The 72,089-nt window shown below is 39.9% G+C and overlaps 1 protein-coding gene and 1 long non-coding RNA gene across 2 annotated transcripts; one reads left to right on the forward strand and one right to left on the reverse strand.

Moving 5' to 3' along the window:
- Positions 1-22,094: 22,094 nt before the first annotated feature.
- Positions 22,095-28,077, reverse strand: LOC101416124 (spermatogenesis-associated protein 31A6-like). Its single transcript, XM_058301399.1, has 4 exons — positions 27,749-28,077; positions 27,039-27,096; positions 26,427-26,487; positions 22,095-26,166 (listed from the first exon to the last, which is right to left on the reverse strand). Exons 1-4 carry the CDS (start codon positions 28,007-28,009, stop codon positions 22,155-22,157), a joined length of 4,392 nt encoding a protein of 1,463 aa, XP_058157382.1. The 5' UTR covers positions 28,010-28,077; the 3' UTR covers positions 22,095-22,154.
- Positions 28,078-29,416: 1,339 nt separating this feature from the next.
- Positions 29,417-48,816, forward strand: LOC131279591 (uncharacterized). Its single transcript, XR_009186989.2, has 4 exons — positions 29,417-29,627; positions 36,944-37,181; positions 47,649-47,757; positions 48,623-48,816. It is a non-coding gene; the product is annotated as an uncharacterized lncRNA (long non-coding RNA).
- Positions 48,817-72,089: the final 23,273 nt, after the last annotated feature.

Raw genomic sequence — 72,089 nt, forward strand, 5'->3', positions numbered from 1 at the left:
ATCACAGTATGCATACCAACTCTAAAAGATCATAATTTAAATAAGATCCACGCATGAAAGTGTCTTTTTGGAGGTAATTCCTTGGGTAACATCTAGAGCAGTGCTGTGCAAATAAAACTGAAAATGAGCCACTTAGGTCATTTAAAATTTTTCAATATCCATATTAAAAGTAAAATAAAATAGATAATACAGTTTTAGTAATATATTTTAACTTGATATATCCACAATATAGTAATTTCAAATTACAGTCAACATAAAATGGTTGAATGAGAAGATCAGAAAATCCTCTTCCCCTGAATCAATGATAACATTGTACAAAATTGTATAAAACAACCAATTAAAGACTGGAAATTGATTGAGTTGGTACAGTACCTTAAGAAGCATTGGCTCAAGAAAATTTACTTAATCTCGATAAGAAAAGTAAACATCTGTGGCACTCTAGCGGGGCACCACTTCCTTTTTTCCTGCCCATTCTTCAGTTTCTTAGTAAATTTTATCCAGTTGGGTGTGGCAGACTTGGGGGACAAGAAGTGGAAGATATTGACTTTATTTGAAGCAGAGTATAAACGTCTCATGCTCAGGGGCATTATCAAAAATAAGAGCAATTTCTCTTGCTCAGGGGCATTATCAAAAATAAGAGCAATTTCACTTGCAGACAGTCAAGGAAAGCCAACATCATTACTAGTCTGAGTTCTTAATACTTGTCAGGGAAAGCAACATGCCGAACACCAGTAAAACAATTACAAGAATCTTAGGAATGAGAGTGCCAAAGAGGACTGTGTTAAAAGCCCACTTGTACCTAGTGGTCTAGAAGGCTTTGTTTAAGTGCAAGGCTGCATGCGTCCTCAGGAGAGAGCAGAGGGGGTCCTGTTGAACTTCTTGTCTCCTGCTGAGCCTGACACCTTGCAAATACAGGAAGCCAGGACAGACTGCTTAGTTTTGAAAGCATTCTTCAAGCTACACATAGATCCATTAGCAATGTGGGGAAGCCTTACCAGCTCAAGAGATTAAACACAAACTCAGACTAACCATGTCTGAACAATCAGCTATGGTTAGCAAGGGATACCCTTAGGAAGCCAGGAATTAATAAAATAAAATATAAGATAAAATAATCCAAACAGCAACAAAACAACCAAAAAAGCAGAAACAAATGAGACCATACATTGTAGAAGAAACAGAATCCACAAAATTAGTCTAAGCAAATTACCAACCAGCCAAAGAAAGGAAACATTACAACCACACCCATGGTAATGAGAATGCAAATTAACTACAATGTATTATTTTAAAGGTCCAGTTTCAAACACAAGCATAAAACATGCAAGCATAATGCTCAAGAACTTCAACACCCCACTCTCAATAGATAGAACGACTAGACAGAAAATAAGCAAGAGCATAGAAAAATTGAGCAGCACAATCAGTCAACTAGGCCTGGCAGATATCATAGATCTCTCCACCCAACAACAGCAGAATACATGTTCTTCTCTAGCACAGTGGGAACATTCTCCAGGATACAGCATACCTATGTTAAGCCATAAAAGAAGTCTAAATAAATTTAAAAGGATTGAAGTCATGCAAATTATGTTCTCCAACCACAATTAAATTAATTAGAGCTCAACAATATAAAGAAATTTGTAAATCCACAAGTATATGAAAATTAAAGAACATCCTTGTAAATAACCCATGGGTCAAAGAAATAATTCACAAGGAAAAGAAATAATTTTAGCTGAATTAACTCAGAAAAATGAAAATCAAATCAGAATTTATAGAATTTAGATACAGCAGTGCTTAGGAGAAATTTGGAGCTGTAAATGTCTATATTAGAAAATGTATAAAGATCTCAAATTAATAATCTGGTTTTCCAACTTAAAGTATATATAGTAACAGAGTAGTTTAAAAAAAAAATGTGTGGAATTGCACTACACTAATAGTGAACCCGAAGTTGAACCATGAACTGTAGTTAATAGTACAATTATTAAAATGTACTTTAATTGTAACAAATATACACTAATGCAAGGTATTAATTATAAGGTGGTATACAGCAATCCTGTATTTTATGCATGATTGTTCTATAAACCCACAACTTCTCTAATAAAGGGGAAAACAGAAGACTTGGTAACTCAGTGTCACAAAGTACAAAATGAAGAGGTCCCGGTTGGAGGGAACTCTTATTGTGTAATGTTTATCTTTTGTCTCTAATAAAATGAGAAACATATCTTCAAAAAAAAAAACAAACTATTGAAAGAAGAGTAACTAAGCCCAAAGCAAGTAGAAGGAAGAAAATAAAACTTTTAATGAAAATCAAGGAAATAGAAAACAGGAAAAAAATACAGAAAATAAATGAAACCAAACTTTTTTTCTTAAAATATCAACATTAACAACTTTTAATTAGAATGGCCGTGATAGTAAAAGAGATAAGACACAAATTATATATCAGGAATGAAGGATATCACTGATATCCTTACATAAAAGAAAAAGAAATATAATGGAAAAATATAAACACTTTCATGCCAATGATTTATATAAAAGTGGGGAAATTCCTAGAAAGACACAAACTACCAAAACAGAACCAGGAAGAAATCAAAATATGAATATACTATAAAACAGAGTTTTCCACATTGATGCTTTTGACACTTTGAATAAGGTGCTTGTTTGTCATGGGGAACTGTCTTTTGCATCACAGGATGTTTAGCAGTATCCCTGCCTCTGCCCACTAGGTGTCAGTACCACTTCCACCTCAGATGTGACAACGAAAAATGGCCTCATGTCTCTAGGGGGACAAAATTGCCCTCAGTTGAGGAGGACTACTATAAAAAAGCAAGGAAATTTGCATTTGTAATTAAAATTCTTCCAACAAAGAAAGCCCAGGCCCACATGGTTTTGTTAATGAATTTTACCAAACGTTTAAAGAAGAACAACTGCCAAGCATTCATAAATTATTTTAGAAAATGGAGGTGAGAACATTGCCCAACTTACTCTAAGAGGCAGTATTACTGTGAGACCACCGTCTAACAAGAAAAGAAGACCACATGCAAATATGCCTCATGAATGTATATACCAAAACCCTCAACAAAATATTAGCAAAAAAAAACCCAGCAACATATATGATCATGACTAATTGGAATTTATTCCAAAATATATGATTGAGTTAACCTCTGAAAAATCAATGAAATAGAAAACAGAAAAAAAAACAAAGAAAATCAATTAAACCAAAAGTTCTGTAATATTAAATGTTTGCTCTAGAATTAATAGATCAAAAAGCCATATTAATAGAAGGGGAAAAAACCTCTATTAATAGAACTTAACCCAGGGAAGCAGACTAGGCCCAGTAGTTAGGGCGTCCATCCTTGACCTGTGTGGAGCTGGCCCATGCACAGTGCTGATACGTGCGAGGAGTGCTGTGCCATGCAGGGGTGCCCCGCGTAGGGGAGCCCCACGTTCAAGGAGTGTGCCCCATAAGGAGAACCACCCAGCGCAAAAGAAAGTTCAGCCTGCGCAAGAATGGTGCTGCACACACGGAGAGCTGACACAACAAGATGACGCAACAAAAAGAAACACTGATTCCCATGCCGCTGACAACAACAGAAGCGGACAAAGAAGAACACGTAGCAAATAGGCACAGAGAACAGAGAACAGACAACTTGGGGGGGGGCGAATAAAATGAAATAAATCTTTAAAAAAAATTTAGAACTAAAACCAAAAACCATCCTATTATCTCAATAGGTGGAGAAACAGCTTTTGACACAGCCCAATACTAAATCACGATTTTAAAAACTGTCAGTAAAACCAGGATGGAAGGGATCTTCCTAAATCTGATAAAGAATGTCAGCTAAAGTCATTCTTAATGGTGAAAGATTGAGTGGCTTCCCCCTGAAGACTGGGAACAAAATGCTTACTGCTATCACTTCTATTAAACATTAGACTGGAGGTTCTAATCAGTGCAGTAAGACAAGAAAAAGGAAAGGAACAGCCAATTTGGAAAGGAAGAAGTAAAACTACTTTTATTTATAGATAACTTCATACTGTATATAGAAAATACTAAGGAAGCAAAATAAAAATGCCCAAAAAATCAAGCAAATAAACCAAAGCTGTTAGAACTAACAAATTATTTCAGTAAGGTTGCAGATTTCAAGGTCAATATACAAAAATTATTGTATTTCTATATATTAGCTTTTTTTTCACTTTGTACAGAAGTGAAATAAAGAAAATTATTCCATTGGCAATAGTATCAGAAAAAAATAAAATACTTAGTCATAAATTCAAAAAAGAAATCAAGGTGTGCACAGTAAACTACAAAATATTGCTAGAGAAATTACCTAAGATCTAAATAAATGGAGAGACATTCCTTGTTCCTGGATTAGAAGACTCAATATTATTAAATGGAAAGTCTTCCCAATTTTATCTATAAATTCAATGTTATCTCCTTCATATTCTGGGCAGGAGTTTTTGCAGAATTAACAAGCTGTTCCTAAAATGTACATGTAAAAGCAAAGATCCAGACTGGCTAAAAACAAGCCTAAAAAACAGCTAAGTTGGAGGTTTTACTCTTACTGATTTCAGAACTTACAATAATCATAAGTGTACTACTGGCATAAAAATAAATACACAGTTCAGTGTTACAGAATTGAGATTCCAGAAGTAAACCCTTATATTTATGACAAAGGTTGATTAATTTTTGACAAAGGTGCCAAGGCAATTTAATGGGAAAAGTATAAACTTTTCAAGAAATTGTTCTGAGACAGTTGGATATACACATGGAAAATGATTAATTCTGACCCTTTACCTTACACAAAAATTAACGCAAAATGTATCATATTCCTAAATATAAGATCTAAAACTATACAACTACGAGAAAAAACATTGAAGATCTTTGTGATCTTGGGTTAGGCAACTATTTAATACATATGGCACCAAAACATAATTCATAAAATAAAACATCAATACATTGGATTTCATCCAAGTTCAAAATTTTGTACTTCAAAATACATCATTAAGAGAAAGAAAATGCAAGCCATGTACTGGGGAAAATATTCACAAATCTTATGTCTGATAAATAACTTGTATCCAGAATATATAAAACATATTAGAACAAAAAGCCCAGTGTATAAATGGGCAAAATATTTGAATAGACATTTCATCAAAGAAGATATGCAATGGCCCGTAAGCATATGAAATATGTTCAGCATCACTAGTCATTAGAGAAATACATATTAAAGTGATGACATACCACTTCTTACCCACAAGGATGGCTATAATAAAAAAAAGTAAAAAGTGCAGGCAGGGATGGGAGAAACTGGAGCCCTCATACATTCTATGAGAATGTGAAATAGTTTGACAGTTCCTTAGAAAGGTACACACCAATTTGCCATATAACCCTGCAGTTCCACTCCTAGGATTTTGTCCAAGAGAAATAAAAACATATTCACAAAAGGACTTGCACACAAATATTTATACCAACGTTATTCATAGAAGCAAAAAATTGGAAATGATTGTATAACAAAATGTGGCATATCAGTAAAATAGAGTAATATTCAGAAGAAAAAAAAACTGAATACTGTTACATACTTCAACAAGGATGAACCACAAAAACATATGAGAAAGCATAACTTTCAGAAGATTTCAGTTATGCAAGATGGAAAAATTCTTTACATTCCTGTCTTCAGTTTTGACTGTGGCATTTTTCCTACTTGCAGCTTTAAAAAGGCCTAAAATGTACAGGATGGTGGTGATGGTAGCACAGCATTGTAAAAGCAAATAACAGCCTTGAAATATATATCTGAATATAATTTAAAAGGGAGATGTTAGATTGTATATATAATAGCAGAGTAAAAATATTTTAAAAATCCATGGAACTACACTACACTACCCAGTGAAACCTAAGTTAAACGGTGGACTTTAATTGTATATAATTATAAAAAATGTGTTATCAACAATTACAACAAATGCTCCACATGAGTGCAAGGTGTTGGTGGTGGGGTGGTATATGGGAATCCTGTATTTTATGCATCAATGTTTTATAAACCAACAACTTCTTTAATAAAGGAAAAAAATGTAGTTTACCTTTCTTCTTAGGCATACATGAATAAATGTGAAATTATTGTAAATATATTGAGATAATTCTTAATTTCCCAAAAGTCGTTGACAAATTATATCACACTTACTTTCACCGTTATAGTTTGTCATATCTAAAGCTGTCTAATATTCCCCAAATGATACAAATAGATTGCTCACTTTGTATTATTTTGACTTTTGATCTACATGCATGTACATGACATAAATCAGATGTCAGCATTATTTGACAAGGATTTTAAAGCACCTATCAAAAAATCTTTTGATAAGGAATTAAGAATTCTATTGAAACAAATGAAAAAATAGAAAATCTCAGCAAAGAAATGCAAGTTATCAAAAGGGTCAAATGGAAATTATAGAAGGGAAAATACAATAATCAAAGTAAATACTCTCTGGATGGATAGAATAGTACAAAGTAAATGACAAAGGATAGAATCTGTAAACTTGAAGTAAAACAGTAGAATTTATCCATTCTTAAAAACAGATTAAAAAATAGAGTGGAAGAAAAGAACAGTCTCAGGACCCTGCTGGACAATAAGAAAGGAGGCAACATATATATTGTTGGAATCTCAGAGAGAGAGAAGAGTAAAAATGAGCCTGAAAAAATAATCAGTAATGTTTGAAAATTCCCCCAAATTTGGCAGAATAACTAAACCCACAGTTTATTAGAATAAGTAGAGTAGAATAAACAAAATAAGAATAACCCCCCCAAAAGATCCACATCAGTACACATCAGAGTCTACAAGCTACAGATAAAGCAACCATCTTGAAGCAGCCAGCGAGAAGCAATGCACTGCTAATCCTAAATGTTTACATGCCAAACAGCTACACTTATAAATCCATGCAGCAAAACCTGATAGAGCTGAAATGAGAAATAGACAAATAATCTACACTTAGAGTTGAATACTTCCATACTTTATTCTCAGCAAATATTAGAATTACTAGACAGAAAAATAACAAGGGCATAGAAGAATTGAGCGACACAATCAACAGATAGGAGCTACTTGACAATTATATACTATTCCACCCAACAGCAGCAGAATGCATTTTTTTCATCCACAGCACATTCACCATACAAGATCAAATTCTGTGTCATAAAACAAACCTCACACATTAAAAATTATTGAAATCAGACAATGTATGTTCACCAACACTAATGGAATCAAACTAGAAATTAATAACAGGAAGTTAACAGGAACATCTACAAACACTTGAAAATTAAATAATACAAGTCTAAATAATCCATGGGTCAAAGAGAAAGGCTTGAAGGAAAAAAAAATATGTGGAACTCAATGAAAATGAAAATTAAACATTTCAAATTACATGGGGTATAACTAAAGGAAAACTAAGCAGAAAATTTAGAGTACTAAATGCTTAAAGTAGAAAAGCATTAAATCAATAAGTTCCTACCATAAGAAATTAGAAAAATAAGAACAAAATAATGGAAAAAGTATAAGAAAGGAAAAATAAAGGTAAGAATAAGAATCAACGAAATTTAAAACAAGATAACAGAAAATGAAACGAAGTTATTTCAGCAGAATAAAAGTTGACAAACCTTTATCAAGATTGACAGAGATAAAAAGGAAGGAGACGTAAATTATAAATATGAAAAATGCAACAGTAGATCTGACTACAGGTCCTGCAACCATTGGAAGGATAAGAAATGAATACTACAAGCAACTTTATGTTCATCAATTTGGCAGTTTAGAGTAAATGAAACATTTTCTTGAAAACCACAAACTACCAAAGCAAAAATAAAGAAAAATTTGACAAGTAATCCTATAACCATTTAGACAACTTAATTAATCCTATAACCATTCAAGAACTTGAGTTTCTAATTTAAAAGCTTCCAAAAGAGAAGTCTCCAGATCTACATGGTTTCACTGGGAGAAATGATCTCTCTGGGGGAGTCAGAGAAGGCTTTCTCCATAGACAGTATTTGGGGAGTTGGGGAGTGGTGGGTATGTATGTTCTGCTCCCAGAGACAGAGTCACCCGATTAAGATAAGATCATTCCAGTATCATGACCTCCAGTCAAAGACCAGTAGCAAAACACCTTTAAACAAGTTGTACCTTGAACAGGTTGGATTTCTTGTTGCGGTGAGGGTGATCACACACCATGGAGAGCCATGGGGTGTCTCAGTAGAGAGTGTTAGGAATAACAATATAGTATGTAGACTTTGGATGATTTGGGGGAGGGTCTAGGGAAGTGGATGCTTTCAAATTTGTGGCCATTGCGTAGTTCATAATACTCCTTTATTATCCTTTTAAAGCCAGGGTGATTCCGTATGATGACCTCCCTTTCATTTCAGATGTTAGTAATTTGTGTCTTCTCTCCTTTTTCCTTGGTTAGCCTGACTACAGGTTTATCAATTTTATTGATCTTTTAAAAAATCACCTTTTAGTTTCCTTGATTTTCACTGTTGTTTTCCTTTTTTAAATTTCATTGATTTCTATTCTAATTTTATTATTTCTTTTCTTCTCCTTATGCCAGATTTAATTTGTCTTTTTAATTTCTAAGGTAGAAGCTTAGATTATTCATTTTAAATCTTTCTTTTTTTCTAATATGTGCATTCAATGCTATAAATTTTTCTCTAAGCACTGCTTTTGCTGCATCTCACAAATTTTGATAAGTTCTATTTTCATTTTCACTTAGTTCAAAATATTTTTGTTTCTCTGAGCTTCTTTGACGTGCTTCTATTTAGAAGTATGCTGTTAAATCCCCAAATATTTTGGGACTTTCAGACTTGCTTTTTAGTTACTGATTCCTAGTTTGTTTCCTTTGTGGTCTGCGAACATATTTTGTATGATTTCTATTCTTTGAAACTTTTTAAGGTGTATTTTATGCCATAGGATGTGATCTACCTTTGTTAAAGTTCCATGTGAGCTTTGGAAGAATGTGAATTCTGCTCTTAGAGCATTCTATAAATGTCAGATCTAGTTGATGGTTAGTTCTATTCAGTCCTCTCCATCCTTACCGATATCTACCTGCTGGATCTGGGGATTACTGATGGGGGGGTGGGATGTTAAAGTCTCCATCTGTATATATCTGCTATTTTTCCTTGCAGTTCTGTCAGATTTTGCTTCATGCATTTCAATGTTTTGTGCATATGCATTCAGGGTTGTTAACGCCTTCTTGGAGAACTGACCTCTTTATCTTTATGTAGTGACCCCTCATTATCACTCATCATTTTCCTTGCTCTGAAATCTGCTTTGTCTGAAATTAATATAGCCACTGCAGCTTTCTTTTGATTGATGTTACAATAGTATACCTTTCTCATCACTTTAATTTGTGTCTTGATATCTAAAGTTAAGTACAAGTTTTTCACCTTTCTTCTTGTGCGTGCATTCGTGACTATTTCCAAACTCTTTACATATTGGACAAGAAAGCAGAAGTCCAAAATTTATATTTGTTCAATTTAAGGTAGTGAAAATTTATAAATGTTATGACCACCAAAACGATTTTGGTTCTTCCATTGTCTTAAATGCTATTTCCAGTCCAACACTGTTGATTCCCTTTACTTAGGATTTCAGTTTCTATCAATACCAGAGTTCATAGTATCAGCTTGTAGGCTGAACATTTCTAATTCACCTTCCCAACCCATCACCTCAGAAAACCATTGAAATGCTATCAAAGAGAAATGATATAAAATGAGGAAGATATTCATAAAAACACTTTGTAAAATGTCTACCTGCAATTTGGATACAGAGTGTTTAAATTTTCAAGAGTTTGACTACTGTTAAATTAATACCCTAATACAAATAATATACACATGATACCCCATGAACTCAGTAGGATGAAGTTAAAAATACAGTTCTTTTTAGAGATCATCAAGATCTCTTCTTTTTTTTTGTAGGTACTGGGGATTGGACCTGGGACCTCATATGGGAGGCAGGTGCTCAACCATCGAGCTATATCTACTCCCCTCATCAGCATCTTTTATCAGTTTTTTTAAGTTTCTATTTTTCTTAAATTTTTAATTTGTAGTATTTTTTCACCAACTGTATGTTTATTGCTACATCAATGAGGACAGTATCATTGTCAAATGAAAGGTTTCATCGGTAGCCAAATCTCCGAGAGCAAGGTGCACATTTTTCACACCTTCACTGGGTCTGTTAACGATGTCCAGTTTCACTTCAAGAGGTTTATCTGAAGGTGACTCTCACAGGTTCCCTGGGTTCTTGTCCAGTGCAGAGAATTAAAGTCCATACCAAGGCTGATCAACAAGGGAAAGAGTTTTAGTATGCCTGTGGAGGTCAGGAGAAAAAGGCTCAAATCTGCCTGACTGAACAGATTTGGACACAGCGTTTTTATTAGATTTAGACAAAGGGAGGTGGGGACAGGGATGTCATTGGCTGGGCCTACCTGCGAACTATGATTTGTAAGTTTGGGCCAGTAATCATTACCTGGGCCCACTTGTACATGAGTGCCTGCAAGTTGGGCTCTTTGTTACTGATGAATTTCATCATCAAAGGAGGGGTAAAAAGGTGGGCTCCTAGTTGTGTGCCAAAACTGCTTGATCCCTCTCCAGTCCAGTGGTCTGGTATTTTCTTCCTGCTCACTTTGATGACACTTTTCAGAGTGTCTGGTTTTAGGCTCTTTTGTCTGATGTATGTTTTGCCATTTTTAGTCTCTTTCATATCTGGCCATCCCACTGTGTTAGAGATCACAGAGTGTCTGATATAATGTCTTTGTATTTTTTGATATAATATCTCATACAGATTGCTGGGTGATGAAGACAGTGGCATTGGGTTGACCAGTATAGACTTTTATATTATTTCTAGTGATAATGTTCAAAAGAGATTTATTTTAGTAACAAAATTGAAATACTTGTATTTCTCAACTTGTTCTTCACACATCAGCTTTCATTTTGTCAAGTACTGACAATGACAGACGCTGCCTTCACTACAACTTGATTATCGATTAAAACACCCTTTATCTTTTTGCACAACTAACTCCTGAAGTTGTACAGTGGCAGGAAAGGTGCTTCAGATCTGCTGGTGATCACACTTCTTGTTGCTCTCCCTGGCAGCAACAGTCCTTTTTTTGTACTCCAGTTTGTGAATACAATCAATGGTTTTACTCACTAGGAATATTGAGCTGATATTTACATTCATACAATGTTTTTAAACTTCCTAATTATAAGGTTAGCCACACCCAAATATTTGTCCTTGTTTAAAAGTGTCTGCTTTTTATCTCTCTGGAATTGCTTTATATGATCCAAAACAAATAAGTTATTCCAGTGGATTTACATATGAAACAGAAGTTTGGTTTTTTAAAATAGTAAATGAAACTACTGTCTTCAGAATTTTGTCTGTAGTTCAAAAGCAATAGGACAATTCCCTCATTCTTTTTTTTATTTCTCTCCTCTTCCTCCCCACCCCTCCCCCACCCTATTGTCTGCTCTCCTGCATTCATTTGCTGTGTGTTCTTCTGTGTCTGCTTGCATTCTCCACAACACCGGGAATATGTGTCTCTTTTTGTTTGTTGCATCAGCTCTCTGTGTATACAGCGCCACTCCTGAGTGGGTTGCACTTTTTTTCATGTGGGGCGACTCTCCTTGCGGGGCATACTTCTTGCATATGGGGCTCCCCTACATGGGGACACCCCTGTGTGGCATGACATGCCTTGCACGTGGCAGCACTGCTCGTGGGCCTGCTCATCACATGGGCCAGGAGGCCCTGGGTTTGAACCCTGGACCTCATATATGGTATGCGGATGCTCTATCAGTTGAGCCACATCTCCTTCCCATTTCCCTCATTCTAATGTAAATTTAAGTCATTGCATTCTTGGCTGTCAGCTAGTCTTCTGGGTTGGTGGTTGCTGCTATTCACCATCCTGTACCAGGTGCTCCCAACAAGTTGAGGCCCCACTACTTGCCCCACCCCTGCAGCTCTGCCAGCCCTCGAAAGTTCTGAGGTCCCTGTGCTATGTTCTAACCCGGTCTGGACGCTCCGTCTCCTCCAGTCAACAACAGCCACTAGAGGGTTCCACAGCTGGGCAGTGTCTGCAGCGGCATTGGCCAGAATGGTCCACTCACTGGTGTGTGACCCACCGTTCTCTGGGAAGAGGATGCTGACCAGGACTGACAGGCCCTGCCGAGCTTCTGATTCTGGGGACGTGGCTCTTTCCAGTGGGATTTGTGCCCCCTGCCCAAAAGAACCCACGTGTGGTTCTCCTGGAGAAGGAGACCAAGGCCCAGTGTTGTGTAGGAATCTTGGTCTGTTCCTTTGGCAAGACCCAGAATCTGGCTCATGTCCACCTTCTCCAACATTTCTATCATTCTGCAGACTACTAACAAGCTTCCTGAGCATGCGTCCCCAAGATGTGCATGTTTATTTATTTGCAATTTATATGTGTGCCCTATGGTTCTATAATTTATATGGACAACAATGCTTACAGGCTTACAGAAATATGCAAATTCAAAGAATGAGATGAAAAAGAATATAAATGGAAGTTACGCTATTTTATTTCTGTGTTTCAGTGTTGAGCTCCCAGCTCAGGGGCCTTCACTCCCAAAAGCTCTTCTGAGTGTCACCTGAGGTTGGGGGTTGGGGGGTGTGAAGCAGGAACAGCATCTCCAAGAACTGGATTTTATATACTTTTCCCTCCATCCCTCAGAAGCTGTGACGATTACCTTGAATTGCGGATGGATTCAGGATTCAAAGGTACATTTTTCTTGAAGTTTTTCCCAGAGAGGAAAAGTATAACATACTGCACTGTACTTTTATTTCACAGGAGTTACATATCCACGTGTCATTCTCTTCCATTTTACACCACCCTATGATTAATAATAACAGACTGCTCTCAAGAAGTAATTCCATATTCAGAAATATATCTGAGGGAAAAGCAACTTTTTCTGAAATAACATGTATCATAACCTGGTGATGTTAGAAATAATTTTCTATAGGGATATCAACTGACTGATCTCTGAAAAGGGCCCATTCAAATATGTTGTCCTTTGAGGTGCAAAAGTGTTTAATTCTGAGGAGGTCCCATTTACTATTTTTTCTTTAATTGCTTGTGCTTTGGGTGTAAGGTTTAAGAAACTATAGCCTACCACAAGATATTTAAGATGTTTGCCTACATTTTCTTCTAGACGTTTTATGGTTATCACTTTTATATTTAGGTCCTGGATCCATTTCATGTTAATTTTTCTATAAGGTGTGAGATTGGGGTCCTCCTCCTTTCTTTTGGATATGACTATCCAGTTCCCCCAGCACCATTTGTTAAATAAACTCTTCTGGCTCAGCTGGGAGGGCCGAGTTCTTGATTCTGTTCCAGTGGTCATTGTGTCTGTCTTTTTGCCAGTTCCATACTGATATTATCACTATAGCTAGGTAATATGTTTTAAAGTCCAGAGGTGAGATTCCTCCACCTTCGTTCCTTTTCAAGGAACCTTTTTGGCTACTCAAGAATGCTTACCCTTCCAAATAAATTTGATAATTAGTTTTCCACTTCTGCAAAAAAAGGCTCTTGGGATTTTTATTGGGATTGCTCTGAATCTGTAAATAAGTTTGGGTAGAATTGACATCTTAACAATATTTAATCTCCTAGTCCATGAATACAGAATGTCCTTTTTAAGTCTTCTTCAGTTTCTTTTAGCAATGTTTTGTGGGTTTCTGAATATAGGTCCTTTATGTCCTTGTTTATTTCAAAATATTTGTTTCTTTAGTTATTATAAATGGAATTTTTAAAATTTCCTCCTCAGATTCTTCATCAGTAGTGTATAGAAATGCTATTGATTTTTATATATCAACCTTGTGTCCTGCCACTTTGCTAAACTCATCTATTAGTTCTAGTATCTTTGTTGTGGATTTTCCAGGATTTTCTAGAGATAGGATCATATCATCAGCAAATAGTGAAATTGTACTTCTTCCTTTCCTATTTGGTTGCCTTTTATTTCTTTGTCTAGCCTAATTGCTCTAGGTAGAACTTCTAGATATTGAACTTCTAGCTAATGAATAACAGTGGTGACAATGGTCATCCTTATCTTGTCCCTGAATTCAGTGGAAAAGCTTTTGGTCTGTTACCATTGAGTACAATGCTAGCTGTAGGTTTTCATAAATGCACTTTAGCATATTGAGAAAAGCTTAATTCTTTCTTATCTTTTGGAGTGTTTTTATCAAGAAATGATGAGAATTTTGTCAAACACCTTTTGCATCATTTGAGATGATCATGCAGTTTTTCCCCTTCAATTTATTAATGTGTTTTATTGTGCTAATTTATTTTCTTATATTGAACCACCCTTGGATACCTGGGATAAAATCCACTTGATCATGATGTATAATTCTTAATTTTAATGTGCTTTTGGATTCTGTTTGCAAGTATTTTGGTGAGGATTTTTGCATCTATGTTCATTAGATATATTGGTCTGTAATTTTCTTTCTTCATAGTATCTTTATCTGGTTTTGGTAGGGTAGTATTGCCTCCATAGAATGAGTTTGGTAGCATTCTTTCCTGTTCAATTTTTTGAAGAGCTTGAGCAAGATTGGTATTAGATCTTTTTGAATGACTGGTAGAATTCACCTGTGAACCCATCTGGTCCAGGGCTTTTCATCTTTGGGATGTTTTTTGATACCTATTTCAATCTCAACAAAGCAATCACTTTGTTGAGGTCTTCTATTTCTTCTAGGGTCACTGTAGGTTTTTTGTGTTTCTAGGAATTTGTCCCTCTTGTCTATGTTGTCTAATTTTTTGGCGTACAGTTGGTCATAGTATATCCTTTTATGATCTCTCTTATTTCTGTGGGGTCAGTGGTAATGGCTCTGCTCTCATTTCTAATTTTATTTTTGTGTCTTCTTTTTTCTTCGTCAGTCTAGCTAAGGGTTTGTCAATTTTGTTGATCTCAGAGAATCATCTTTTGGTTTTGTTGATTCTGTTTTTTCTTGTTGTTCTCAATTTCATTTTATTTCTGCTCTGGTCTTTACTGATTTCTTTCCTTTGCCTTGGTTTGGAAGTATTTTGCTATTCTCTTTATGGTTCCTCCAGTTGTGCAGTTAGATCTTCAGTTTTAGCTATCTTTGTTTTAATGTAAGCTTTGAAAACTATAAATTTTCCTCTCAGAACTGCCTTTGCAATATCCCAAAAGTTTTGATATGTTATGCTCTCATTTTCTTTCATCTCAAGTTATTTACAGAATTTTCTTGCAATTTCTTATTTGATCCACTGATAATTTAAGAGTGTGTTGTTTAATCTTCATATATTCATGATTTTTCCCTTTTTCTGCCCATTATTATTTCCAACTTCATTCCATTACAGAGAAAGAGTTTTGTGCAACTTCGTTCTTTTTAAATATAGAAACTTGTGTTGTGACCCAACATATAGTTTATCCTGGAGAAGGATCTATGAGCACTTGAAAAGAATGTATATCTTGCTGTCTGGTATGCAATGCTCTATAAATGTCTGCTTGGTCAAGTTCATTTATCATATTATTCAAGCTCTGTGTTTCTTTGTCTTCTGTCCAAATGTTCTATCCAGTACTAAGAGTGGTATACTGAACCATTCAACTTTGTAGAGACATCTGTTTCTCCCTTCAGTTTTACCAGTGTGTGCCTTGTGTATCTTGGGGCACCCAGGTTAAGTACATAAATATTTATTATATTAACTATAGTTACTTCTTTGTGTATTACCCCTTTTATTGCTATATAATGACCTTCATCATCCCTTATAACAATTTTTCATTTGAAATCTATTTTTTCTGATATTTGTGTCATCCCTTCAGATCTTTTTTGATTATTATTTGTGTGGAATACCTTTTTCCATCCTTTCACTTTTAACCTAGTTGTGACCTTATGTCTGAGGTGAGTCTCTTGTAGACAGCATATAGTTGGCTCATACTTTTTTATCCATCTATACCTTTTGATTGGGGAGTTCAAGCCATTGACATTCTGTGTTATTACTGTAAAAGCATTACTTCATCCTTTTTGTCCTTTGACTTTCTGTTGTCATATCATACTCTTTTCTGTCTTTTTGCTCTTTAATTTACCCTTCCTAATAATCTTCATTTCTACACTCGTCTCCAAGTATTTCACAAAAGGAACAAGTTTCCAAAAAAATAATAGCTATGATTCTGTAAAATATTTTACAACCTAGTATGTTTTATTCTTAATTTAAAAGAATAAATACACCTGCATTAGTCAGGGGTCTTCAGAAAAACAGAACTGACAGGATATATATATATATAGGATATATATATATGTATATATATATATATGTATGTGTGTATGTATATATGATGAGGTATGTATATGATGAGGTTTATTTATTATAGGAATTGAGACACACAGCTGTGGGGATGGGCAAGTCCAAATTCCATAGTGCAGACCACAAGCTACAAACTCCTATGAAGGTTTTCTGTGTATTCTCCAAGAGATGCTGGCTGGCTGAAGTCAAAATGGAAATTCTCTCTTCTGACTGCTGAAATCATCGCTTCTCCTTTTAAGGCCTTCAACTGATTGGATAAAACTTCTCTCATTGTTGAAGGCAATTTCCTCAGTGGGTTATAGATGTAATCAGCCATGAATGCTGTCAATTGACTGATTTAGTCCATGAAATATCCCAACTGTAACTCAAGCCCGGACTTGCCATGTTGACACCTGAACTCAAACATCAAGACACCTAGAGAGCCTTTGTGTTAGGTCACTTCCCTCTTCTTAGAAAAAGGGAATGTGGTTCTGTTATTCCATTGGGGAACTTGGCATCTCTAGGTTATCTGGATGCCATCAAAGCAAAGACAATATTGCTATGAGCAGTGAAAAATATGAAGTCCTGTCTGAGTGCACAATTTGGAAACTGTTAGATATATAGTGAGACCATTATTATTTTAATAGAAATGGTGATTAAATGTATAATTTCTTTAATTCAAATGTTAAAATGTCATTTCCCCAGTAAGTTTATTGGGGGAGATATATATCTCAAACACAGATTATGTCATATATTTTCTACAATTTAGAAGTTATTTTAAGCAGTGTGTCCTTTTTATAGCCCTATAATGAATATAAAATGGAGCCCAACTGCCTGAGTCTCCAAATAAATTGGATTTAAGAAATTAAACAGTAGTTTAGTTTAAGCTATATTGGCCAAAATATTAGGATTATGTCGTATTCTGGAAATGTGTAATATCATCTGAAGACATTACTATTTTAAGGAATAGTCAATAAATTTTAATTGTTCACTATTATTAAGTTGTAACTATAAATTTGCCTGAGGATGTAAGGCTAACATTGTCAGAAACCCGTCTCATTTGTTAAAAATCTTCACGTGGTCAGTAATGTAGCTTGTTTCTTTAAAAATAAAACAAACCTCCAAACCTTACAGAAGTTCTTACATGCAAAATCACGTGATAGCTGCACAGCTCCCCCGGGAGCAAGCCCAAGCCAAATGCATCCTTGCTGGCTCATTTCAAACCCAAAGTCCATCTGTTGTAGGACTTTTATCATGTTTCCAAAGGAAAGAGATCACTCATCTTGAGTTCAGGAACTTGCCCCCAGCAAAATTAAAAATACGACCCCGGATGAAAATATTTTCCCTCATTAGATGCCGGCAGAGTTTTACTCATTTTCAAAGACTGTGATTCCCTAACCTGTAGGTCAGAGCTCAAACTAATGGAAACCCTTGGAGCAAAGGTGTTTGCAGGCTTATAAGTAGGATCTGTAATACTCTCTTTCAGAAGAAGTAATAACACTATAAATGATTTTTTTAAAAATACACAAGCATTTCCTCTGGAGTGCACGCCTGTGGCTATTCCTCCTGTGCTCTGTTTGCTAAGAGGTTTCACATCCAGCGGAACATGGGTGGCTGCTCAAGCTCCTAAAGGACCACTGTGGGGTCTGCAGAGGTCTCGGTGGGAGATGTCTGTATAAAATCGCTGTGGGCCGACACTGACAGCTCCGTGAGAGCTCTCTGGATCTCTGTATAAGGACTCTGTGGGATCTGTGTGGCCTCTCTGTGGGTGTCTGTGTGGTGCTCTCTGGTTGTCATAACCCAGCTGGTTATGGTGTTCAATTGTCTGTCAAGCAAACATTGGCCTAAGTGTTACTGTAAGGGTGTTTCATAGATGGAATTGCATCTGTAATTGGTTGATTGCATCTATAGTCAATGAAGAAAGATTGCCTTTAATAGTTTGAGGAGTCTTTTGATCCAGTCAATTAGAGACTGAAAGCCAGAATTGAGGATTTCAGAAGTCAGGAAGAATTTCAGCCTCTGCCTCAGTCAGCTTCCCATGGGGTATCTGCCAGCCCCCATGGTCGCATGAGCCAATTCCTATAATAAATCTCACATACCCTGTTAGTTGTTTCTCTGGAGAACCCCAACTAATACAGTCTTTGTGGGAGGTCTGTATGGGAGACCTTTTTAAATTCGTTTTAGTTTTCATCTTTATGAACGAACACCTTCCCTTCTCCCCTTGCCCCATTCTTCCCTCCCCCGTAACCTCTAATCTGCTTTCTATGTCTACAAATTTGCTGTTTTTGGTCATCTCTCTCTCTCTCTTTTTAAACAGTTTTATTCACACACCATACAGCCCATCTAATGTGTCCAATCAGTGGCTCTCAGTATAGTCACAGAGCCGTGTGTTCATCAACACTGTCAACTTGAGAACATATTCATTACTCCAAAAAGAAAAATCCCATACCCCTTATACTCCTATATTATTGACACTTAGCATTGGTATGGGATCTTTGTTACAATTGGTACAAGATCAGTACAGTATTACTGTTAACTATAGTTCATAATTTGCATTAGTTAAGTTTTTACAATATACCTCCCTATTATTAACACCTTGTAAGAGTGACATACATTTGTTCGAGTTCAGGGAAGAACATTCTTATATTTGTACTATTAACTAAAATACTCATCCACAACAGGGTTCACTGTATTATACAGGCCCAAGTTTTATCCTCTCGCTTTCCTTCTGTTGACATATATGACCCTACGCATCCCCTTCTAACCACAATCACACCCAGAATTCATCATTCTTAATTACATCCACAGTAATGAGCTACCATCCCCTCTAACCATTTCCAAACACTATCAATCTTATAAAAAATTCTGCACAAATCAAGCATCAACACCCTGTTCTCTACCCTATTCTATCTTCTGGTAACCTGTCCTCTAGATTTTAATTACAAGAGTTTGCTCTTTTTATTAGTTATTATTAGTAAGACCATACAATGTCCTTTTGTTTCTGACTTATTTCACTCAACATAATGTCCTCAAGGTTCATCCATGTTGTCACATGTGTCATTGCTACTGTTTAGTCATAGTAAGTGATATCATACAATTTTTGTCCTTATGTGTCTTCCTTATTTTCACTGAACATGTTTTCAAGATTCTTCCATATTGTAGCATGTCTAAAAGCTTCATTTTTTTCTTATGGGCAAATAATATTCCATTGGGATTTCCACATTTCGTGTAGCCATTCATTTGTTGGACATTTGGGTTGTTTCCAACTTTTGGCTATTGTGAATAATGCTGTTATAATTATTGGTATATAAGAATCTGCACCCTGTTTTCACTTTCTGTGTAAATAGAAATGGGATTGCCAGTTCAACTACTAACTCTATATTTAACACTTTGAGAAAATGTGTGGTCTCTGCATGGGCCTCTGAGGATGGTCTCTCTGTAGGTCTCTGGGGACTTACTGTCGGCCTCTGTATTGTAGGTCTATCTGGGGAGTCTCTGTGTGGGTCTTTGAGTTCTCTGTGAGGTCCCTGTGAGGTCCCTGTGGGGTCTCTTTGAGGACTTGGTGAGGTTCCTGGGAGGTCCCTGCAAGGGAACAGTGAGATTTCTTTGAGCTCTCTGAGGTCCCTGTGAGGTTCCTGTGAGGTTCCTGAGAGGTTCCTGTGAGGTCCCTGTGAGGTCTCTTTGAAGTTCCTGGAAGGTCCTTATGTGATTTCTGTGAGGTCTCTGTGTGGTTTCTCTGAGGTCCCAGGAGGTCCCTGGGAGGTCCCTGGGATGTTCCTGGGAGGTCCCTGGGAGGTTTCTGGGAGGTCCCTGTGTGATTTCTGGGAGGTCCCTGGGAGATCTCTGTGTGGTTTCTGTGAGGTTCCTGTGAGGTCCCTGTGTGGTTCCTGTGAGGTCCCTGAGAGGTCCCTGTAAGGTCCCTGTGCGGTCCCTGGGAGGTCCCTGGAAGATCTCTCTGAGAGGTCCCTGGGAGGTCCCTGTGTGGTTTCTGTGAGGTCCCTGATAGGTCCCTGGGAGGTCCCTGGGAGGTCTCTCTGAGGTCTCTGTGAGGCTAGCCAACTTCACCTCATGGAAAGACCATCAGTAGGAGAACGTGACAGGACGTGTTCCTTTGTTTTCTCTCTGTTCAGTCAACATCGCCCATCTGAATGACATCTCCAAGTAGGAGCAATGGGTTCAATGGCAATTGGTTCTGAGTCCAGCTCCCCCCACCTCCAAGGACAGGTCTTTTGGTGCCCCTGAGAAGACTCAGCAGCAGCCAGGCACAGCCCCACATTTGGCGCCCTGACGTGGGTGTGGGTGGTAGCACTTGGTGCTGTCCACCGGCAGGGGCCAGTCCTTATCATACAGATCTGCAGCAGCTCCTGGAGCAGGAATCTCCACCATGGGAAGGATACCCCCTGGGGTTGTGCCTCACCAAGGGCCCTGGGTATGCACAGAGCATGGGGTAACTTTGAGAGGTCGCTCAGCTCCCTGCTTTTGGGGGCCCCCGTGCTTCCCCATATGGGCAGGGGCCTGGGCAGGAGGAACCCTGTGCTGGAAGCTGAGTGAGAATGGGGGCCACTGCTGGACTGTGCCCTCATTGGGGCAGGCCTCCTCTCGGCCCCTGTGCACACCTGTCTGCCTGCCTTGTCCTCTGGAGCAAGGACTGCGCGTAGGGGGACTGGCTTGGTGTGTGTGCTCTGCCTGCAGCTGTGACCCCAGCCAGCCCCTCTGCCCTTCTGAGCCCACCTCTCCCTGGGAATGTGCATTTATAAAGATGGCCAGACTGGGGGCCACAAGCCCTGGTTTCCCTCCCCTGGTTCCTGTTGGTTGACTCCTCCTTTCTGAAGTTCAAGGGTGAAAACCAGATCAATGATGGCGAGCAATCTTAGTCACGTTAAGAAACCCCACTTCCTACCTGAGGGCTTCACCCCCCTCCCCAACTCTGTCCAGGTGAAGGTGGCTGGGTGGGAGCTGGGCATGGGGAGGGGCTGTGCTGGTGCCCCTCCACCCTGCTGCCCTCCAGGCTGTCGATTTCTGGGCAGCCCTCACCCGTTGCCTCCTCCAGTAGCTGCATCCTGTGAAGTCCACAGCCCAGGATCTCACGTCCTCCACCACATGGCCAGCACACACATTCACACCCCGGCCATGCACCCCGGGCTGCTGGTTCCCCCTCTGGTTGAGATAAAGGTCGCCATGAGCAAGGGCCGCTGGACGGATGTCCTTTCCTTCCAGGGTGCAGGGTGATGCAGTCCTCAGCAGCCTCCCGACCCTCCCACTTGCACACACACAGAGCTGGGTGCCTGTTCTCGCTGCTGCTTGAGGCTGAGAGAGGCAGGGGAGGGCGAGGCTGCCCAGGAACTGAGGGCACCCAGGCCCATTTCCCCAGCCCTCGTCGGGAGAAGGGCTCACGGGGCCGGGTGACATCTGTGTCCTTTCAGGGACAAGATTTCCCTCTCCTCTGAATTTAGGTCCTAGCACAGCTGCCCTCCCCATCTTCCCCCCTCCTCAAAGCCCCGTGCCTCCTTTGTGAAGCTGCTTGTCCCCAACAAGTCCTGGAGCCTGAGTGGGGACCATCTGGCCCTGTCCATGGTGCCTCTGTAAGCCATCCTCTCTACTGCTGCATCAAGTTCAATGCAGAGATAAAGCTGGGGAAAAGCAACTTGAGCCAGATTTCAAATTGAAAAGCCCTGAATGCCTTTGTTTTTGTAATGATGAAACAGAGGAACCTGGAGAGAGGGTGGGCATGCAGTACCACTGTCAGCCTCCCCCCATGCTGCCTTCCCTTCTAGAAACCAAGGCGATCTCCCACGACATTGACCCTGAGCCCCAGCATGACAAATGGAAGCCACGACTTTTTTTAGGAGAAAAAAACATATATATTGGGCGATACTAAATATCTTGCATCAGCAGAGGATGTGCTAGTATGAGGGAAAGGATTTTCTCTGCATGTAGGGGATTTTCCCTTGGACAGAACATTTTCTACTGGGAAGGGGTGGAGAAGCGTTTTCTAGCTCATTACATGAACTATCTCTAATAAGACAGTGCCGTGGGCAGTGGGGAGGGCGGGCCGACTCGCCCAGCATCCATGACCATTCCTGGTGGGAACCGACTGGGGACACGGCCACCCCAGGGGGCAATGCGTAATTGCTCATCTTGATTCCCACAAATTTCCAGATGCTTCCATCCTTGTCTCTGACCCACTTTTCTCTGACAGAGCACCTCTCCGGGGTGTCATAGCGATTGCAGATTGTATTGCTCATCACTTTCCTCTGCTCAGTGGAGGGGGGGGACTTGTGGCAGAAGGAACCCCCCCGTTGCACAGGGACTGGGGCTTTTCGCTTCTGCTGACCTCTCTCTGGGGTTTGAAGGGTTATTTTCTTCTCTAGCATGTGGCCGACAGCCGTCACCAGTGCCTGAACTTTGGCAGCCTCTTTGGCCGTACAGGCTGATGTGGTTTTGACTGGTCCATGGCCCTGGGCAGAGGCTGGCATGGGCTTGCGTTTGCACAGAGGACCTTCCTGTCCTTTGCTTTTATTGGGGAAAACCCAATGAAGAAAGCCACTCATCTTTTTCATGAAGGGAATGTCGTCCCTAGACTCTTCCTTCTTTGGTGGGGACTGGAGGGTCTTGCCTGGGATGTTGCCTAGTCCCCTTGCCTGGCCAAGTTGGCTCGTTCTTCTGGCAGGGAGGTTCCCCAATCCTACACACCTTTCTTCATGCTCTTCTGGTCTGGGCCTCCTACGGTCCTCTATTCTGGTAGAAGGGGCAAAAATCTTGTTCTGGTTTTTCAATGGGGCCTGAAGCGTTAAGGTTTTAGACTCCTGCTGCCCCAGGCTTCTCTCTCTAGCTGCCAGGCTGCCATTTACCATGTGAGAAGATGGCTTTTTCCCACTGGTGGTGCCTCCGGGGCAGCATGTGTGCACCCGAGAAGCCGGGCTGCCTGAGGCATGGAGCAAATCCGTGAGGCCCTCTTGAGGCTCATTCTCTGGCTTGACCTTCACTTCGGTCTCAAGTTCACTAATAACCTTTGCTATAGGGTATGGTTGTCCTTTAACTTGGGTGTCAGATGTTCCACAGGGTGTAGAGCATTGACTGGTCCCAGGAGTCCCTAAGCCACTCAGATCCTCACTTAGAATGTGGCAGCTTGCTGGCTGACTGGTTCTCAGGATGTCTATGCATTTTGGCCAATGAGCAGGGTACTGGTCAGCCTTGATGGCCTCCCTCTTCTCTTCAGAACTTGATGAATGGGATTCTACCTTCATCTCCAATATTGATTCACCAGGACTGGAGGTGCCTGGGATAGGACTTTTACTCTCCTTATAGGACCCACTGTCCGCCATGGCTTGATGTGAAATTGACTCCAGGCTGCTTTTCCGGGAGCCCAGGAGAGTCCCACTCTGCTCAGTACTACCCATGGTGTTGGGGATGAGTGACTGAGGAGGCTCGCTGACCTCCTGTCCAGTCAGAGGGGCTTCTGGGAGCCCACGGTCCTCATCAGGAAGGACCAGTGCCAGAATTTCCTGGATTTCCTCACATGGAGTCGATGGGGCAGGGAGAGGACTATCCAGGGCGGGTTCTGACTTGGTCGTTATAACATTCTCTTGATGATACATCTGGGATTTTCTCCCTGGGAGCTTGCCAACCTCGGCTATCCTGGCACCAGATTTATGGATGGGTGAGGTGGGAAAGGGTGACTGCTGAAGGCGCCGGGCCTGGGCCTTCCTCAACTTAAAGAGTTTTATGGCCTCAAATACTTTGAGAAGTAGGCCCCACCTGTGCTGCACCCAAAACTTTCTAATATGTGCCTCCAGCACCTTTCGTGTATTTTTACTGAGGAAGAAAACCTCCTGGGAGGTGTTTATGCAATATGTCTGACCCTTTGAGGATACCAGATTACTGGTTTCCACCTGGGTGTCAGACTTGAGCAAGGCATGGCTGGTAGACAACCAGGAACGACGCACTTGCATGGGGATTCTTCCCTCACTGATCTGCCCCAACTTCCTGTCCACATGGGCTTTGAGGTAATTTTTTATTTGTTTCTCATCTGGGTCCTTTGCAGAATCATTTCCTGAATCACTCTCTGAGTGTTTCTTCAGCTCAAGTTTTGACCTTTGGGCAGAGTCCCTCTCACAGCTCTCTGGTTGCTGATATGCATTATATTTTGAGACCCTCCCCAGACTCTGCCCCAGGTCTGCCTTTGGGCCCTTCCCTAGCTGGAAGTTTGCTGAGCCGAACAATCGGAAGTTTCCTAAATTGCTGGATCTCACCTTCTTTATGTTCTTGCTACTTTGCCGTTCACATACAGAGGGCTGAGATGGTTCATGACAGATCCCTGGTGATTTTCTCTGAGGCTGCATCTGTCCCAGAGTCACATGGTGGATCCTACAGGGCAGGCCGCTCTGCTGTTGGATGAGCCTTTTCTGAAGGTGTTGCTCCAGTCGCTTTCGAATATCAGGATTGAGAGGAAAATTCCCGGGAAGGATGAAGATGGTCTGGTAGGCCTGGGAGGCCTGGGTCCCCTGGGGAAAGCTGGAAGTGAGAGAACTAAAGGCTTTTTGAGATCTCTTGACCACAAGGGGTAAAGCCCTCCAACTTCCCAGTTGTTTCTTCAAAAGGTGGTATTCCAGGTTTTGAATAGCACTTGGAACGAGGGATTGTGGCACGTTCCAGGAGGTTGGCCGTAATTCTCTACAGGAAACAATCTGGGGTGTGGACCGCAGTAGGACTGGGAAAGGGGATTGGAGATGGCCCAGAGGTTGTGGCTGTAAATGGACTTGAGCCGTAAGTGGGACCTGGGATTGGGGCACGGTTGGAATCAAGAGTGGGGGTTGAACAATGTAATTTGGCAAGGGCTGGGGTTGTGAACGAAGTGTGACTTCCCCAGCCTGCATTTGAATGGGTAAGACCCTAGAGATTCCGTTGAATAAAACAGAACCAGGAACCCGGACACTAGCCACCAGAGACTCGCTGTGCAAGAAGGGGAGGCCCCAGAAGAACTGGCTAAATTTCTGCTCTAAATTGGCCCTCAGGGTCTCAGGATGTGGGGGCATCTCAGGACTGGGTAGCTGCTCTGGTTTGTCTTTGCTGCTCCAGAGAGGTTGGGCAACTGTGTTGTCCTGCTCAGCACCAAGTGGTTTTAACACATTCCCTAAAGAATTCAGATGGTAGTCTGGTCCCTTCTTTTTGTTTTCCTTCCACATCCTCAATTCCACTCTCTTTGCAGTTTGTAGTTCCAGGAGCTTTTGGCTTTCAGGGTTGAGGAAAGAGGGGCCACCAACTTCTACCTGCCTGTTAATGGGGCCTCCCCAGAAAAAGGCCCTTTGTGAGTGGTGGGAAAGCTGCTCCTGCTGGAATGTGGAGTGTGCTGAGGTGGGGGATAACAGGGCCCTGGCAGCTGCCCACCACCAGGGCAAGGCTGGGCTGGGGCGGCTTGAGTGAGCAAGGCCTGGGATTGCTGGCATAGAAGCAGACAACCAGGAGTTGTTATCAAGGGACCTGCCCAGTGGGGATGAAATGGAGTTACATGGAGAAAGAGGCAAGGTTGAGTCCAGCAGGGGTGGAGCAGAGAAGGAGGTTGGAGGCTGAGGGCAGGCTAACCAAGCAGAGGCCTGTGTTACGGGAAGGGAAGGTGCAACTGGCTGGTGTGAGTGATGGTCTAGAACCAGTGGTGGCTGAGAAGCACTCGGGGATGAGAGTGAGAGAGGCACTGAGGGGGTTGTTGGGTGCGGTGACAGGGTGGTGGCTAGAGGCAGAGGGGGCTCGGTCAGGGGAGCTGTGGGAGCCAAAGGGGGCACGGTGGGAGCAGCATTGTCCACGAGCTCCTCTGGTGGCAGAGGGGCTTCAGCAGGCTCTGTTTCACGCAGCTCACCAGAGGGCTCTTGACGTGAGAGCTGATGAAAGTCGCCCTGGTCGGGGACCTGCTCCAGGTGGCTGCAGGGACAGGAAGCACCAGCTGCAGCCAGGAGCAGAAGGGCCAGGAGAGCCGGGCAGAGGGGGAGCCCCCAAGGCACGGGGCCCTCCGCTCCCCACACCTGGCTCACCACGTCCTGCCATCCCACACCCAGGGGCCTTCTGCCTTGCTCTGTCCCATGGGCTTCCCTCCTTTATCAGCCCCAGCCCACCCTATTGCCCTTGGATTGCATTGGGGCTGATAAGAAGAGCAAGGCAGGAGAGAAGGAAAGGTTACTCACGTTTTCAGAAGCAGGACCAGGTCCCTAGTCTCCTTTAATTCTTGCAGACTTTCTCTGCAGGCTGGAAATCAGGGCTCTGGGTTACAGGCCGTGAAAGGAGGGGCCTAAGGGCCTTACAGGAGGCTGAAGGGAATGTCCCTTTAGGGGAGGCCATCGGGCATTAGACTCTGGAGCCCAGGCCTCTGTGACAAGGTCACTCCATCCGTGATGGCCATGGCAGGGCTCAGGTATTGGAAATGCTCTTCATTTACAAAGTGATCCCACAGCCGTTATCCCCTGCGACATCTCATGGAGGAATCTGATCCTTAGGGAAGTTCAACTGCTCATCCTCAGCTGGACCTGGGTGCTCCACCTCCAGCCCAGCCAGTTTCCCATCACTGCACCCCCCCACCTCTCCGGGCAGCACCCATGGCCCAGGCCCCTCACTGCTTTTTCCCACCCACGTGCCCAGCAGGGATCTGACAAGGTCTTGGGGTTCCTCCCAGGAGTCTCCTTGAGAGCTCCTTCCTCAGAGTGGTGGGCTGTAGCCCCTGATGTCCTCCCCCCACATCCGGCCTCCGGATGGCACCATGGAGGCTGAGGCAGGGCTTGGGGCTGGGCGGCAGAGCTTACCTCTCAGAGCGCCACTTCTCCTCTGCCTCCTGCTCCTCCCCCGTGTCTCCACATGAGGCTGAGAGACAAGAAGGGAATGAGGGGCCAGGCCAGTTCTCCCCTCTCAAGACCCATGAGTGACATGCCCAGCTGCCTTTAACTAAAAAAGCTCTGGTTTGTCTGCTTATTCATTTCTACAGTGGTTAAAAATACTTGTTTTCTATCTTTGAATGAGGCAGAGAATTTTGTGAGATCCACAATGGATTTTAAGAAGGGGACACACCCCAGACCTACAGGCACATCTGGCCCCTATCATGTGGGATTCTGCTTTCCAAGCAGCATCAGATCATAAGCTTTCTGCAGTGCTCTATCCATCAGTCCCTGTGCAGAGGAGACACCTGTCAGGGGAAGGTGATGAATGACCCAGGGCTGAGGACTCTGATCCTGTAGCGATCCAGGACCCTCTTAGGAGTCCCATCGACATCTGCGCCATTGCATTTCAGATGTTGTCCTGGAGATCACTACCACACCCAGAGAGATGGCCTGAGACCTTCACATAAAATCCTCATGCCCACTCTAACTCCTGGCCTGGCCCGTCCCTAGAAAGGAGATGCTCTAGTCTTTCCTGAGATTTCCCATCTTACAAGTCTCTCTGGTTGATTTAGGAAAGTGGAAATAGGAGGAGAGAAGTAGACTCCTTCTCTGTTGTGTTCGGGCTGAGGATTCCTTACCTTTTGGAGGGGTCTTCTTTCCTTAAGGGGTGATGAAGACGGGTTACTCGGGAGACAGGGGAGTAGCAGGAAGAAGAGCCCCACGCCACACAGGAGGGTGAGGGTGATATCAATGAGCCAGGAATTGGAAGTGGAGCTCAGCCAAATAGCATTAAATTTTTCCAAAGATAAGAGATAATTCTCCATCATCTGAATAGCACTGCTGCCAGTAGGCAACTGAGCAGCAAGAATGAGCTCTGGACTAAAGTTGCAGGCCCACATCACAAAGCTGTGACTTCATCACAATGGGCTCCTGAGGGTGGGGGAAGGGAGGAGCAAGGCTGACAGCCCCTCCCCCCACCCCCTCTACTCCCACATTCTATATCCCTCTGCCCTCCTCTGGGGCTTCCAGCCATACCCTCTAGTCATCGATGAACCTTAGTACAATTTTCAGGTGATTCCACTTGAAACCCAGATAAACCCCATTGCTCCCTGGTGTCCTATCCGTTGGCTTGAGTGCCACCAATTTCATAAGCTTTGAAAATTAAAAATTTTTGTTTCAATCAACCTTTGCCATCTTCAAGCAGGGGGACTTGTACAAAAATTAAAATGATAATTTATTATTAAAAGATTACAAAGCTAAATCAGTATAAAACAAATTGAAAAATTCAACCGCCAGAGGATATTTTAAAAAAAAAGTTTCTAACACTTTTGATTCTGAAATTAACAAAAGTTAAACTCAAAAGCTTTTGAAATACTCTGAACACACACACACACCCTCTGACAAAACAATTCAGTATTTTCAAATCTATGAGTCAAACATTTCTTAACCCATTCCTGGTGGTGTGAGCCTGTTGTAAATAGGAGCATTTTATGAGGCTCCTTCAGGTAAGGTGTGGCTCAAAGGAGTCAAGATGGGTCTTAAGCCTGTTGGTGGTGGCTTTATAGAGAAGGCCAGAGAGACACCAGGGGAGTAGTCAGAAGCTGGAAGTCAACGAAACTAGAAGAGGAAGGAGAAGAGGCCACTATGTGCATTGCCATGTGAAGGGAAAGCCAAGGCGCTCCAAAGACTGCCCTTCAGCCAGAAGGCTCCCAGGAGGAAGGCAGCCTTCCAGCCTCTGAAAGTGCGAGCCAGTAAATTCCTGTTGGTAAGCCAACCCATTGTACGGTATTTGTTTTAGCTGCCAAGGAACTAAAACTGCTGTCTTCATGTTAATGATAAAAGAACCTCACATAGTATGTGCTCTGCGGTTGTTTGCTATAGGTATAGGATGTAAGTCTCTATTTTTTATTTTAGTGTTAAAGGATTTTAGAGATATCCACACTTAAGGAAGTCAAACCAGATTCTTCTCCACTGCCCATATACTCTTTGACCTCAGATACCAGTGTCCACCTAAATCTCACCTTTTCCCAACTCATCAATATCCTGGCTCTCCTGAGTTGATGGCTTGTAGAGAACACTACTCTGGGTGCTTTGGGGGATGCTTGTTAATTCTCTGTCACTATCTCTCTGTCACCCCAATTTGTGAAAGTGTGACTCATTTTTCACCTCACTTGGCCCAGGTTGTACTTTCTCATTCCCCCCCTTCTTGCCAGCTCTGTTTTGTCTCAATCACGATGCGAGGTCCAGGGGAAATAGCTCTTCTGAGAGCTCTGAGAGCCCTGAAAAGCTCATATCTCCTCAGTCATTCTTCCATGCCCTCCTATAATTTCTGCTGAAGGATTTGCCTCCTCTTGGTATGTGCCTGACTTTTCTTCTAGATGGTGAGTTCTGGGAGACAGGCAACATTTCTGTAAATTTATTTTAAAAAGTGAATTCACCTCTGTCTACCCTACAGGACTTCCTTACATGTAGTGGCTGCCCAGTGAGTGCTTGCTAAGAGAACACAAGAGGACAAGGGTAAGTCTGCTGCAACTCATTGGGCTAGAGTGGGTAGCAAACCAAAACAGGCCAGTGCTTGAGAAACAAGTTCTGCTTTGCTGAAGCATGATGAACACACTGTGGGTGTGAACAAATGTCTTTGGTCCATGTTGAATTGGAATTTCTTTCAGCAAGACATAGACACCAAGGTCTGCAAATCAGCAGCACCCAACAGGCCAAAGCATGACCCAGCTGTTCATTTGTGTGGGGTGTTCTGCAGTGAGGAAGAAGAGCTCTAAGTAGCAGCATGAGCCAGATGGAAGGAATAGAGTGATGGAGGATGGCATCCATTGGTACAGTTGAAAGCATAGTATCCCATGAAGGAATTCTGAGAGCCTGTAGGCTAAGGCACACCTTCTCAGGTGAGAGACAGGTGTGACTTGGTGTTAGGAAACCTACCCCATGTCACATGACCAGTGAGGGGTATGGGAAAGCCTGATATCCCACCCTTAACACTTAGTCCCATGCTCTTTGCCTTACACATACCTGATTATCCTCATGATCTGAAATAGGGCCTTTTATTTAAAGCGAAATTTGTATTGGGAGTCTAAAATGTGCTCAGCCTGACTTAGTAACATGTGTCATTCATCTTTAAGCAATCTGTAATCTTAGAGTCAGAGGATGGTTATAAGAGAAGACCAAGGGGTATCTATGACATAATCTACTGCTGAGCCAGCTCACTGAGCAATTATCCTTTTAATAGTCTATCTTATTTTCATGAAACTGTCCTACCACTTTGCTGCCTTTATAGGCATCAGATGCTATGTGACATGTATGTTGAAAGTTGTCAAAGGGTATGAATAAAAGCATGTGTTGTTTTTGACATTACATGTATCCTCTTAACATGCGCTAGGTGTGCATAATATTTCATGAATACTTTAGCTAAACTCTGAGCAGACTCATAATAAGCCACCAATTCCTGAAATTCTTTTACAGACTTGGTCAGATTAGACAACTTTTTCCCCTACTACAAAGATATCTTCTGAGTAAAAGTCCTCTATCAGGTATAAGAATTCCAAAAAGGTGAGTCATGGTATACCCCACTAGTGGACCCCAGCTTACTGCCTCGAGAGTTTCCTGGCCGCAGTGCAGGAAAGGGGAACCCAGGGGTCCCACTGAGTCAGGAGGCAGAGCTGAGTCCAGGGAGTCCAAGACAGACAGAGTCCACAGGACAGACTCCAGCCTCACTCTTGCTGAAAATTGCCTCTTTGTCTTGCTGAAAATTTAGCTCCCCAAACACAAAAATTCCTGTCATTCCTTCATCCCAACCACAGATACTTTGTGCTCCGTCTTACCTTTAAAGCTTTGTGTTGCCAGTTCCTCTACCTGGAATTCCCCAATCTTACCTTTAGTGGACTGATTTCCACACCTCCCTCCAGATTCAGCTTATGGGTTAACCCCCGTGTGGAGTGCTCTTCCTTTAAACCTGGGCTGTGTCGAGAGCCGCTCCTCAGCACCTTCTGGTGTTCTGAATGTATTTCTTTTCTGAACTTAACACACTGCTTTGCAATGATCTGTTTCTGTGTCCACAGCACCTCCCTAGCCCAGGGCTCTGCCTTATTCACCTTTATGTCCATATTATCCCAACAAAGTACTTGACTTATGCTTAATTGACGTTCACAAATAAAGGAAAGAAACAAGCATGATAGGAAAATGGATACACAACATTTGGTTCATCAGTGATATCATGGCATTTAGGCCTTGAGCTCTCCTTTTGGTTTTGGCACAGTGATCTCGTCAGGTCAGGAAACTGTCTTGGAGACAAAGAGTTTGCATGACTGTGTGAGCTCATGGTAATGGAATGGAAACCTTGTCAGAGAATTACAGATTGAGACTGTCTCCATTTTTTTTTCTTTTTTCTTTTTGTCTATTCCCCCTCCCCCCATTGTCTGCTCTCTGTGTCCATTCGCTGTGTGTTCTGTGTCTCCTTGCATTCTTGTCAGATGGCACTGGGAATCTGTCCTTTTTGATTGCATCATCTTGCTGTGTAAGCTCTGTGTGTGTGTGGCACCACTCCTGAGTGGGCTGTGCTTTTTTTGCACATGGCGGCTCTCCTTGTGGGGTGCTCTCCTTGTGTCAGGGGCACCCCTACGTGGGAGGCACCTCTTGTGGCACAGCACTCCTTGTGCATAGCAGCACTGCACATGGGCCAGCTCACTACACAGGCCAGGAGGCCCTGGGTATAGAACCCTGGACCCTCCATATGGTAGGCGGACACTATCAGTTGAGCCACATCCACGTCCCTGTCTCCATCTTTTAAAAAGCTGCTATTTTTGGAAGGAATTATTGGAATCATGCCTCTATTTATGGATCCTCTAACTGCTAAAATCTGGAGTTTTGTCAAAGGATTTTTTCCTGCAACATAAAAATATGGGTTTATTGTGTTAGTCAATGTCAACAATTGAACAACTATCAAAAGCAGCACCTGAAGCCTATCTGAGTTTTGTGGCTAAGAAACTAGAGCCAGCTTTCCCACAGAATTCCCGTCTTGATTTCCTTTCCATTTCCTAGCCTGCAGCTACATTAGATCATTTGAATTAAGGAATCATTCATGGGATTTCTCAGCCTAGGCAAACTGCTGTAACAGCAATCCCATATTTCTCTCTCACACTGTAGCCCAACATAGGCTGTACTCACCACCCAGCTTAAGGAATAAAGCCGTCCCAGAAACTTATATGCCCCCATGAACCTTTACCACCACCGAATCAAGCCCCTCCTCCTAGGAAGATTGTGTTTAAAAATCTGTATCACAATATTTAAGCTTCTGAGGTTTTACAATATGTTTATTCTCTGGTAGCAATAGTGACCCTACTACTTTTGTTTCAGAATTATACTGAATATTTCTGTTTGGTGATTCTTCCACATGAACTTGAGAATTGGTTTGGTTAGTATATCTCACCATCAACTAAAACAAAAACAACAAAAGCAAAAATGGATATTTTAATTTGGATTCCATTAAATGTATAAATTAACATAACTGTTACCTTAATGACATTGAGTTTGTCTATCTAAAACTAATTGTTTAAGTCTTTCATATCAAATAAAATTTTCTTCATGTAAGTTTTGTACATTATTTAAAATTGTCTTATACTATTAAATCGTTTGTTGATGATGTTATGCAAATGGAGTAGTTTCTTCCATGTATCATATCAAAGATTGTTGATATCAAATGTATTTTTTGCATAGTGTAATCCAGTCTACCAATAAAATTCTGCAAAACAGGCAAGACAACACAACTAGGCATGCAGTTTGCATAAAGATTCTCTTTTCTTCTGCAACTTTAATGTAGGCTATTAACTCAAAGATTCTTATCAGAGGTACATTCAGGGCAGAAGTATATTGGACATAATTGTACTGAAGCTCTGTTGATAATTACAGAACTCCTAGAAGGCTGATCTCCCTTCATTCATCTTTTTATATTCTAAAAAATCCATGGTTTCCTAAAAGAGAAGTTACATCTGTCAGTGTAGAGGTTATATAATAATTCTGTAATAACTTATTCCTTAGAGTCAAAAATTTTTTTGAGAATTAATTTACTAAAGTGACAGAAGGGAAAATAGCATCTCTTTCAAATTTGGATCACTAGTGAAAGAAGCAAAATTAAAACCATGATGTCCACTGTGCATGTGTGTGTACTTAACAGCTTCATTGTGATTTAATTCATATAGTGTAAAATTCACCCATATAAAGTGCTCAATTCAATGTTCTTTGAATTGAGAACAATTCAACAATCTAGTTTCAGAACATGTTTATCACACACCCCCAAACTCTATACCCACCAGCACCAACTCCACATCTGTCACCTGCCACCTTGACTAGCCCCTAGGTACCAACTAATCTACTGAGGCCTCTGTAGATTTGCCTCTTCTGGAAATTTAATATAAATGAAATAATATACTATGCAGTGTTTTGAGACTGACTTCTCTCATTTAGCATAATGTTTTCAAGGTTCATCCATATTGTAGAATATATCAATACTTCATTCCTTTTTATAGTTAAATAATATTACAGTGCATGGATATACCACTTTTGGTCTATCCATTCATCAATTGATAGACATTAGGGTTGTCTCTAATTTTCACTTTTTATAAAGAATGTTAGGAACATTTGCATGCAAGTTTTTTGTGTGAATATATGTTTTAAATCATCTTGGGTAGATATCTATGAGTAGAATTGCTGGCTCTTTTGTTAACTGTGTTTAGCATTGTGACAATCTGCCAAACTGCTTTCCAAAGCAGCTGCTCTGTCTTATATTTCCATCAGCAATGTAGAAGCCTTCCAGTTCTCCAGACCTTCACCAGCTTGATATTTTCTCTCTCCTTTTTTCTTTTTCTTTTTTTTAAGGAGGTAATGGGTATTGAACCTGGGACCTCGTTCATGCAAAATATGCACTCAACCACTGAGCCACACACACTCCTTGCTGTGTCATTTTTATTTTAAGCATCCTAATAAGTGTGAAGAGCTTTTCATTGTGGTTTTGGAGTGCATTTTCCTAATGACTAATGATTTTGAGTAGTTTTTCATGTGCAAGTTGAATATATTTTTGAATATATTTGAGTATAGTCTTTGGAGAAATGTCTATTCAAATTCTTTGCCCTCTTAGAATTTGTTTTTTTTTTTTTTTTGGCTTTTTGTTATTGATTTTAAACATCTTTGTATATTCTGAATGTAACTCTATTACCAGATGTATGCTATGCAAATATTTTCTCCCACTCTGTGGTCTGTCTTTTTACTTCCTTGATAGTATTGCTTGCAGATATATTGAATTCCAATATATCTGTTTTGTTTTTGTTGTTGTTGTTGTTGTTGCTGATCCTTTTGGTATCATATCGAAGAAACCGTTTACTAACCCAAAGTCAGGAAGATTTCCTCTAATGTTTTCTTCTAAGAGAAAAAACTCTTTTTGAAAATAAAACAAACAAAAGATTATGTATAAATGCTTAAATAAACAGTATTTATACTCTACTTAAATTTATGAAGAAGGAATTTGAAGTTTATTCTTATTGGCTTAACATTTGTCGAGCAAAGTCAAATCCTCCATATTTAACTTCTATAAAGTGCTTGAAATTTTCTGACAAACTTAAAATATGACTTTATACTTCTTAATACTGAAGACTGATGAGAGGAATTATTGATGTAGAATAGACAGTGGAAAATTTGTGTTGTATGTTTTCCTCTACTTTGAAAAAGCCATTATATAGAAGTCCAATTTGTAAAGTGTTCTACAAATATTACTCAGATCTCTTTAAAACTGTGAGAAACAAACGTCTCACATTCTTATTATTGTTTTGGTTTGTGTGCTCAGGAAGGAGACTAGAAGTCCCATGTAATATAAACAATGGGTAGAGAGTTTAGAAAGCACCTGAGTTCCTTTGGAGGTGCTGTGTGTGGAATGTCGCCCCTACCCTGTCACCACCTTGATGACTGATATTTGTGTATACTGAGACAAAACCATCTCAGAATAGTCTGGATCCACACTCCGTCTGTAAAGGGGGCAGCTGACAGGCAATCACCTGCAGGACCACAGCCTGGGCCCCTAGTTTAGATGGCCTTTCCCTCTCCCCGTTTCAGTTATTAATTTTTTTAATTATATATATATTTAAAGATACATAGATCATGCAAAATTCAGTTATTAATTTGTAACAATATTAGAAGTGGTTTTATGAATTTCTTGGTTGCCAAGCCTTCATGCTTCTCCTCTCTGGCAGCTTCCTCTGAGTCAGCAGCCCATTGGATTAGGCTGGCTAATCTCCTGACCTTCCAGCAAAAAGAGAAACTGACAGATTAGACCCATGTGGCAAAGTTCCCATGCAGGCTGATTTAGGTGATTGTGCTGACATTTGTAGCCATTTCACTGTTGATGGCTCCAGACTATATGTTACCCAAGATACCCCTATTCGTGCGCTGTGGAACTGGAGCTTGAATTCCATTTTCTAATTCCACATCCCATTTGATAGGATTTCCTGAGCAAGTACGTGTAACCCAATTCAAATGTGTTTTTTCACCCATGGAATTAAACGGAGTAAAATTGCTCCTGGTGATGGATTCTATTATCACATAGCAACATGCAGGCATCTGTGACCAGAGGCATTGTTGAGTCTGGAGTAGCTGAAAGTCAGCTGATGTTGGTGTTAAAGAAGAATGTGAAGCTGGAAGGAAATCGCTCTGTGCTGATTTCCTTGGTGAGACACAGCCTGCCTCGGTGTTTCAAATTTCATTCCTGTTCCCTGTGTCTGGAACAGACTCCAGCTCATTAGTGAGTGCCTGCTTGCTAGGTTATTCTAACCAGACAGAGCTCCCTCCTGCTACAGTGCTCAATAATGAAAATGCATATGGTTTTTCCTGCCTATTTGCTGAAGATAGTATGGTCTTTCTGGCAGTAAATATGAAAACCAATAATTGTTTAAACATTGCATAGGCAATGCCAGTATGAAGTAGAAAGAATTATTGATCCCATTCTGTTATTTGTGATGGTTGCTTTTATACTAGGAGTAGTTTGCTATTCAATGTATATGATACATAAAGTATTTTGGGCCCATATAATTTTCTATAACAAATGTTTGCAAGTAGAACTAGCCAGAATTGTGAGCAGTTCGTGTTTCTTATTAAAATCCTGTCTTCTCTCACTCAGGTAATTGATTTCTAATTCTTAAGTTAATTTAGAGACTCTCCCAACATTTTCAAAAAAACAGTTATGAATGACTGATAGCCACTCTTTCCAGCCACCAATATTCTCCATTGATTGGTACTTCTGAATAGGTACAGTCCAGTGTTCACTGAAGTCCTGAGTAGAAAATCCAATAAATATTTGCTGTACAAATGATTAAGTTGGTTAATGATTATGAGGCACTATAGTGCTTTCTGAATACTCAACTTTTTAAAAATTATTTCTTTTTATTTCAGTATGTGTTTCTTATTATCTCTCTTTTGTTAATAGCTGTTTGTATGAAAATTTTTGTAATTAAATATTTAATTTTTCAAAATATTATCCTTCATGTATCAAATCTACTCATGCCAATAGGACACAAAGTACAAAAAAAACAAACAAAATAAAACATAAGAAACACAATAAATTTTGGAGTCATTGTCACATTTTGAAATTTCTAATTCTAAGCAAATGTAAAAATCATGCTTCCTTTGTTCACAAGTCATAAGAAACATTAATTTATTGACAACATCAGTAGACTCTCAGGCTGAAAAGCTGTGAGGAGGACAATGTAGGTGCAGCTTTTGAAACCGTGAATAAGAGGAGTCAGTGATGAGGCTGTCATACTTTGTCTCTTCTTTTTGCCCAGGAGGCGAGAAATATGAGATATCAAGAAAATGAAACAAAAGAGAAACTATCCCATGTAGAGGCTCCACACCTAAATGAAGAACAGTAAAAAATAAGAATAACTTCAGAAGTATTTGAGAAGAATGAGAGCGATTTCTTTAATCTGGATATTGAAGAATTAGTAGCTACAACACACTGGAAACATACGGAACACAATATCACCATCAAAGAACTGACCACCACAAAGACCGAATTTTACTGTAAGCAAATTTTTTAAAGAAATGAGGTGGGAATAGACAGATTCCATGTTTGGACTGAAAAAGGAGCCCTTTTTTGAATATAGACAAGACCTTTTGCTTTTGGGTGGGATGTCATAGTAATGAAGAGCCAATGCTTCCACTACCAACTAGAAGAAGTAGAATGAATGATAAAAATTACATGTTTTATTTTACAGAAGAGAGATGAGGAAGTGACAGGATTGGATGAACTAAAATTGCAGAAAAGGGGAAGCTGTTCCCCTTTGAACTAATGATCTGTAATTTTTTTCCTGTGGCCAGGTTTGACTAAGCAAAGGGCTGCTGGGTAGAAGAGAAACTAGGATTTCTACAGCTCTCTGGAGCTCAACTCACAAAATTGGAGACTCCAAGGGGCCTAAAACATATGGCCAATTCTCCCCAGAAGAACTTGGCTGATTTCTGTATGAAAGGCTAAAAACTATACCATACCAGAACTTCTGAAGGGCACAATAAAATCTCCACTTGTCTCATGCTCTTAGGAAACAAAGATGGCCTCCCTCCCACCCTTCCAGGTGAAGGTGAAGCAAGCTAGAAAATGAAAATTGACCCAAGAAGAAGGTTCTAGGGGGAATGGTGAATTGGTATTTAGGAGCTCCAGCTCTTTTTCACATGGACATATTGTGAGCTTTTGTCAGAAGGCCATCACTGGGGAAGAGAGGAATTAGGAGAGATTTTGGCTCTTGCATGGGATTGAAATGACAAAATTGGAGTCCTGAAGGGCGTTAACATACCTCTGGTTTCCTTGTCAAGAACCTGGTCATTTTCTTCAACATTTTATGTTAGAGTAGTTTTAGATTTAGAGAAAAGGTGCAAAGATGGTACAGAGAGTTCTCATATATCTTACCTAGTTTCCCTGATATTAATATCTTATATTACCATGGTACACTGGTCAACACCCCAAAGTTAACATTGGTACAAAAGTATTAACTAACTTACAGGCTTTATTTGTATTTCACTGTTTTTTCCAAGAATATCTTTTTGTTTTTGTTTTTGTTTTGAGACCCAATCCATGATACCACATTGCATGCAAACTTCATGCCTTAATCTTAGAGCTGAAGCAAATTCTCTTCTCTGTTTTATGCAACTTTGAACATTTTGAAAAGCACTGGAAAGTTATGTTTTAGACTATTCCCTACAGTGAGCTGATCAGATGTTTTTCTTAAGACTAGACTAGACTTAGGGGGCTGAGGGAAGAAGGCTGTAGATGGCTATCCTTTCTCCTTGCATCTCACAGGGGTATAAGACATTAGCCTGCATTGTCTCTGGCTGTCACTCGGCTATGTGGCACCTGCCAGGTTTCTCCAATGCAGTTGCTGTTTTCCCAGTCCATACTTCATTCTTTGCATGTGAGTTACTTAATCCAGTCCACACCCATCTTTCCTTGACTACAAAGGAAAGGTGCAGGGAGAACTTAGGATGGTGAAACTGTTCTGTACAGTACTGGGTGGTAGATACATGACTCCATGCATTTGTCAGGACACACAGACTGGCACACCACTTTGTGACAACTGACTGTAACTCCCTCCTGGAGGATGGAATAGTTATATATTTTATTTGAAATTCATCTGAAAGGAAGATGATTAGCTTTCCTCCATTTGTTTTCTTATTCAGTTATTAATTTATACCTATATGGATTTGTGTATATTTATTTTATTCCTTAGGTTATCATCCAGTAATAAGTTTTTTTTTTTTAACTCAAATCATTCCAAATTTTCCCATTGGGGGCTTGTTCAGGCTACTGTGTCCTTAATGACATGCCATTATTATTCTTATTTTTGTTATTATCTGGGTACTTCCTTACTTTTTTGGCATTAAGAGATGTTCCAGGCTCACCGTGTATTTTCTCTGCCCCAGACCTAGAATCAGCCAAATCTCCAAGGAGCTCTGGTTCCTTTTATTGCAGGATGGTATTAGAAACCAAGAACTAGGCTCTAGGCATACTTGTCTTTCCTGGAATATTGGTACTCCTAGGTCATCTCAGCCAACAGGGCTAGAAAATATATGTATGCCTTCTACCTTTTATGCACACATATCTATATTTGATTTTTATATTTACTCATCTGCATATATATTAAAATGAACTTGGGTTTCCACCGATATCTCCAACTCTAATTCGGGACCCCAAAATTCATTCTAGCATCCTTCACCCCACTCTTTTTCTCTGATTGTGGGACACCTAACTTCTATCATCTGTAATTTGTTCAACCCTAGCAAACAAGTAGTTCCAGAATTAGTAATCCCTATCCATTTGTAAAATAAATTTACCAACCAGAACACAGTGTTTATGTACAGTGGTTTTGTCCTTTTCTTTATAAAATCTAGACAGAACACCATTATTCTCAGTTCCTTATATATCAGATGGTTTTCCCACCTTATTCATTGAGATAGGTCATACATTTGAGATAGAGTTGCTGTAATTTGTCACAATGTAGTATACCAGTCTGGATGCTTTGACAAATGCATAGAGTCTTGTATCTATCACACAGTATCATGCACATCCATCACACTAAGGGTTTCCCCGTGCCTTTCTTTTGTTAATCAAATACTTACCCTCTCCCAATCCATAGCAATCATTGATCATTTTTCTTTCCCTCTAGTTTTGTCTTTTCCATAAAGTCATACATAAATGGAATTACAGTATATAGTATAACCTTTTGGGTTGGGCTTCTTTCACTTAGCTAAATGTATCTAAGATTCATCATGTTATTCTGTGCCCCAATATCTCATTGCTTCTTATTTCTGAATAATAGTCCACTGTATGGGGGAGAAATGCTTACCCATTCATCTGTTAAAGGACATCTTGGTTGTTTGGAATTTGGGGTGATTTATAAGTGAAACTATCACAAACATTTATGCACAGGTTTTTGCACAAATACAGGTTTTCAATTAACTTGGGTAAATACCTAGGAATGGGATGACTGGGTTGTATGGTGAGTGTATGTTTAACTTTAAAAGAAACTGCCAAACTGTCTTTTCACATTCTTACCACAGTAAATGAGAATTCCATTGTTCTACATCCTTGCCAGCATGTGATATTGTCATTTAAAAAGTAACAATACTAATTGTGGTACCTCGTGGATAGTTTGCATTTCCGTAATGACCAGTGACGCTGAGTCCTCTGCTATACGCCACTAATATGTGTATCCCTACTGGCTAGCACGTTACCAGTGGGGGTTGGGGGCTGGCAGGGATTTCTGATTTTTGCATTGATCCTCAGTCTTAAGTACTCCTTCTGAATCTGGAGGAGAGGATATGGCCTTCGCTAGTGTGTCACCTAATGCTCCAGTTGTCAGGCTGTGCCTGGCACATATTCACGGCCCTCCCCCAGAGGCAGGAAGTGCCCTTGCCCAGCTTTAGGGAGTTTCCATTTAGCACCCTGGATCAGGCTTTGACTCTTCCCTCTGCAGAGCAAGGCTTTGTTCATCCGGGCAGATGGGGGAGGGATCTGGGCAGAATTTTGTGGTGGCCTCCATTCCCCTTCCCCAGCAGCAAAAGGATTCCACCAGCGGCGGCTTCAGGTTTGACTGATATTCCTTCTGCAGGTTAAGACCCATCCCTCTGGGGGTCAGGTGGGATTCTGTCAGTAGCTGCTGTTCCTCCCCTCCTGGCCCGGCACCTTCTCCAAGACTTGCCTCATCTTCCCCGTGGGTGTCTGGTGGGCTTCCTGAAAGAAAAGCATGCAAAGGGGCAAACCTTCCCCCTAGAAGCAGCCCCCAGGGGCCTCACGCTCACCACACAGCCGAGGCTTTAATTTGTGTAGCATTCCTTATTTAATCTTTCTGTTAGTGTAGATGGTGTTTCCTGACTTTTGTCTCAAGTAAGCGAATATTACAGTCAGTGGAGTGTTCCTCCCTGCAGGCATTTGTCTTTTTAGATTGTGGGTTCCTTGTTTGAACTGTGTCCTCAGTTCTCTCATGGTTTCATAAAAATTCATTAACCTCCAGTTTTTCAGTTTTGTTTTAAATCCCTCTTGTAAAGATGGGAGCAATGTGCTATTTCTAGCGCTCTATAACTCCTAGCTAAAACCAGAAGTCCGGTTGTCAAATTTTGAAGCTATTGGCTGATAGGCTACAGGAGTAAGCTAAAACAAAACAAACAAACAAACAAAAAAATTAATTTCTCAAACCTATATTTTGTAATTTTAGGTATCGCAGTATTTTTTTAAGGTAGTAGAACCAGTATTTTTTGTTTATTTACTTATTTCTCTCCCCTTCACCCCACCCCACCCCGTTGTCTGTTCTCTGTGTCTATTTAGCTGCATCTTCTTTTTTGTCCGCTTCTCTTGTCAGCTGCATGGGAATCTGTGTTTCTTTTTGTTGCATCATCTTGCTGTATCAGCTCTCCGTGTGTGCGGCACCACTCCTGGGCAGGCTGCACTTTCTTTTGTGCTGGGCGGCTCTCCTTACAGGGTGCACTCCTTGCGCGTGGGGCTCCCCTACGCAGGGGACACCCCTGCGTGGCAGGGCACTCCTTGTGCGCATCAGCACTGCGCATGGGCCAGCTCCACATGGGTCACGGAGGCCCGAGGTTTGAACCACGGACCTCCCATGTGGTAGGCGGACGCCCTAACCACTGGGCCAAGTCTGCCGCCCAGGTATCGCACTACTTAATTCTATAAGGTTCACTTCAGGGCTATGATGTTGAAGGTGCACCCATCTTTTAACTGAAGTTTCAGGAAGTCCTCACCTAGGGATAGGAATGAGCTGGAGTGAACTGAATCTTACTCAATTTAAAGTTTATTATGCATCACCGACAGCCCTGGAGCAGTTAATGTCTGCTGCAGTTTCCACTGCAAATGCAAGAAGAAAGTCCTGGCGCTTTCTGTCTGTCTGATTGTGGCAGCCAAGATTGAATGGGGGAAGAGAGGAAATTCTGAAAACATGGGGAAGGGGAAATAATCTTTGCAATTCAGAAATAAACTTAAAAACAGAAAGAACAACAACAACAAAAAAGAAATTTACTAATTGGATTGAGGGGCCACTGTCTCATTCTTCCTGCCCAACAGAAGTGGATATAACTCAGTGATGAAAGGCGCTGTCTGAATTCTTAATTTTTCATCCAAAATATGTGGTATATGATTAAAAATGGCAAGACATGCAAAGACATAAGATAGTGTGGCAGAAAACCACAAGAAAAAGTAAGAATGGGTAATAGGAAAATTCCCACAGGTGATCCAGAGAATGTCATTAGCAGGTAAGGATTTTAAAATAAGTGTGAGTAATATGTTAAAGAAAATAGAGAAAATTATAGACTAAAAGATGAATGAATAAAGATTTTTATCAAAAAATTCCATTTTATATAAAAGTTAGTTTCTAACTGAAAAATATATCTGAAATTATCAACAAAATGATTGGTTTACCAGCAGATTAGACAAACCAAGATTACTGAACTGGTCAGTAGAAAATACCCAAAGTAAAACACAGAGAGAATAAAAAATAGAAAGAAAAAAAAGAATAAAGAACATGAGAAACATGTGGATCGTGTACAAAAGGCCCACTGTTCATGCAATTATTGTCTCAATAGAAGAGAAGAAAATGGGGCAGAGGCAATATTCAAAGAGATATTCTATCTATAAACATTTCTTATATTTTCAAAAATATACAATTAATATTTCTACTAAATTCAAGGCAGAATTAATAGTACTTTTATTTAACTGAATGCTCTTTCTACCATAGAGCAAATAAAGCTAGCTATGTGCTTTCAGTATTTCTTGAAATTAGAGTCTCTATTTTTTTATTACTAGAGCTATAGGTTATGGCCTTGGAAAAAATCTAAGGAAATTTTATTGTTTTTAAGTCAAATGATAATTATTTAGAAAGAAATGATTGTTGACATATCTATTATGAAAGCATGATGGTGATTAGATCTAAGATTTTTATCCAGGTCCTAATAAATGGTATGCTTCTGAAATAATCAACAAAACCCCATATTGACCATTGTAAATCATTTATGAGCAAAAATAAAATCATAGAGCTTAGATATATTGAAATTAGCAATAATATAAATGAAAAACTTACATTTGGTAGAGAAAATCAGCACAAAATAATATTGACAAAAGACAAGACTTTACCTGACAAAGATTTTATTGAGTAAAAGTTGTCAGATGAATAAAATATTTTTTAAAAAATATATGAGATCCTGAATAACTGCATTTAATTGAGGTAATGACCGTAGATTTAAAAAAACAGTACTATAAGTTAGAGAATTAAATTTGATCAGTAAGTGAACTCTTTCTGTAATTATTTCAGAAAGTCATTGGAACTAATGACAATGCTTTCAGTGGAATAAAAACAACTATATGGAAATTGAGAAGATTTTAACTGCACGGAAAACTTAAATCAAGGAATAGGAAATATTAATTAAATGACAATATTTTTATGAAAATGTCTCAATTTTGAAATAATTTTGATTAAATTTTTCTATTCATATGATATAATATGAAATAGCAGGATCAAAACATGAATTGGATCAAAATGACAGGAACAAAACTATGGAAACAAGATTATCTTGTAGCAACAGACTTGTTATCCTTTGCCTTGAAATTTGGAAGACTTTCATCCTTCTCTGAAAATTAAACAGAGAGACAGTACATTAAATTTGGGCCCAGGATCTAGTTGTGAAGACTTGTAAATCACTGTTTCAGGAAAATTCAGCACTTTATATCAATTTCCTTTCCCTTTAACAATCTTTGCAATTCTCAAGTCATTTTTAGGGTCTATTCTATCTTAAACAAGTTACTGTGAAACTTCCTCCACACTTAAATTCCCATTTATTTCTCAAATCCATTTGAGGAAATCTAGAAGTATATTTTGGTATTTCAGAAGTAGCAAGATCACTTAAAAACAGTATTATACATCTTACTAGTTATATGATTTTAAGCAATTATTAAACATTGTTGTGACTTAATTGCTTTACCTGTATTACAGCTCAAACATTCATTGTAAAGATTAAATAGAAAAGTATTATAGGACACTTGTTGTTTTAGTTTGTTAAAGCAATACCAATGCAAACTACCAGAAATTGTTTGGCTTTTATAAAGGGGATTTATTTGGGGTAAAATTTACATTTCCAACAACATAAAAATCCAACTCAAGGCACCTTAAATAGCTTCTCCCCAAAGTCAGCTGCCACGTGTTGAAGCAAGATGGTTGGCGATCTTGGCCAAGGTCTCTGCCTTCCCCTCCGGGCTGTACCATCTCCAGGAGCTCAGCTGAGGGCAGCCAGGTATAGGGCTTGTCTCTTACCAGGCTCCCTCTCTCAGGCTTGGTGCTCCACTTTCTTCCCGAGTTCAGCTGCAAGCTATCTGGCATATGGCTCATCTCTCCCCTGGACCTCAGCTTTTTGAGTCTCTCTTTTCTGTCACATGCCAGAATCAAATATGATGCCTCCCTTTTTCTGTGTCTCCATTTATATCAGACCATAAAGAGAATGGAGACCCAATCTGGCTCATGCCTTACTGACAGAATTAAAAGGGTCTCACACCCACAGATTCACCAACATAATCTTTTTCTTTTTGGGATTCATAAATAATTTCAAACTATCACACTTAGTATGTAATTAATATCCATTTGTCATCCTTCCCATAGGACAAATTGTGACCCAAATCTAGTTCATTAATTCTTTTTTTTTTAAATAGACCCCATTTATTTTGCTTCCAAATGCCTTTCTATTCATATTCTAATGACAGTATTTTAACTCATGAATCCAATTGTTGAAATCATGGTATCTTACATGTGTAACTCTCAGTGAGATGGCTCTTTGAATTGTAATGAATAAGGTCAGTCATGATACTTCAATGGGCGTGTGTTGTAAGGACACACATGTCACCCAGAGAGGCAAGATTATCAGGGAACTATGAGGTTCCAGCACAGGTCAAGAGGCCTGAGTCATCTCATGGACCCCTGTGTTGGGTGACTACTGACATTTCCCACAGTGTAAGACTTTCAATGGCCATATGGCAGCATCATAAACTATAAGGATGGCTTTTCAGTCCATGATTATCTTTCCTTTTATACTGTGTGCTAGTTAATGAGCTAGGTTGAAATAGAGAAGGAAGCTAGGTTGATTTTTAGTTCAGAGAATTTTTAGTTTGGTTTCCTTTTAATTTCTAAGCATAAGTCAGAATACAAGATAGGACATGGAGTGTGGGAAATAAGACTCTGGCACCTCTGATGAGCAAAGGATCGTGTGGAGGTGATGGCTATCTTTCCTAATTGGCAAGCTGCTAGATATTGTCTAAGAGTAGCTTCAATAGCAAAGGGTATCAGCAAAAATATGGCATTGATGAGTGAAACAGCATGTTCAATAATTTCTTTAATTTTCTGTAAAATTGTAGGGGAAATGGCTGTAGCTCAATCGATTGGGCTCCCATCTACCATATGGGAGGCCCTGGGTTCACATCCCAGGGCCCTTGTGAAGGCAAGCTGGCCTGCGCCCACAGACAGCTGATAGCCTGTGCCCACAGAAAGCTGGCACAGCAAGATGACACAACAAAGGGAGACAAGCAGACACAGAAGAATGGGTAGCAAATGGACAGAGAGAGCAGACAGCAAGCAAGCCACAAGGGGATGGAAATAAATCAATAAATAATAAATCTTTTTTAAAAATTTGTAAGTGGCAGTACACCCCAAAGCAGGGTACTTTTAACAAAACCTGTAACTCTGAAATTCCAAATTGTGGAACATTTGGGAGAAAGGGCAAGGAAATGGGAATCCAGAAACCCAAGTTATTTTTTAGCTATGTCACTTAAATGCTCTAGATGAATGCCCTCATCTGAGTACTAGGAGAATTGGAGTAGACACATTTTTCAAACTCAAATACCTTCAAGTATCAGACAAGTAAAGTAAATAATTGATAATTATTTGCCAGCCAAGGTGAATTTTCACAATCATGATCTCTAGACATATGCAGGAGTTACAATGTTTTGTCTGTGCAGCCTGTCCTATCCAAATACATTACATATTTCATTAATATTAAATATTTAATTTAACTAAAATAAGTCTCTGGTAAATAGTAATTTGTTGGATCATAAGGCTTTCCACATTAATGAAAAAATATTTAGGGTATATTTAAACTTTAACTTAAGATTTTGTCATTTTTCATTATCATTAACTTAAAGGAGCATCATAATCAAAAAAGCTTTTTTAAAAATGTTTGATTTTGAAAGATTTTCAAACTTACAGGACAGTTACAAAAATAAAATAAACCCAATACAGAGAACTACGACATACCTCTATCCCTCCAGATACCCAGATCTACTAATTTTAACATTTTGCTACATTTCTATATTACTCTATATATCCATCAGTCTCTATGTATCTATCTGTCTTCCTATCTTTTCATCCATCCAGTCTATCAAGTTTTCAGTCCATTTTCTGAATAGTTGAATGTAGTTTGAATACATCATACTCCTCGAATGCTTAATACTGACATGTAAATTTCCTAGGAACAAGGATATTCACTTAAAGTCTTTCTTCTAAGTTCTTCATATGCTCCAATAATGTCCCTTTGAGACTTTTCTCCACCCTTACCTTTTTTACTAGATCCCATCCAGGATCATACATTGCATTTAATTGTCATTGCCCCTTTAGTTGCTCTTTCTTATCTTCTTTCTCATAACATAAACTTTCCCATCTCAACCACTGTATTCAGTGGGATTAATTGCATTCAAAATAGTGTGATTCCCTCACCAATTTACCATCTTCCCAAAGAGAATCCCTATACCCATTATGCATTTATTCTCCATTCCATCTACTCCACATTCTTGGAAACCTGTACTTTACTTTCTTTCTCTATGAACTTGCATATTTTCCAATATTTGCTTTGTAGTTATCATGGGGCTTAAATATATTCTAAATCTATAAAAATTTTGTTCACTTTGATACTAACTTAACTTCATTATTATAAACAAATTATGATTTTATACTCTTGTTCCCCCAACTTTGGGTATTTATTGCCACAAATGACATTATGGGTCCAAACCCACTGATATATCACTATGTTTCATGCCTTTGCCTTTTAGATTCTACAGGATGTAAAAAGTGGAGTTACAAACTCAAAATAAAATAGTATTAGCATTTATATTTACCCATGTTATTACTCTTACTAGAGATCTTTTTTATCTTGTGGTTTTGATCTATTATCTATTGTTTTTTCCTTTCAATCTGTAAAACTATCTTTGGCATCTCTTGTAGGGTGGACTAGTCATGATGTACTATTTTAGATTTTATTTATCTGGGAAAGTCTTAATCTCTCCCTCATTTTTGAAAGACAATTTTGTTGAATATATAATTCCTGGTTGGCAATTGTTTGCTACCAGCACCTTAAATATGTCGTCTCCTTGCCTTCTTGCCTCTGTGGTTTCCTATGAAAAATTGGCAGTTAATCCTATTTAGGCTCTTTTGTATGTGACATGTTGATTCTCTGTTTCAGGTTTCAGAATTCTCTTTATCCTTGGAATTCAACATTTTGATCATTCTATCTGTGCAGTTGGGAGTTTATTGAGCATTTTGGATATGTAAATTCATATCTGTTAAATTTGGTAAGTTTTCAACCATTATTTCTTTGAATATTCTTTCTGCCCATGTTTCTTCTCCTAGGATTTTCACAAAGCTTATATTGATACATTTGATGACATCCCACCTGTTTCTTGGCTCTATTCACTTTTCTTCTTGCTTCCTCCTCCTCAAACTGGATAATTTCAGCTTCCTTACCTTCAAGTTCACAGATTCTTTCTTCTGACAACTTCAATCTGTTATTGAACCCCTCTAGGGAATATTTTATTTCTGTTTCTGTGGGTTTCAGCTCTGTTTGGTTCCTTTTTATAACTTCCACCTGTCTATTGGTGCTCCTTTGTGTTCATCTACCATTTTTCTGTTTCCTTCTGTTCTATGGCCATGTTTTCCTTTAGCTTTTTGAGCATATTTAGGACTATTGTTTAAAAATATTTTGTCTGGTATGTCCCAGCTCTGGTTCTCCTCCCTGATGGTTTCTGAAACTTTAATCTTTTCCTTTACTTGGTCCATTGCTTCCTACTTCTTTATATATTTTCTAACCTTTTGTTGAAATCTGGACATTTTAATTTTTTTATGCTGGAATTTGTACTCTGAGACATCTGTTCCTTAAACTTGTATCAACCCAGCATGACAGAGCTTTTCTTGAATGCCAGGACCTAATTAATAAAAAAAAAGAAGATAAAAATAAAATACCTTTCCAGTCTTTGCATATTGACCTGCGGGAGTGCTCTCCTTCAGAGCTCATCCATACAATGAGTTTAGGGAACAGCTGAAGGCCAGAGCAGAGTGGGCTGCCCTGTCCCTTCTGCATGTATGTCTTGTGTTGGGCATGTGCATGTGACCTTAGAAATGCCCTCATTTGCACAGTTCATAATGTTCCCTCTTCCCTAGGAAACAGTTTCCACATGGTCCCAGGCACTGCGCCACCTGCCCTGCAGCCTGCAGTCCTCTGTCCCAGGCAGCACCACCTGACTGCTCTTCCACAGCCTTCTGAAGGAGAGCTCTGCAAGCTGCCTCCACCAGCAGGGCAAGTTCCGGGGAGTAAATTGCACAGGATACCAGGAGACAGATTTGGCCAGATGTGCATGCTCCTGCTAGGTACACAAGGGTTACTCTCATCCTTATGGTTCTGAAAACAGAGGCCCACATTGGGAGAGCGGGCCAGCTCCACACCAGCTGGAAAAGAGTGGGGGTGGGGCAGGCAGGGCTCCACTTGAACTATTTTCAGGAGCTTTAAGAAACATGTTTCTCCAGGTCTTGCTGATTGTTCAAGGCTTCTTGGGGGAGGGGAGCTCTGAAGCATCTCACTCCACCATCTTGACTGTGATGGGGCCCCAGAGAAAGTCTTTAGCCAAGTTATACTGTTTTTCTAGTTTTACAACTCCTAGTCTTTTAGGGTTTTATTTCTAAAATGATGAACAACACACAGATATTTCAAGGAATTGTGAATCAACAGTGTCCAAAATTATGCTGGTGCTTTATCTCTTTATCTACATAAAATCTGGATCATATGTGCATACAACTAGGTCTGTTTTAATTTCAGTATTATCTCTAGTATTTAATTATTTACCTGTTATATTGAGGTATAATACACAAACCATAAAACCACCTTTTAAAAGTACAGAATTCAGTGTTTCTTACTATATTCAGAGAGATGTGCAAGCCATCCTCCTGTCTAAATTTAGAACATTTTCATCATCCCATAAGGAAAGTCCTTATCCACTAGCAGTCACTTCTTCCCATCCACCACCTCCCACCCCTTTACTCAGGCTCAGGAAATCATTTATCTATTTTCTGCCTTGTATATTTTCTTATTTTGGGTGTTTCATATAAATGGGATTATATAGTATGTGATATTTTGTGACTGGATTTTTTAACTTAGTATTAACATTTTCAGAGCATCTATATTCCATAAAGTACCAGAACGTCATTCTATTTTATGGCTGAATAATATTGCATTGTATGGATTTATCACATTTTGTTTATCCATTTATCTGTTCATGCACATTATTTTGTTTCCACTTTTTGTCTGTTATGCTGCTCTGAACATTTGTGCAGAAGTTTTTGTGTGGACTTGTTTTCAGTTCTCTTGGGTAAATATCTGTGAGGGGAGTTTCTGGACCATATGATAACTCTATGTTGAACACTTTGAGGAATTACCGAGCTGTTTTCCATTGCTACATATTTCTGATAGTCATACATGAGGGTTCCTCACCTTTGGCAACACTTAATTTTGTCTTTTTAGTTTTAGACATCCTAGTGGATGTGAAGTTGGATCTCATAGTGGTTTTTATTTGTATCTCTCTTATGGCTAAAGATGAACATATTTTCATGTACTTATTGGCCATAAGTATCCTTATTTGGAGCCTTTGCTCCTATTTTAATGGGATTATTCAGCCTTTTTTGTTGTTGGAATTAAATTTTCAGATGTCAGAGTAAATGCAAATAATACTCAAAATCATTTATATAGGCATTCTATGTTTACATTTCCAACTCCAGGACACTAGTGAGGTGTAAGGATATTTGAGTAAAATTATTACCACATCACTAAAATTTATAGTCTCTGTGGGAAAGACAAAGATTGTTGTAGCATGTGAGAGGAAAAGAATCATTCAGAGTCCTTCTCAAATCTCCTACAAACTTAATGAATATAGGCTAATTTCTCAAAATTGTAACAAAATATATTAGAGTAAGGTTTTACAGTTAATTGATACCTATATATGGAAAACATTTTCTAAGCACTGGAAGAATATTTGACATAATGCATGGCATCCTTGCAAGATTACTTTGGAAAGGGAGGCACATTTTTGGATTAAAACTATTGAAGTATTATAAAATCAAACTCTTTGATTTTCAGCACATGTACGTATAAAGCCCATCTGATTTCATTAGTAAAATGAAAACCATTTACAAGCTTTTAAGAATATTTGGAGATGTGTTTTTCCACTATAGATGAGGAATGATTCACTTCAGCTCAGATTTTTCTGCAATTTCATCCATACGTGTCTAGGGATTACCTCTGAATTTACGTGCTTCTACAGGCAAAAAATGAACCAACCCTGTGGCAAGCTGTGCTTTCTGCAAAATGAGCATTCTGTGTTGTGCATGTAAGACTGATGCTTATTTTAACTGAACAGAGTGAATTTTGGTGGTTATTCATACATATCTTCATTACACTAGCACCAATAAAATGTATAATGGCTCTTTCCTTCTCTTCTCTGTACTTAGAGATAAATGCAGAAGAAATCAGTTGGAAATACAATTTAATTTGCTTGAAAAAATAATCACAGCTCAATGTCAAAATAATTCTAATATTTTATACTTTAATATTATGGATAAAATTTCAAAACATGTGTTTTGAGTTTATTATCTGATCATTTTTATTGAGTAGTATTCAGATTAACTATATTGATGTACAATTTACATGCACTTAGAATTGACTCATTTTAGCTGTACGGTTAGATGAGTTTTAACAATACAAGCCCTGTGTAACCAGTACTGTACCCAAGCTAAAGTTCATAGAATGTGTCCCTCTCCAATCAACTCTCTTTCCCATGGAACTAGAATCATGCAGCAGATGGATTTTGAGTCTGGCTTTTTAAGTTGAGAACAGTGCTTCTGAGGTTGATCCATGTCATTACATATATCAATATCTTCTGAAAAATCAGAATTCATTATTACACATCTTCGAAAAGCTTGGGTCTGCATCGACTACATCTAGATTTCTATGAGAAATCTCATCTTTTAAATGTTTGCTGCAAATTCAGTATGAGGAATTAGGTGCATCAATATTGTGTGGGTCAGCCAGCGTCAGCAATGACACAAATTACATGCATGAGCCGCATTCAGCTTCTGGGCTATGAGTGTCGAGGTCTGGAGTGACTTAGATCTACACGGAATGCAGCTGTGGTCAGAAGCTACTTCAACATGGTTGGAATGGGCTCCTCAAAAGGGAGGTGTCTCTGGAAGGCAGACTCCCGGGCTCCTCATGGGAAACTGCAGATGGCTCGGGGTATCCATTCATCCAAACCAGATACCCTGATAGTCCCCCATTACATTTAAGCATCCATGTTCCTTAGAACCCCTAAGTTAAAGAGTCATTGATGATCCCACTAGGAGTAAGTAATTTGCTTTGTCCAAAAAGAAATGTCTTGTTTAAATAGAATGCATGAATTAGGCATTGTGCAAGGTTAAAAACAAAACCACTTATGGCCCATATCTCTAAACCCCACCTGCCATGTCCTTTTTAGCCTGGTTAAGTTCATAAATTAAACTCACATCACACAACTTTAGGTATCATTTAAGGACATGTGTAAGTGTATGGAAGATTAATTGGAAGAATTCATGCATGGCAGAGTTGCTAAGATTGGGGCAACTGGATTGAAATGCAGAGTGTTAGGGGGAAATGATGAAATAAAAGAAATGGGGAGTACTGTCCAAGCTGATGAGGCTCCTTTGACATAATGTGGGGATGTGATTGTTTCAGTTCTGGACATGTAAGTCACCACAAACTCTCTGCAGTTCCATATTACACAGATGGTATTGGGAAGCTTCTGTTGGTTTCTTGTATAGATCCTTCCCTCTCGATCAACTTCCCAGAAACTCTTCAAGGTCTTGTAAACTATATATTCATGCTTCTTCAACTCTGAGAATTTGTCTCTGAGCTTTGCTCCCTGACCTCTGCTGTGACCCTCCTGTTTTACTTAGTTTGCTTAGTTTCTCTTCCCCTACTCCCTATCTCCCTATCCCCTTTTATAGGATATCTCCAGAGAAGAGTCTGGCTGGACATTGATCTGCAGCCCTCTCTTCCCCTGCAGGACACCCCTGCCCTCATCTCCCCACCCCTGCGCTCATCTCCCAGATGTCAGCAAGTGAGTCATCCCCACTGTGACCACCTACCCTTTCCCAGAGTCTGAGGGCTGGTTCTGTCCATGATTGGACATCTGCTTTTCTCCTCTGATGAAGAAAGCACCAGTGGGAAGTATACTTACATACAACATTACATATCATCTGGTAATTGACAATGAATGAAATTGCTACCTGTTATCCATGTTATATCCATTTTTAGTTTAATGTCACAAGAGAATGGGCAAGTATATTCTGGTTTAATTTAGTTGGTGCTTCACTGAGAAATGGGACCTTGTGCCAAACTGTGGTTTGTAATGGGACAGGCCTGTCTGCTACATTCGGTTTGCCAGCTATTGAAGTGGACTGGGCCTGTGAGCACTGAGAGACACACGTCAGCATGAAGGATTCACCACAGAGAACTCATTTTAAAGAGGGGCAAAGCCATTACTCTAATAACAAAGCTGCTAACAGAGTCTAGGATGTCCTTGGAATCAAAGGGATGGAAGAGATGCCAGGTCTGAGCAGGGGGACTGGAGCCACCTTCATTAGAATGAACAGATTTTAGGCCAAAAATCCTGATAAAGTTGGAAGAAAACGAACTGTGGAGACTCAGAGGAGCAGAAGGGCAGGTGGTCCAGACAGGGGGTAAGGTTTTTTATCTAGAAGATAAAGACCCCAAAATGGATAGTCTAGACAAAAAATATGAATCTGAAGATTAGGGTCAGAATAGGGACACATCCCAGACTATTGCTGAAGGGGTCAGGGAAAAAGGAGTCTCCATCAGTAAGGTGCTACTCCCCAAGGTCAAGGGAGGGTCAAGTGGGTAGACCCAACTAGAGGTAAGGGGATGAGTTGGGCCAAGTGATCAAAGTTCACAGTCAGCCTTTCATTAGGGTACAGTAGGCATAACCACAGATACAAAGACAGCCAGAAACTAAACCCAATTCCTTTAGCCAAGATCTGGATTTAGGTTCAGAAAATCAGGAAATAACTATAGCTTCTCACTCTACTGTCATGTCTAATTAATTGGCAATTCCATGACTACTAAACCTTGGAGTCTCCAAGACCAAATCCTCACTTCAAATTCACATTGTCTCTCTTCCTTGGATTAATTACCTTGGGCATTCATCACTTTGACATGTAATTTTTAAGAATTAAAAATTCATAGCTTAAAACTTATGTAACAAGAGCATCTTGCTTGCTCAGGAAATAAAAAAAAAAAAAAAAAAATTACAAATGCCTAGCATTTTTCTATTGGTTCCATTCGGAAGTCATATTGGATAAAAAGAACTTTTGAAAGCTGCAAAACTTAAAGCACTTTCACTTTTTCTTTTACTTGTTTCTAAAGGTTGTTCATTGAACTGAGTCCACAAGTGACATTTCAGTTCATCAACTATCAACGCAAATGTTTTAGGATGTGCTCTTTCCCAGAATTTGAGAAGGTTAAAGTGTGTCATCAATCTGTTACTTGTCTTCCAGAAAGCCAAGAGCAGTTGAGGTTTATGTGCTCAAAGTAAAACTTAGAGTATAATTCTAGCACTTGTAGGCACTTAAACATTGAATAAGATTTCTTCAAATGGAAAAGAAATTTGTAGTTTTTCAAATCTTAGCCAAGTCCAGATTTTAAAAATTGCACATGCATGTGTGATTAGGCTAATGTGTCAACTCGGTCAGGTAACTGTGCCCAGTTGTCTGGTCAAACAAGCACTGGGCTAATTGTAATACAAGGACATTTATGGGCTTTCGTCATCAGTGAGTTTACTACATAGGTGGCTGATTACATCTACAGTCAGCAGGGAGATTGCCATCAGCAGTGAGTGACATTTTATCTAATCAGTTGAATGTCTTAAAAGGGGAAGTGGTTTCAGCATTCAGAGAGAATTTCCCAGTTCATCTTTGAATAGCCAATGCCACCTGGGAACTCATCAAGGACGTTCATTGGACCTTCACTGGAGCCCCTGGTTGCACCTGCCTGCAGAATCTGGACATGTGCATCCCCACAGTCATATGAGAGAATTTTATAAATTCTCATACTATTTACAGATATCTCCTGTTGATTCAGTTTCCCTAGAGACTCCTGACTAATACAGCATGTGACTTTTTTTGACTCACTATCACAGGTACAAATATTTTAAACTATTTTGCATGGTGAATGGGTGTCCTGATTCCATTGCTTTCAGAACCAGTTCTAAGAGATAAAAGCTTCCTTAACTCACTGAGTCTTTCCTTTGCTGTTTCCTCCTCAAGATGCCCCTTTTCTCCTTTCATTTACTAACTACACCCGTTTCTTCCCAGGAGCAGTTCTAAAGCTGCCCTGACTCCCTGCTCCTGGCAGGTCCCTCTGCTATTGCAATTTCCAAGTTCTGAGCCCTCTGTTTCAGTTATGGCACAGGTTGAAGAACAAGTTTCTTTTGAGATGATGTGCTATCTCTTCCACTTGACCACAGGTTCCATTAGGGCAGTGGCCACTGCTTCACTTATTATTGGATCCTTAGTTCCTAGTTCAGTAACTGTTTGCTAAAAGGATGAATAAGTGTGTTGTGCACGCTTCTCTCTATGTGCTTTTTTCTGTCTAGCATGATCCACAGGAGGCTAGAACACTGCTGGAATAATAAAAGGGCATATCCGCTTTGGGAAGGAACTCAAAGGGAACCCAAAGTAGAGTGTCAGAGCCCATCCCATTCCTGTGTAGTAGATTGGATAGTGAAACCCTGAGTGGTTTTGCCAAGGACTGGCTCTGGGATAGTTTTTGAGTAAGAAACTCAGGCAAGAGGGAAAAAGAGCTAGAGGATTAAAGTGTTAAACAGACTGACACAGTGGAGAGAGGGGCAGATCCTAGGCTTAGACCAATGCCTATGAAAATAGGTTTGGATATTCCTAAAGATGAACAAAGAGTTGAGCTGTGGAGGTCCAAGGAAATGTCTTTCATCTCAGGGGCAGGAAATCAGTGAATCTGAAGGCAGAAGAGCAAGCATAGCAATAGAGAGCACCATGGGAAGGGCTCAGTCATTTTTCCCTGCGTGGAAGTTGGAAACAGTCATATCCAGTTTCAAGCCTTTTTCACTATATCCTAATTTCTTCTAGAAATTATCCCCAAACTGCCAATGGCATACATTGTAATTACTCATCTTTTTGGAGGTGGTGTAGGAAATTGAGCCATGGGTTTGTCAAGCGATGCTCCAGCACTGCTTTGAGGAAGGATAGTCCTGGATTCCTGGTTACCAAGCGTCCACCGAGAGCAGTGAGGAAACAGAAAGCAGGTCAATAGAATAGCTGATGGAAGTGAGCTCCTTCTTTAAGGAAAGGTGGAGGCTGGCCCCTTGATAATAGGTGGAATATCATGGGATGCACGGATGAAGACTAGAATGCAAGGGATTGTGGCATGACACGGTATCTCGTTGGTAAGTAGGAACAGGCGCTGGCAGGCGGAGGCCCAGCTGGGCAGTTTCTCCAGTTTCTGAACAGCAGCACAGTGTGGTCAGATCTGTGGCTCAGGGTGGCAACCCACCAGCATAGGTGGGTATGAAAGCAAATAAAGACTAGCGAGGATGAGACCAGCTGAAGCAGAACATAAGCCAGTTGAAAAAATGACTCGTTTTTTAAAGGAAAATTCTACTTTTCTATAGCTTATGAATAAACTGAATGTGTAGTTTATTGAAAAATGGGGGCATTCTCAAAATAGTAGATATATGAACAGGGGGAGGGCTGACTCCCAAGTATCCATCCCACCTACCAGTGTGCCGTGCACAGCTGGATCACCCAGGAGGTATGGAAATAGTTCTCACTGTGTGTTCAATGAATGTGTCCTCAGACTACCAAAGAAGGCAAAAATAAAATAGATACATATGGTAAGAATCGTTTTTCTTCACTAGACTCTCTTCATACCTGGTTGGTACAGAATCTCTAAACAGTAACATTAATTTTATGATCTGACAGCTCTTCCTGATAATATCTCCTCCAGAACTAAATATTATATCAGCAACCTCCTAGATTCGGCAGTGTGAAGAAGTGCCTGTAATTTGTATTACATGGGATCCATAAATTGAGAAAACAGGTTAATTTTATCCTAAAAGGAGATTGATTGCTTCAGTGTTTACCATTCTAAATACAGTCTTTAGGATATAACATAATTGATTTCATGTTGTCTTTTCTTTTGATTTAACTGTGGAGAAAACGGAGTAATCACAAGATTCCAATTTCACTGACAGGTTTTTAAGAGTTAGGACTGTGGAGCTTTAGGATGGAGTGTTTTTCACTATTTGTATTTGTTCATCATCCTATAGATAGATTTTTACCTACAGATAGGTACTTATATAATCTCTAATTGGTAAAATTGGGAAAATATGCCTTGTTACTTTCAAGTTGCAAAAATATTTGTGTAGGGAAAATAAAGAGAATTGATTAAGAAGTGGCAGGAGGACTTCCTGAGAGACAACCTACAACAGTTCTCCTTATAGAGATGACAACTTCCCATAAATGATTCAACTAGAAATTGGCACAATCACACTTGAACCCAGGTCTTTTTGACCATTAAGTCCATGTTTTTTAACTGCTGCATTACACTGCCTCCAATAAAAGCAAGGAAATGCAATATTTAGATATTTATTCCTTTTTTTAATTCAGAAGACTTTATTTAGCACCAGGATACCAGAACTGACACAATGAAAGTAAACTGAAGTCTGTCCTAATGGATTCATTTTTATATATATTCCATGACCGTGAAGTAAAGTGATGAGTAAGCTCTACAACCCCATTTTTTTAAGGCTTCCTCTTTTCACAATTTTTTGTCAACCAATACTTTATTAGTGCAAAAGACATAGAAAGCTATTATGGAAAATGTCAGGAAATGGATGCTTTAACCATTAATTTCTGTTTCCAAGCCTACATATGCAGTTTTGAAAAGGCTGGTCACCACAAATTTTGTAAGCTAATGGTTTTTAAACAATCCAATTTTCCCATTAAGAACAGTTCTAAAAATTGTTTCATACCTCACTTCAGCCCTCAAAAACTTATCAAAGTCCTAAGGGGCCAAAATGGTAAAAAAAAAAATAAAGGGAACTTATGAGTTCCTCTAACTGTGAAGTCCAAGAATATGTCGGTTTCAGGTATAGTAGATCAAGATTTCACTTCCATGCTCAAGAATTTTCTCAACCCAAGCACTCTGCACTTCTGCCTTCATAGGTGGCTGATTCCCTCATGGAAGTCAAATATGGACATAGATGCTTCAGGCCCAGCATCCACGCAACAAGCCAGGCAACAAGAGATGGACCTCATCACCCAGCCATCAGAGAAAGGCCTGTCCTCCCTCTGCCTGGACCGCTGGGCCACAAGACCACCCAGCACACCTGTTTGGCATAGCAATGAAATCTGCCTAGGTCTAGCTGAGATGGGCTCTGAAGCTGAAAGTGGGGTCAACTCCACAACAACTTCATGGATACTTCTGTCCTGTGGAAGAAAAGCAGTGGCTCCTACACATGTACAACAGCAGGTGATAGGCAATAGGCTTAGAACTTTAGGGAATTTCTAACCAATCCCCCAAAATAATGTCTAATTGCTTTTATATAATTTCTCCCATTTAATGGAGTGCCATTGACTTGGAACTGTGTGTGTAATTGAAATGATCATCCCAACTGTGTGCAATAAAAAAACACTTACTGAACAATTTCAAAGGCTTATTATAAAGTGTTTATAATATTTTATATATTATATATATAAAATATATATAATATTTTTCATTAAAAGAATCTTTAGTTTTAAAAAATAAAGATTTAGAATGTATTTTCATTCAATTTGTTTTGTTTTGTTTGTTTTCAAAGAATTTTTAAGCTTTTTTTTTTTTAAGATTAACTGCTATAGTCTGAATGTGCTTATCTGCTTAGTTGGTTACTTTCTGGGAAATTGATAAATTCTGTTTGTTTTGTAAATTCAATCACAACTCTACATTTTATAATTTTGGGGGGGCTCACAAAGGCTTAAAAACTAAACATGTAATAAGGAATAAATTAATGAAGTCCATTCTCCTATAAGAAAATTCATTGATGTCCACTGATGCTAATTGCAAATGAACCACAATGCAAAAAGAAATACCCAGTTAAATTTGTTATTTGGTAAGTCATCCTCTTAGAACATAAAATTCTAGATTAAGATGCTAACTTTTCTTCATGAAGGTTAAATATTCAAAAGACAACTTAAAATAAAACTTGCAATAGCCCTTTACTTCATTTGCAAAATAGCATCAGAAACCAAAATTTTCTGATGTAAGTTTTAGAAATAATGAATTAATAATTTTTGACATCTCCCATATAATACTTTTGATTCTTTGAAATTCCATTTTTGTAAATATTATATTAAATTGTGATTGAGTTTAATCAGAGGTTGACTAATAAATCCAGTAATATATGAATGACGATAGAACTGCGATCTTCTCACTAAGATATTTGATAACATCTTACCTGGAAACTTTGACTAACTGGAGCTCTGATGACTATGAAAGCTCCATGTCCAAGAATTCAAGAGGAACAATGAGGATTAGGAGAGTTTGGCTCAGCAAATTGAGGCAATGTTTAAATAACGGAATATTAGACTCATAGGACAGAGATAAAGTTGAGAGGTTTCAAATCCATGAATTTTTTGATGACCGCAGGGGGGTTCTTTGACTTGTCCAAGGTCATACAACCCTCACTGGTCCTCAATCCCAATCACCCTTAACTCTGCCCCATAACATCAACTGAATTCCAAGCCCCTTCCTTGCCTGTCTCTCTACCCAGGCCCCCTTCTTTAAAGCATTGTAAACTTTTTATACAAACCCCAATTCACTGGGACCCTACATTAAACACCAAGTGATGTACTTGATTTGGGATAGATGTTGGGCTCATTCCTAAATAAGAGGTATTCTGCAAATGCTTACTAGCTTTAGGAGACTTCCATGCATTTTAAGTACTTTAGAATGTATTCTAAAATTATGTAATTGGAGATATTCCATTCAGATATATTCCCCACAAAATATTTCTAAAAGAGATATTAAAGTCAGATGATATTGCTGTTCTACTCCAACAGATTTATTGAGCCACATTACTCCAAGAAACAGTTTTATGGAGAGTTTTTTTAATGATTGCAATTCTTCTCAGTAGCCTTACTTTCATATCATTAAATGCATAACACCAAATAACATGTGTAATTAGATTTGGAGAATTTCATTTTAGGAATGCTATCTGTAGTCACATTCGGAATCTCAAAGTGATGATAACGTCTCTTGCAATGTGGTATATATGCTTGGTAAGTGTGAAGGTTTCACAACTTTGTATAGTTGAAGGGACACCCAGGCCTACAGAGAGCAAACTCACATAAGACTATTTATTTATTTTTTATTTTTTCAGGAGATACTGGGGATTGAACATGGGAAGCAGGTGCTCAATCACCTAACTACACCCATTCCCAAGACTTTTATTTAAAGGAAAATGATTCCGAATGGCAAGAGAACAGGAGGACAGGCAAGCTTGGGGGTGGGAGACATCCAGGTGCGAGCTCTGCAGGTAAGACTGTTTGACCTCTAGCTGAACCACCAAATCCATGTGACGAATCTCGGCATTGAGAGAACACAAGGCAGACGTTCTCAGTGGGTTTTTATGCCTCTCTGTTTCTGTAGGCAAGCCGGTGCTCTACCTACTTATGCCAGGTGAATCCCACTGGTAAACAAAGCAGCCCTGGGGACTGCAGGGGGGTTTCCAACTTTAAACAACATTTCATCAATCCCACCGCCCTTGTCGTGACAAAGAGTCAAAATCAGGCATCCAGGTGTTGCAGAGATCCGTACAGTAGGTACCGCTGCTCTTCCTTTGCAGAACCTGATGCACGGCTCTGCCCACGGTGAGCACCCACCAAACCTAGGGGTGGGCGAGGAGAGCTGGGGGAGCCCCAGCCAGGCGCCACGTCTGCCAGCTAGCCCCCTCTCCCTGGGCGTGTGTTCTTTCTGAACATCCGGCCCTTCCTCTGCTACCTGGGGTAGGGTGGGGAGCGGGACCCAATGATCTCTAGGCCCTCCTTACCTTTCGCATTTTGCTGTCCATTCCACTAGTTCATAAGGGAAAAGTCTTCTCTCAGATAGGAAATAAAGACTAATTCCCTTATCCTAATTTGCTAATGGAGTTGGTTTCTTTTTAAATTATTTAGAAACATCACCTTACAATATATATTGATATTTTATCTAAGAAATGAAGCACCACCGCAGGCGCTGACTCCCACCTGTGGTCCCGCGGTTGAGGGGAAAACAGGGCCAGCTTCCGTCACAGGCTTCTTCTAAACCAGGTACTGACTCGAAAAATCGCTACTATTCTACTCTTGTAATTCGTTCCAAATCCCCATCATTTCTTACTTTATTTTTACTTTACGATCGACTTTAACCAGGATGCAACTATGTAATAAAGCTATTTCAAAATAGCTTTTCTTTCAAAGAGGAAACGGTTTACTCTTTCAAAGTATTTTTTTAAAAAGGAAAATGTATGTCATATGTCTTAAAACTTCAAACCCAAATGCAGATAGATTCATTCTAAAACCAATCCAGAAAGAAAGGCTGAAAGCTAGATGTAAATTTCAAAAATGACTGGAGACTATTTCACAAAATTCCCAGGTTTTGTTTATGAAGCAACACATTAATTTTAATGCAAATACTGTCTCATCATCACCGTTGTGGCAGCATTAGGATGAGCACTGGAAAAGGAGTGGGGTATGGGGAAGTAGGTAAAACTTAATATCTCCCTAATATGCCATTTAACATATAGGGGACGAGCAAGCTTAATGTATTTAGCAGGTTTATTCATTTCATCAAAATGTTTATTGTTAACCTACATTTTAGACACAGGCACTGTTCTAAAGAAGCTCTCCACCTCCTGTGGGATGTTAGTTCCAACCCTGCATTATGCATCCATGAAAGCCTTACAGATAAACGAGGACAACAGCTTGGGGGGAGCCTGTGTGGTTCAGTGGTGGAGTGCCGGCCTCTCACATATGAGGCCTGGGTTCAATCCCTGGCCCTGACACAGTAAAAAAAAAAAAATTTTTTTTAAGTTTGAAATGAAATCATTGAAAACTCTACTAACATTGGTTATAAATGTATAGGGAAATGAAAAAAACAGTAAAATTACTGTTTATTTAGTGTCCTGTAATTCAAAACATTAGAAACATTGAGCTGTAAATTGTTTTATTCTTGGTAAAAATCTTATTAATCGTAGAATGAACAGTGCCTGTTTATTTTTCTTCTCATATAACTGACAATACCTTGGAAGAATTATTATGCTCTTGTCAAAGTTTGGATCAGCTTCCCACTTTTACCCTTTGTGAATTCAATGTCATGAAATATCTTGGAGAGTTTCATTAATGTGAATTTATTTCCTTATGTACAGCAAAGGGCAAAGGGTTTAAATAGTTGGACCCTTACCAAGTCCTGTTCTGAGGCCAATAAATACTCCAGTTCTGAGAAAAGATGGAAGGTTGGTGGTCCCGTGCTCCTCTCTATTAATCATCTCCCACTTGCGGGGTCGCCTGCATGCCAGAGCACCAAGCAGTTCATCTAGGTTCCTTCCCTTCTACTCAATTTCACATTCTTGTTAAATTTCTATAATTTATAGGAAGTTGTACATTCTTATAAATTGGGGAGCTGTGATTTTCTTAAGTCATTTGTATGTACGTAGTCTCACTGGTCTTTTTACTACATTAAAACATTTTAAAACTAGTTCTTCCTCTTTTTCTATTTTTCTCCTCTTCCTATTTCCACCCAAAGTTGCTGGCTCTATTGTGTCAAAGAAACAGCAGTGACCTTGTAGGGAGAGTGGAGGTCACAGCTGTGGCCACCCAGGGAGGGTACAGGGCTCTGACTGGGTGACCAGCTACGCCCTCAGGTTCAGTGACAGTGGGAGGAACTGAAGAAGTATCGACGAGAAGAGAGCATCTGGGTACGTTTCTTTATTGAAAATCACACAATCTATTTTTATTAGATCAAGTAGAGAAATAGAATCTGCCACCTTTGAAAATGTTTTCCAAGAGAAAATACGGTGCATAATGCATTTGAAAATACCTTGCACATATATAACTCAGGAAGTTAAAAAAAATAAATAAAACCATCACAGAATATATGGGAAACACATTTTTAAATATCTTCCTATTGTTCCTTCAAATAGTATAGAAGTCTGAGAAATAGACAAGTTCTTATTGAGCTTTTATTTTTATTTCATTCAATTACATAATAGTTTGGCATTGTCTCTGTGTTGTTCTGCGTAAGTAAGATGAATTCATTCCTTTACCTCTCCTTTAATCTGGGAATTCTGAAGGAAACTGGACATTTAAATGCACAGTACATGAGCTCTCTTTATGGATGAGTGAAGGCACGGCAGTGTCCTGGCTGGAGCTCATGGCCTGCAGCCCTTCAGTGAGTGTGAGTGGTCATGAGGTTGCCACGCAGAGAGCACTGGAGTCCTAACCCATTCACGTTCTCTTGCATCAGTGACATAATTTTTACTTCTAATTATATCTCTTTGGGAAAATATTGTGTTTTTTGGTTACATTTTTGAATATTATAAAAGTGCTTAATTTATCATACATTTATTTAGTAGACATTATTTTTTACAGACACCAATATCTTGCTCTGCTCTGGTTAACAATGTTAAAAATCTGGTGACCAGGTTCTCTATAAAAGACACTGGAAAAAAGGAATATAATAAACACTGCAGGGTGTTTGCACCTTGACTTCCCCCCTCCAAAATAAATCATAAAGGATGGAGAAATCATGATATTTGCCATTTTCTAGTTAAGTAGTTCTGACAAAAACCATAGTTAAGCATTATCATCTTCCTCTTTCCTGATTCCAAAGAAAGGACCAGTGCCCAGGGAAAAATACACAACAAATAATGTCTTTATTCTTCCCAAATAATAAAATTAGAACAGGAGTCAACAATTATAATATTGTTTTTACACAGGATCCATTACTCCCACTACAATATGAAAGTCCTTTGAAGACCCAGCATTTCCCACTGCAGCTCCAGAGCACAGCAACAGTTGAATGAATGAATGAATGATATGCTCTCTCTTCCAGGTTCATTTTTTTTTTTTAGATTTATTTTATTTATTTATTTCTCCCACCTCCTCGTTGTTTGCATTTGCTGTGTCTGTTGTGTGCTGGTCTTCTTAGTAGGCACTGGGACCCAAACTCGGGGACGTTCAGTGTGGGAGGGAGCTGCCTAATTGTGTGAGCCACCCCCACTCCCTCCAGGTTTCATTTTTGATCACTGAGGGTGACTTCTGCCCCAGCTCTGCATTTCCCCAGCCCTGGTCTGCACCTGGCAATGGTGCTTAGAGCTGTGGATGTCTGTTTGCCCCTCCTGCCTTCTGGGCTTCTTTCTCCTTGCTTTCTCCTCGGGCCTCCTGCAGCTGTCACCACTGAGGGCTAGATGATGGCATTCTACTGACCCAAGAGGCAGGTGGCAGTCCCTGAGTAGTCACTGAGGCTGTTGTCTATTTCCCACTTAGGTGTGTGGGAATGAAGAATCAGAATGAAGAACCACCTGACTCCTTAGATTCATTGTGAATTTGCTTGTGGCTGCCTCGGGAACCAGCAGACTTAGAGCAGGTGGCGCTCCCAAGGTCCCCACATGTGCCTTCTGTGGCAGCTGCTCCCAGTCTGGAGCCCCTCCTCTAAGTCGGTTCCGGGTGGTGGGCCTCTGAGTGTGGTCCTCTTGATCTTTTGCTCTGTGCAGCCCAGGAGCCAACAGGGGAGAGTTTTACTCCAGCCTGTTTTAAACTAAAGCTGCCTGCACCTTTCCTCAAGCACCCAACATACCCCGAGGGGCAGACACCCATAACTGGTACAGATATTCTACTCAGAAAGGGGTGGGCAGTTCAGGCCTGACCTCCCCCGGTTTAAGGGGTGTGAGGGGTGTGGGGACTGGAGGACCCTCTGGGAGCTCTCTAGCCCTGCAGAGCCCTGAGCTCCAGGCGGGACACCGCCACCTCTTAGGCACTTTCTCTTCCTCTTTCCCTGCTCCTTCCTCTCTTTCCTTGTCCTGTGCTTTTCTTCTTCATGCAGATTGTCTTTCTTTTCCTCTCTGTTCCTATTTCATCTACAACAGAAAGGATCTGAATTAGCAGGAAATCTAGATCTCCTAGAATTCTTCCGCTTCCTTGCATCTGTCTGTCAGCCGGAGCAGAAGACTCGTGAGTGGAGGTAGGACACTCCTGCAGCTCCCCGCAGACCGCAAGGTGCTTTCTTGGCTTCAGCCTGGAGCTCGGGGCTGAGAGTTCTCAAAAACTAACCAGAAGGTGTTGAAGAGTTTGGAAGACCAACATTTTCTCCTTTATCTGCACTTTCTGCTGTAATTAGGACATTGTTGCTTTGATTAAAAACTCATCAGACCTCTCATTTGTTTAAGCTCTAATGAATTCAGGATGTGAGTTATTATTCTGAATACATTGACAGCTTAAAATTTAAGAGGATTTTCTTACCAAGCATCTTCTATGTTAGAAAGGATCTTTTTAAAAGAATAGATCAGAAAAATATGTCTGAGAAATTCTTAAAATAGATATAAATTTATATATAAAAGTGTTATGTTTAATAATTTTGCTTATTTTGTTTTGGTTTTGTTATTTTTCAGCCTTGAAGAAATATAAAATAGTAGGCCCCTGGAACAGAATGAAATAGTGTCAGTAAATCATTGGCAAATTTATTTTTTGAATGGCATGCAAGCAAGAAAACAAATTAAAAAGTAAGGATTATTGCTTGAATAAGCCTAGCAAGTAATAGATTGTAGAGATAAAAAAAAAACTTGCACTGCCTGAGAGAGCTACGAAGGCAAGCATAAAGATTTATATTAAAAGATGACAGAAAAATCTTAGAAGGAGAGATGGGAAGCAGTTTTTAGCTGTATCTGTAATGTTCTATATATTTTAAAAAGATTCAAAATGTTAACATTTGTTAACACTGGGCTATTTTGGGGTATGTTTGAAAATTTTATAATTGAAGAGCATGATAATGATGGAATGTTGGATGCAGTTTTAAAATAACTAAGATTACTTTATAAAAATAGGAAGTTCATATGGTGCATATACTTATAAGGAAATAAATTATGATGGGAAAGGAGGGGAAGTCAAATCAGGATTAGAAAGACCTCAGTTAGATAAGCAGAAGTGTAGATGCTCAAGTAAAAACAGTTACTTTAGCACTGGGAGGAGAGAGGAACTCATTAGGGAGCCGTCTCATGCACTAGTGGGTCACTTAAGTATAGAATGGTCATTTCACGTCTAGGACACTAAATGACTACCTGGATGAGCTTTGCTGGGACTTCTGTCTTGCCTTAATGAGCTCACCGCACAGACGCCGCCCAGAGCCTCCAATCCTCACAGGACAGAAAGGGGAGGTTCTCAGAAGCTCTGACAAATCTGCACTACCCGCAAGGTCCAGTTTGGGCGTCACAGCCTGGAGCCAACGTCACAACTCTAGGCTCCCATCTGAGTCTAGGAGGTCACGGGGGGCGGGAGTTAAACTTCAATTCATGATTAAAGACTGACCCATGAAGCTGTCTTCCCAGAGCAGGAGTCACGTGGGGCCACCGTGAGAGCTGCCTGGCCCCTGCATGCCCTGAGGACACTCTTCTGAGTGGACCTACGAGGGGACGCAGCTGTTTCTGCAGGGCGGTCTGGCCTGCCGGGTGGTGAGACGTGCAGTCCCCTTGTCCTCCCAGGAGCCTCACGCCCTGAGACTTTCTCAGTGAAGTTTTGTCAAAGCGAATCAAGGAAGGTTTCCTGTGTTCAAATGCATGACAATCCAAATCAGAAACAAAAGGCCCCAGGATGCTTCGCCAACAGAACGTGCCGCTTGAGTGCTGGGGCGCGGGCTGCAGGTGCGATGCGAGAAAGAAGTAGGAAAAACAACAGCTGTCGTAGGACGAGGTCCTGTGGACCTCAGAGAGAAGGTGGCCGTTTGCCAGCAGCGTCCTATCACCAGCGGCCTGGAGGCAGAGTCTGGGCCTGACTTGGTGGAAAACCTCAGAGAGCGGTTGACCGGAGAACTGCCCACCTGTGGAGGGAGAGAGACGAGAAGAACACCTAAAAGTGAAGCCGTGAAGACGCAGCGACAGCAAAGCCCTGGAGGATTCCCTGCGGCGTGGCCCTCCCCTCACTGGAGGGGTGCCCCCCGGGACGTTCCCCCATCTCTGTCGGTTACAACAAGCCCACCCTTGGTTGTCCCACTCGCTGGTTATCACTTTTCCATCGAGCCAAAGCTTTTCTGTCCTTCATCACTTCATTTTTACTTCTCACATTTATGTTTCTTTTCCTACCCCCATTCATGTGGATCATGTAACTTCTTTCCCTTCAGCCTGGAGCTCCGTGGAGGCAGGGGCTGTGGAGCATTTATCTCTGCATCCTTGGTTCCTAATCCGCGGCTCTGCAAAATTAACGGTAAATGGAATTGCCACGTGTGACTGGGGGTGGGGTAGAGCCAGCAGGCGGGTAGCTGATTAACCATGAAATCTATAAATAGCGTATCTATAGTAATCCTCACCCACGTTGCAGCGTTAGCGTCGTAGGTAATGAAGCGGCCACTGAGTGGGGCCTGGAGACGCGAGGTGCTTAAGATCAGCTTCATGAGACGCTGTCTCGGGCAAAACCAGGGGTGGGACCCGGCAGGTGCTGAGCCAGCCTTTAAAGGAAAGATGTGCTCCTACCCGATAGGAATGTGAATCATCGAGATGCTTTTGACATAAACAACAAAAACTTACCTTGTGAACTTTAATGTCTTTTCTTGAAAAACAAAAATAAAGCACTGCGCTAGCACACAGTCCAGACAGCTACGAGCCCCCAGGTATGAGGAAGATGGCAGGCAGGGGCTCAGCTGCCCCTCCCCTGGGAAGTCCTGCTGCCCCTGGGTTCAAGGAGCAGGTTGCTTGGAGAGGCTGGGAGTGGGCCAGCTGGTGTTAGACGTTCTCTTTTTCTTTGATGAACAGGGTGAGAAGGCATCGCAGGCTACAGAGGCAGTGGTGAGCGGTGCGGCTTCCCCGTGACGTGGCTGCTACCACAGTTTGGAGCCCCCTTCTCTAAGGAAGGAGTTAGACTAGACCTGGCTTTTTCAGCTTCCTTCCAATCTTCTGTGTCCATTTCTTTGAGGCTCGCTCCCCTCTTCCCTCCCTCTCTGTCCTCCATGGACCTAGGAGGCAGGGAAGAATAGAGATGCCCCCGCGCAGCCCGGAAGCAGGTGTTACTTGGAGCAAAGTACTCCTGCTGCTTTTATTCTTGACGCTTCTTCTAGAGCAGCCCTGGAAGTTTTTCAACAAAGCTCAGATTTTTTTTCCAATCAAAATCCTTCTTGATACTGCATAAAGCACAATAGATGTTTAGTAATATTACGGTGAGATGAATCTTAATTGTATTGATCTTATGACCTAAAAATAGTGGCTTTTGAACAGTCACCGTCCTGCCTTACAAAGTATTTGAAGTGGTGACGCACCGGAGTTGTTTTACTTGGTATTGTCAATAATTTATGTCTAGATACTCCTATTTTATGTTGTTTCAAGGTGGGATTATCAACATTTTGTAAATTTTGTAAACATTGGTAGGTTCTCTAGATTATGGGCCATTACTGGCTGCAACACACACTAAATGAAATTAGAGTTTAACTGCTTTTAAGCACTTCTGAGTATTTTTCACATTTTAAAAAACATATGTAATTACACTTGGGATAGTCTTCTCAATCTGGGTGAATAGTAAAAGGAAAGGGGGAAGTCGATCAAAGAGACCTGGGTTTAGAATGAACGCTTGCCATCAGCCCTGTTTTGAACAAACAGGTGTGCATGTGTTGCTTCCTCGATAAATCTCATTTGAGAATCACAGTGACTTCACAGTCTTGAGGGGCTATTGTAGTCATCCAGCAACTTCTCTTCACCTCCCCTCCACCAGCTAAGAAAACTATATCCACATTTTCTTCAGTGGAGTGGAATCTTCTCACTGGGGAAATCTTCCCCCTTGGAAGGGCCTTCTGACTTAGTCTTAGGTTCCCATCTCTGCGCTTTCCCGGGCCCCTGTGGATGTAGGGATGATTCTGGAGTCGACAGCAGTCCTCTTCTGAATTCTGAACTTTTTCACCAGGCTTTTCAGACAGGATATGTGGTTTTGGGAAAGAAGTCAGCCTCCAGAAGCTGGTCTTTTCTAGCTGCCTGCAAAGCAAAGGGCTCTCAGACACGAAGGTCAGCTTTCAAAACTAAAGCAGTGGATTAGTGAACACTGCCTGAAAGTCAGAAGGTGCTGGGTTCCTTCAGGCAACCTCCCTGAGGTGTAGTTTCCTTGTTAGAGAGAAAGGCTGTGAGTGCACCTCTAGAAATGTGCCCCCGTGAGCACACGGTATGTTTTCTTTGATTGGATTGTGCTATACTTTCTTTGATTGGATTGTGCTTGTTATTTTGTTGTCTTTCCTGAGTGTTCTTTTTAAGTTAACCTTTTAGCAGCTTACTTTTGTTAATGGAGTTTTAATTTTATTTTGGTGTGGAACTAATATTTAATTGTGATTTCTTAAACATCATAGAAACTTCAATGCACATTTTTAGGACTAGATGAGGGATTTAGAGTTAAACAGAACTGGTTTTGAAACTAAGACTCAATTATCAACTGGGGATTTGGGCAATTTAATTTCTGTAAGCCCTAGTTTCCTCATCTACATAATGGACATATTTATGTGTGGGGGTTGAAATCAGATAATCTATTTAAAGAAATGTGTTCAGTGCTTATCATAGAACTAGTGCCTGATAAAGGTTTTCAATGCTGTTTTTCTTTCTCTTTTGGCCTTTTTATTATCATTCCCTTCATTATCTCAGAGTTGTGCTACTGAGGCATGGGCATCCTTTCTTATCACACAATTTGTCTTTCTACCACTCTCTAGTTTTGTTCAGAGGTACAAAATGCCATAACCTAAACATACACATTGTGTATTGATGTTGATACAATGTAAATGATATTCCATAGTTCTTTTCCCTGTTCTTTATTCATGTTTCTAGAAGGTCCTGGACTCCTTACCTTTTTCATAACGTGATCTGAGAGAGGATGAACTTGAAATTCCCTTATTTTGGTGGCAATAACTTTCTTTTTTATTCCTTACTGCATGGAGTGGAGAAAACACTAATACTTTAGGCCCTCCTTCCCAAGTCTCTATCTTTACTTTCCCCAGTTATCATGCACATTTGAGAAGAAAAAATTTTGAAAAACCAAGATGGATAAAAATTAGAAAAAAATAAAATTATTGTTATTTGTTTCTTGAAAACACCTGACAATATTCTGAAAAGAAAAGCATTAAGAAGATTCAGTAATGTGCCTCCCTATGAAAGTAATTTCAAATATCAATACTTTTTTTGACATGTAAATAAATAATTCATTAAAGATAATGGAAAAATAGACCCCCATAGTTTCAGAAATAAAAAAATTAACAAGAAACATTACAAAATCTATATGAAGAAATATTCAAAACACCATTAAAGGGCATAAGAGAAGACTTAAATAAATCCCTATCCCTAAAGACTCTATATTATAAAGATGTGAGTTCTCACTAAATTAGTTCCTAAATAAAATGATATCACTCAAATTTTATATTGACATATTTACGTGCATGAATAGCTGAGGCAATTGGTAAGCTAGGGATATGCATTATAAAGCTTGACTCTAGCTGTTCAGGAGTAGCGTATTAATGCAGATACCATTTAAGAGGTAATGGCGTCCATAAATAAATCCAAATACATACACAGATATAGGATACAATGAATGTGGCAATTTGATTCATTGCAGATAAATGAATTGTTCAATACTGGGATAAACTGGTAGCCACCTGGAAATAAATAAGGCTAGATCTATGCTTCATGCTTTATATGAAAATATAGCTCTGATGAACAAAAGATTTAAAATAAGAAGACCTCAAAGAAAGCACAAGACATCCTCCAGGAAAATGTTTATGTGTATTGTTGGCATGGCATGCATTTCTACTGTAAACAAGACACAAAACGCAGGTGCCACAGAAGAAAAGATGAAATTAGGCTAATTGAAAAAGTCAAATAAAAATAATGCTCTCAAAAGATTTCAAATAAAAATTAAGGAAAAATTTTATTATGTACAACACAGTTCTTTAGTTTATAAAAATCATCTTACAAACTAACGAATAAAGCCCAAGATCTTCATATCAAAATATGAAAATATATTAATAGCCAATTCATAAAAAGAAAAGAAATGATTCATGAATATATGAAAACACTCAATCTCACTTTGAAGAAATGCAAACTATAACAGAAATGCGATGTTACTCAATCAAATTTGAACAGGAAAAAAGATTTTTGTTGATACTGTTGCTTAGGACAGTGCTTTCTAAATTGTGGTGTGGTGTAAATTTATGTTCTTTATGTTTTGCAATTATGTATTTAAGATCTCTTAGCATGAAATGTAAAGAGCACATCTGACCCATTATAGCCTAGATAATAATGCTTAACATAAAACTAAGTTTAGAAAAAATTAAAAATTTTGAAGAAAAATATTAAACAAATAACACTTGACATTTACTGTGTGCGAGACACTGTGCCATATGCTTTATAGATATTTATTCAATAATCTTCACAACTGCCCCATTGTGCCCACTTTAACGATGAGAGACTAAAGCACAGAGAGTCTAAGTCAGTTAAGCAATGTCACACAGCTGGTTATGATGGAGCAAGCATTTGAACCCTGGCTGTCTGGTGCAGGGCCCCCTCATAACCACCTTGCTACAGTAGAGGAATCTCTCCCTTAGGACTGTCAAGACTGGTGGGAGCATAAAATGCCACACGCCATTGGAGGGTAACTTCTCTAAAATTAAATAAAAGCATCTAACAGTGCCAAGTTTTCAGTGCTCTGAAAGATGATAATCCAAAAGGAACAGTGCTTTAAGTCCCTTCAAGGTACTGGCTATACCAAGAAGCTGTTCCTTAATTTAAAGATTTAGTCCCACAGGAACACTCAGAGATGTGCTCCTGAAGTGCCTGTGGGAATGTTGATTGCATCATTGATTACAATCATGATCCAGCTCTCTATCTTACAGAGCACCTCCATTTTATGGAATAATATAATGCAGAATTCCTTCCTGTGAAAAGAAAGAGGCAACACATTTATTTATTTAATGGACTTTAACCTACATTTTTAAAAAGAATGAAGAGAACAATGCATTTATTATGCTCCCCTTTGAAATTCCCAAAATGAATACATAGAAATATCATGTACAGAATATTTCTGGAAGAATATATAAGAAATTAACAGCATTTCCCTCCTTTTGGTAAAGGGCTAGGGCCTAAAAATATGAAATGAATAGAATTTGTAAACCACACAGATGTAGTGCTTGCCAATTAAATATGAGATATTTTTAAAGATTAAGGAGAGGACGAGGCAGCGGACTTGGCCCAGTGGTTAGGGCATCTGCCTACCCCATGGGAGGTCTGTGGTTCAAACCCCGGGCCTCCTTGACCCATGT

Source organism: Dasypus novemcinctus, chromosome 8, assembly GCF_030445035.2.
Source record: "Dasypus novemcinctus isolate mDasNov1 chromosome 8, mDasNov1.1.hap2, whole genome shotgun sequence".
In the NCBI taxonomy this organism is placed as follows: Eukaryota; Metazoa; Chordata; class Mammalia; order Cingulata; family Dasypodidae; genus Dasypus; species Dasypus novemcinctus.

Coding starts and splice junctions, on each gene's coding strand:
- LOC101416124 (XM_058301399.1), bottom strand. CDS start 28,009: ATGTGGGCCTGCAACTTTAGTCCAGAGCTCATTCTTGCTGCTCAGTTG. Junction 27,097..27,748: donor AAAGAAGACCCCTCCAAAAG/GTAAGGAATCCT, acceptor CTTGTCTCTCAG/CCTCATGTGGAGACACGGGG. Junction 26,488..27,038: donor GAGAAGTGGCGCTCTGAGAG/GTAAGCTCTGCC, acceptor CCTGATTTCCAG/CCTGCAGAGAAAGTCTGCAA.